General features: G+C 44.1%; 2 long non-coding RNA genes and 1 pseudogene across 3 annotated transcripts; 2 read left to right on the top strand and 1 right to left on the bottom strand.

The window, feature by feature from the left end:
- The first annotated feature begins 153 nt into the window (after window positions 1–153).
- LOC141583387 (telomeric repeat-binding factor 1 pseudogene) lies at window positions 154–2,174 on the top strand (annotated as a pseudogene).
- Window positions 2,175–17,193: 15,019 nt separating this feature from the next.
- Window positions 17,194–32,112, top strand: LOC141583390 (uncharacterized). Of its 2 annotated transcripts, XR_012516041.1 has the most exons (5): window positions 17,194–17,387; window positions 17,799–17,912; window positions 22,634–22,744; window positions 28,770–28,857; window positions 31,375–32,112. It is a non-coding gene; the product is annotated as an uncharacterized LOC141583390 (long non-coding RNA). The 2 variants fall into 2 exon arrangements; XR_012516040.1 differs by lacking the exon at window positions 31,375–32,112 and having other exon boundaries at window positions 17,198–17,387; window positions 28,770–30,796.
- Window positions 32,113–42,974: 10,862 nt separating this feature from the next.
- LOC141583388 (uncharacterized) lies at window positions 42,975–46,277 on the bottom strand. Its single transcript, XR_012516039.1, has 3 exons — window positions 45,904–46,277; window positions 45,220–45,315; window positions 42,975–43,112 (listed from the first exon to the last, which is right to left on the bottom strand). It is a non-coding gene; the product is annotated as an uncharacterized LOC141583388 (long non-coding RNA).
- Between the last annotated feature and the right edge of the window lie 25,812 nt (window positions 46,278–72,089).

The raw sequence follows: 72,089 nt of genomic DNA, 5'->3' as shown, positions 1-72,089 counted from the left end.
AGAAGAAAACGTTTCTTCTTTCCGGGTTTCTGGAGGGTGGGCCCGGAGGGCTGGAGAGGGGATGAGGAGACAGAAACTCAGGGGCGGCTCCAGAGCTTCCCGCTCCTCCCGCGGGTGGGGTCCCCGGCTGCCAGAGGCCGCTTCACCCCGCCGATGCCCAGCCCGGCTCCGTGTCTCTGCCTGACCCACCCCCGCTCCTCCCTCCGCTGCTCCGCAGAATCCGAGCGCGGCCCGCGGCCGTGCGGATGGGGGAGCTGCCGGGCAGAAACGGGGCGACACGGAGAGGAGCCGCTTGGTGCCAGGCGCGGCTGGGGGCGCCCAGGGGAAGGACCCGGCTTTGTGGCCGAGGCCAAGGCCGTGGCTGCCGGCTGGATGCTCTGTTTTCTCAGCCGCTCCGAGGACTCTCGCCCACGGCAGCACCGAGGCTGTTCTTCACGGACCACCCAGTCCAACCGCTTATCCATTGAGAACTGCACACATAGGTCAGTTTTTGATACGAATTGCAGCAGGAAAAAACCTGGATGCACAGTTTGAAAATGATGAACGAATGACACCCTTGGGACAGCCCTGATGATCTGGGGTTCAGTGGAAAAGGAACAGGACAAACTTCACGAAGAAATAGAGAATTTAATCGAAATTCAGGCTATCGCTGTTTGTATGGAAAATGGCAACTTTAAAGAAGCAGAAGTCTTTGAAAGAATATTTGGTGGGCTGGGCGCGGTGGCTCACGCCTGTAATCCTAGCACTTTGGGAGGCCGACGCGGGTGGATCATGAGGTCAAGAGATCGAGACCATCCTGGTCAACATGGTGAAACCCCGTCTCTACTAAAAATACAAAAAAGAAAAAAATTAGCTGGGCATGGTGGCACGTGCCTGTAATCCCAGCTACTCAGGAGGCTGAGGCAGGAGAATTGCCTGAACCCAGGAGGCGGAGGTTGCGGTGAGCCGAGATCGTGCCATTGCACTCCAGCCTGGGTAACAAGAGCGAAACTCAGTCTCAAAAAAAAAAAAAAAAAAAAAAAAAAAAAAAAAAAAAAAATTTGGTGATCCAAATTCTTATATGCCTTTAAAAAGGAAATTGCTTATGATAATCTCTCAGAAAGATACATTTCATTCCATGGAGTAAATGAAGAGTTATGTGAATTATGTGCTAAGTGAAAAATCATCCACCTTTCTAATGAAGGCAGCCGCAAAAGCATAGAAAGTAAAAGAGCAAGAACAATAACTTCTCAAGAGAAACCCAATGGTAATGATGCTGAAATGGAAACCGAAGCTAATTTGGATACAAGAAAAAGGTCTCACAAGAATCTTTGCTTATCTAAGTTGAAACATGGAACCCAACAACAAGACCTTAATAAGAAAGAAAGAAGAGTAGGAACTCTTCAAAGTGCAAGAAAGAAAAAAGAAAGCAGAAGAGCCAGTGAAAGTACGATACCTGTTTCAAAGGGTCAGCTGGTGACTCCTGAAAAGCACTGAGCTAGAAAAAGACAGATGTGGCTTTGGGAAGAAGACAAGAATTTGAGCTCTGGAGTGAGGAAATTTCGAGAGGGTAACATCTGAAGTACTGTTGCAGTATAAATTCAACAACCTGACAAATGTCATGTTAAAAGGCACAATGAAGAAACTAAAATGGATTTGCTCAAACAGTGAAGACTGATTGTGTTTGTAAAAGCTTGGTGAAAGGACAATTAAGTATTTTGGTTGCTACGTTTTGTTTGAAACTTGCATCATTGATGTATTTTAAAACTTTACATTGTTACAGTATTTTTCTGTGACCATCAATTAATATGAGGGTTTGTACTATAAGAGTTAAAGTACATGCTATCGTATTCTTTAAGAACTTTATTTTGATAAACTGTAAATTTGTCGAAGCCTGCTACATTAGCATTCCCACGCACAAATCCTGTTCCAATGAAAAAATTAAAAGCTGATATAAAAAAATTTAATTAACCTATTTTGTATCTGTAGGCTGACCTCAACCCTGTAACGTAACCCATTAAAATGAATTTGCTAGATGATTGAATAACAATAGTCCTTTGGTATGAGATAATGACTTGGTTTATGGCCTTAATATGCTACTTAATTACTTAAGACATGTATTAATAGAATGATAAATGTACAAAGTAACCTATAAGCATGACATTCTTTTGCTTTCAATGGTTTCATGTAAAGAAAAAAAAACTTGAACACAGTAACACCCAAGGACACAAGTGAACAATAGACACTGGGAAGGGAGGGTGGGAGTGAGAGCTGAAAACTGCCTACCGGGTGCTCTGCTCACTACCTGGGCAATGGATCATCTGTGCCCCACACCTCAGCAGTGCAGTGTACCCAGCTAACAAGCCTGCCATGTGCTCCCTGAATCTAAAATAAAAATAAATTTTATTATTACCCATGAAACAAAATCTGTACTATTAGCAAGAGTCATTTTGCATCTCACTTGGAAACAATTTGACTTTTGTTCCAGTGTTTAAACTTTGACAAAAATGGTTTTGAATAGATCTGTATAGCCTGATGCCATAAACATAATATAACCTGATGCCATAAATATAAGATTCTCTGATACATTCATTTAACATATCAATATCGGGCCAAAAATAATATTCTGTAAAGTTTAAATAGCTATTGACTATGAGCACCTTGACGTCTATGATAGGTAATAAACAAGGCCATACATACCTTACTAAGCAGTTTTGGTTTTTCACTAACATTGCATTTTTTAAAGATTTAAACTCACAGAATTATTGAGCATATTGACTTGTGTGCTTTATTTAGCAAGTGAGTAAAAATATTGGAATAATAAAGCATTTGCATAAAAATCAAATGGTAGTGTGTTGTAATCTGTATTTTACTTCCTATTAAGGTTTTATACGTGATTTCCCATGGTTCCTGAATTTGTTATCTTATTATATACTATATATAATCAGAAACATGGATAATTTTTTAAAAGAAGAATCTGACAGCTGCGCGGCGACGCCCCCCTGTGGCCACAGGGCTAAGAACGGTGGCCCTTAGCTCCATCCTCACCTGCTCAGCCGAGACCTCCCCTGGGTCTCCCTGGGCTCCCGGCAGCAGGAAAGGCGTCTGAACACAAGAGGGCGCCCCTACCCCATGTCACGGCTGGGATCGGCCGCGTCTGTGTGGGTCTATTCATGGGCTTTTTATTCTATTCCATTGATTTAAGCCTATTTTATAACAATGTCGCACTGCTTTTTATTACTAGAGGTTTATAGTAAATCTTGAAATTACTCAATATGCATCCTCCAAATTCCTTCTTTTTAGTTATTTCAGCTATTCAAACTTATTTATATTTTCATAGAAATGGTAGCTTCAGCTTGCCAATTTCTTTTAACATTTCCTTTAAAGCTCACTGGTGTCTTAATTGAAAATGCACTTAATTTAGTAGCTCAGTCTTGGAGAAGTAATAACACTGGATATTCCACTTCTTGAATACGCAATTTCTCTGTTAATTTTGATCTTCTTTACTTTCTGTCGGTAGTGCTTGTAGACTTTAGTGTAGAAATTATACACACTATTAAAAAATTGATGCCTGAACATGGTATTACTTTGCTAATTTTTATTTTGAGACAGAGCTTTGCTCTGGTTGCCCAGGTAGAATGCAATGACGTGATGTTGGCTCACTGCAACCTCTGCCTCCTGGGTTCAAAAGATCTCCTGCCTCAACCTCCTGAGTACATGGGATTGCAGGCTTCCACCACCATGCCCGACTAATTTTGTATTTTTAGTAGAGAGAGGATTTTGCCATGTTGGCCAGGCTGGTCTGGAACTCCTGACCTCAAGTGACCCACCCACCTTGGCCTCCCAAAATGCTGGGATTACAGGAGTGAGCCTCTGCACCCGGCCTGTTTTTTATTGTATTAATTGAGTTGTGTTATTTAATTTGCAGTTTATTTGAATCAAACAATTCCCCATAAACCAATCTGGAGTGACATATTTTTTTAAAATTTGTATTTGAATTTATTAACTTCTTGCACTGAATTTTTGGTCTTTGTTCGAGAGAAATCATTGTTCTTGGTTCTTTTTTCTTCTAATTTTGTTGTCTGCATTTTCTTTTTTTAATCTGAGTAATGTTGGCCTCATAAATCCAGTTGAAAAGAGTTGCCTCCTTTAATTTCTAAAAAGGTGTGTGTAAAATTGATGGTATTTTCAACTGTGTGTTTCATATAATTCATCAGCAAAGCCTTCTGGACCTTCTGTATTCTCTATGGGAAGGATTTCAATTACAAATTCAATTTCTACAATTTATATATGGCTGGTCACATTTTCTATTTCTTCTTAGATCAGTTTTCATGAATTTTCTCTCTCAAGGAAATTGTTCATTTGGATGTCAAGCTTATTGGCATAAAATTATTAATATTCCTTTTCTTGACCTGAAGGTCACAGTGGTCTGATGTTCTTTTATTCCTGTTATTGTTAATTTGTATCTTTTTGTCTTGATCAATCTAGTTAGGGTTTTATAAAATTTACTGATTATTTTCCCGTGCAAGCAAGTTTAGGATTTGTTAATTTTATTTATCTTTCTAAGTAATTGACTTCAGTTTCATTATTATTTCCTTCCTCTGCATGTTCCTTTTCATTTCTTATGGCAGAAGCTAAGTTACTAATTTGACATCTTCTTTTCTAATAGAGGTACTTAAAAATGTCATTTTTTCTCTATTATTTCAGCTGCACCCCATAGATTCTGATTTATTTTACTTTAATATCCTTCAGTTTAGAGGATTTCCTAATTTCTCTTGTGATTTCTACTTTGACAAAATTGTTTAGAGTTTTGATGTTTAATTTCTAAATACTTGGTATTTTTACAATCATGTATCTTAGTCCATTTTGGCTGTTGTAACAGAATACCATAGTCTGTGTGGATTATAAACAAAAGAAATCTATTTCTCACAATTCCAGAGCCTGGGAAGTCCAAGGTCAAGACAATAGCGGAATGAGTGTGTGATTCAGGTGTTTCCAGATTCACAAATGGTGTCTTTTCTCAGTGTTCTTACATGGTGGAAGGGGCAAAGGACCTGAATGAAGTCCCTTTTATAAGAACAGTAACCTAATTAATAAGGGATCTGCCCTCATGACTTAATCACCTCTTAAAGGCTCCACCTCCAAACACCATCACATTAGGGATTAGGTTTCAATATATGAACTTAGGGAATGACCAAAACATTCAGTCCACAGGATCACCTTATTGCTACCAAGTTCTAATGCGTTTTCATATGGTCTGAAAATACGTCTTGTATGATTTCAATATTTTCAAATGTATTGTTTGATGGCCTGAGATATAGTTTCTCTTGGTAAATGTATAATTCACACTTAAGACAATATATATTTTTTCACTGATGTTCATATGTATTTATATACATAAAGTCTGTGTGGTTAATGTTTTTGTTTTTCTAGTTCTTTGTTGGAATTTTCTATAGTTTTTAAATTTATTGCTAAAGTTTTAACATATCTAATCATGCTCATAGAATTCTCCATTTCTCTCTGTAATTTTATCCATTTTTTTGTGAACTCCGAAGTTAAGCTATTGGGCGGATTTCTGATTGCATGTCTTTTTGTTGGATTGATGCTTTTGTTATTGTGAAATGTCTCTCTCTCTCTCTTTTTTTAATCTCTGGTAATACATTTCATTTGAAAATCTCTTCTTTACTGGTAGTAATATAAGCGGTAGCAATATAATGCTTTCAACCCCCTTAGGCTTACTGTTCACGTGACATTGCTTCTTCCGTCAATTTTCATTTAACTTAGACATATGTGTGCAGGCGTTAGTCTGTTTTCACACTGCTAATGTTGTAATCAAGCGAGTTGTAAGGAAAGTGCCACACTCTGAGATAGAATCAGGAGTTCTTTGTTGCCAGTGACCAAGAGACAGCTAACGCTCAAAATTCTCTTGGCCCAGAAGAAGGGGCTTGATTCCTTTTTACACTTTGCTTAGAGAAAGGGGGTAATCACCCCCTTGCATTTTGTAAGTCCAGGAATATTCAAGTTGGATTTAGAATTGGAATGATAGAAGATCCAGTCACAGACGCCATCGATTCTTTGATTTTTGTCTTTTGGATTCCTCGTTTTTCCTGATTATCCACTCACAAGTTGACTCAGCTGGGAACCTGACCGTGAATGTAGTGCTTTCTGGCTGGGCTCCGCCCCTCATCGGGAAGACCAGGTGAAAAGGTAAAGAAACAAACAAAAACCTGAATTCTCCCTTGGCAGTGTGGGTCATATCCACTGTCTGGGATTTAAAATGCCTCTTCATGTGCAAGGCGAGGTGGTCTGACCTGGAAAATGCTCGGTGGCGTTTCTGGCACCGGAACGGGCGTTGCCCAGTGTGTTTACCGTAGTGCCTGGTCAGTTCATCTGAGCAGACGAATTTCCATCCACAGCCATGGCAGTCACCGTGGTAAGGTTTTCACCTGTGTGGGCTCGCAGGTGTGCCTTGGGATGGGAACTCTTTGTGTGGGTGGCCGTGCTTTTCTGGGACACGATCGTCTTCCCCTGTTTGGCCTGGGCTCCTCGGCAGGCAGGAACCCGGCGGCTTGAGCTCTTGGTCATGGAGCGGCGGACTTGCGGCTGAGTCTGGTCAGGCAGGAAGGATGGGTAATCGGGCCCTGGGTGGGGATGGAAGCCGGGGAAGTGGCAGGGAGGGTGACAGTCCCTGCTGCTCAGCAGTTCCTCAGGTTCCAGGGGTCGGGGGCTGCCGCCCCAGGGGGACGTCGTGTGCAGCCCGCCGTGGCCATGGCTGGGAGGGGTCCAGCGCCTGAGTGGGTGCAGGAGGAGACTCCTCCTGCTTGATCTGGGGGTACGGGCGCTGCGGGCCGCCGTTGGGGGGGCCGCCACCACCACCGCCAGGTGGCTGCTGTCAGGGCCGTCTTCGCTGCCGCTGATGACAACTGGCTGTGTACTCGCTGCCCGGGGGCGCTGAGTGACGCCTTCAGCACGAACTTGCCAGTCACCCCAACAGCTGGCAGCTGCAGCTGCAGCGGTGGAGTGGACCCCGGCTCCAACTGCGGCTGCAGCAGGTCCACCGCAGAGCCGCCAGAGGGGCTCACGTTGTGGATGTCCTCCAGGTCGAAGGAAGCCGTCGGAGGGGGAGCGGACTTTCTGCCATAGAGGAGGCCTCCACCCGTGGGGTCCCCACGCCTGGGTCGCCCCGCCGGCATCGGACAGCCGAAGCTGCAGGTGGAGGGTGCGCTGGCAGGGCCGCTGCTCGACGGGAACGACGAGGAAGACGCGGACGCGGACAGGGGCACAGTGGCGGCCACCGACTGCTGATGGACAGCGAATCGGAGAGGACAAGGCCCAGGTCCAGGAGGTCGCTGAGCTCCTCGGTCTCTCTCCGGGGCAGGGGGCCAGGTTGCTACCGCCGCAAGCTGCAGGGGCTCCGGCAGGTCTGTGGCCACGGTCGGCACCACTAGGTCCCGGCGTGGCCAGGAAGCATTGGGGGAAGTCCTTCATGTGGGAGAGCTCCTCCTGCCAGCGGCTAATCGGGTTATTTGGAGCACGTGCTTAACACAGTGTCCTCTCCCTTCCCGCCCGGCCAGACGCCAACGTGGAGAAAGGTGGGAGCAGCACCTCGCTGACAGCCCTGTCAGACTCGCCAGGTGGCTGCCTCATGAATGTGAGGGCCCAGAAGGTCCTCGGGAGCCCGAAGCATCTGGGGCACCTGAGCCCCAAAGTCAACGAAGAGAAGACTTAGAAACGAAGCCAAAACCCAAACCCCCAAGTTGCCTGACGTCCTTCTTCTTTAGATTAAATATAAATTAGAGTCATCCTTTTTAAAAAGTTTCTTTGTTTACAAAGTTCTTAGAAAAGTAGACAATCTTATAAAAATAGACAATCAGCAAGGCAAGAAAGTAGGCCCGGTGGCCGGGCTGCCCTCTCTTCCACTCACCAGCGTTCTCCACCACTATCATGGTCACCTGGGTTGCTGCCGTGGGCGCAGGGGCTGTGGCCAGGGCAGTGGGCAGGAGGTGCTACTCGGTGAGGCTGCCACGGCGGAGAACTGGTGGGTGCTGCAGGGCACGGAGTCTGCGGAGCTGGAGTCTGGATGCACGGAGTCTGGGTGCGCAGAGGCCACAGGCGCGGGTCATGGGCCTGTGGGTGGGGAGGGGACCGGAGGGGCGGCGAGGTCACTCGGCGGCTCCTGGTGCCTCCGCTGCCTGCCACGGCCTCTGCTCCCCACGCGCCCGCTCCTTCTCTCTGGGAAACTTGGAAAAACTCTTAATATGTGCAGATTCCTTAGGCTTTCTTGATTCTTTCCGGGCCTTAAGGTAGATTTAGAGAATTATAAATTCTTGCAACAGAAAATCTGCCTTAAAAAAGTCTTCCCCGGTGATCTTTAGGCAGCTCATCTACAGACAGGTTCTTAGACACCCTGGCAAGTTTCAATGTTGAAAATTGTTTCCTCTTCCCTCAAAGCAATGACAGGGCAGGTGGCCAATGGACGGGGACCGGAAACCGAGGCTGCCCCCGAGGGCGCGTCTAAGGCAGAAGACAAGGACCGCATCCGAAAGCACGTCCCGTCCCGTGGAGCTGCAGGATTTCAGATCAATACTGCAAATACCCCCGAACTGCCAAGGAACACGGCCCAGGCACCCTCTGAGGAGGGATTCTCACTTTTAATTCCTCTGTTCTTCATCTTCTGCTCTATTGGAACCCAAAACCTTTGAGTGGATCTCTCCCGTTCTGGGAGCACAGCTGTTCCTGGGACTCGGCTCCAGCTGCTGCCCACTCTGCCCTAACCCGGCTGTGCCTTGGAGGTGGCCGGCCCCTTTAAGGCCCCGCTGCGCCTGCGCCTGGGGATCTCGGAGGCGGGGGCGGGAGCGGAGGACCAAGCGGCCGCAGGGGGGCGGTGGGCGGTGGCTGAGACAGCGGTGGTGCCGGAGGGGAGGGGAGGGGAAGGGCGGGGCGGGGCGGGGCGGGGCGGGGTCGGGGTCGGGTCGGGGTCGGGGCGGTGTCGGGGCGGTGTCGGGGCGGGGCGGGGTGGGGGCGGGGGATGGGAGGGGCGGGGGAGGGGCGGGGTGGGGGCCGGGAGGGGAGGGGCGGGGGAGGGGCTGGGGAGGGGAAGGGCAGGGGAGAGGAGGGCGGGGAAGGGAAGGGGACGGGAGGGCTGGGGAGGGGAGGGAGGGGAGGGAGGGGAGGGCTGGGGAGGGGAGGGGGGAGGGCTGGGGAGGGGAGGGGGGAGGGCTGGGGAGGGGAGGGAGGGGAGGGAGGGGAGGGCTGGGGAGGGGAAGGGAGGGGAGGGCTGGGGAGGGGAGGGGAGGGGAGGGCTGGGGAGGGGAGGAGAGGGCTGGGGAGGGGAGGGGAGGGCTGGGGAGGGGAGGGAGGGGAGGGAGGGGAGGGCTGGGGAGGGGAGGGGAGGGGAGGGCTGGGGAGGGGAGGAGAGGGCTGGGGAGGGGAGGGGGGAGGGCTGGGGAGGGGAGAGAGGGGAGGGCTGGGGAGGGCGGGGAGGGAGGGGAGGGAGGGGAGGGAGGGGAGGGGAGGGCTGGGGAGGGGAGGGGAGGGGAGGGCTGGGGAGGGGAGGAGAGGGCTGGGGAGGGGAGGGGAGGGCTGGGGAGGGGAGGAGAGGGCTGGGGAGGGGAGGGGAGGGGAGGGCTGGGGAGGGGAGGGGAGCGCTGGGGAGGGGAGGGGAGGGGAGGGCTGGGGAGGAGAGGGGAGGGGAGGGCTGGGGAGGAGAGGGGAGGGGAGGGCTGGGGAGGAGAGGGGAGGGGAGGGCTGGAGAGGGGAGGGCTGGGGAGGGGAGGGTGGCGCCGCCGCTGGGAGCCGCTCAGTGAGTGCGTCGCTTCTGGAAACGCAGGACAGGCGGGCGGGCTGCGGAGGGCGGAGGCGCGGGGCGTGGCGGCCGCCGTGCCTGTGGGAAGTGGAGGTTTGCCGGGAAGTCCACCAGCGTTTGTGAGGTGAGGGCGCCGCGCCAGGCCGCGGGCGGGGAGTTCGGGACCCCGGCGCGCAGCTGGGTTGACGCGCGCAGGGGCCTCCGCAGCGTTTGCTGGGCGAGCCGGCCGGGGCGGCCGCCGGGCTGGAGTCCCTGCGCCGGGTTCCTCTCCCCGCGGCCGCCGCAGCCCTCCTCTCGGGGCGCCGGGAAGAATCCCGCTGGCGGGAGCGGGTCTTTGGGGCTTCTCAGATGATCTCACCGGGCGTCCTTTCACCGAAGCGCAGCAAGACTTTTGGAGCGGTGTCCTCGCTTTCCTTTTTTTTTTTTTTTTTTTTTGCTGGTAAAGCTGCTTTCCACAGGAAGTCTTTTCTTGAAGTGCTATCATTTCTTTGGGGTACAGTGTTGTTCACCCGAAGGAATGACTCCCAGTGCTCGAGGACGTTAAAGTGATCTGCTGGTCGTTTTAAAGCTTTGTTCTGAGCTGATATGCGTTAGTAGCTTTCTTTTGTTGTTAAATTTTATTGGTAAAATTTCACCTGTGAACCAGCAGCTCGGTTTTCTATTCTAAAATGCTAGCTTTAAGATTTCTGAGAACTTTGTGTCAAAGAAGTCTTTGAAAAGTTACAGAAGTCTGTGGAAGAAGTTGACAATTTGAAATGTGCAGGTGGTCGGGGGGGGGGCAGTGGATCACACGTGTAATCCCAGCGCTTTGGAAGGCCAAGGTGGGCAGACCACTGGAGCCCAGGAGTTCCAGACCAGCCTGGGCAACATGGCAAAACCCCATCTCTACTGAAAATACAAAAATTAGCTGTCTGTGGTGGTGTGTCCCTAGCTACCTGGGAGGCTGAGATGGGAGGATCTATCAGAGCCTGGGAGGCTGAGATTACAGTGAGCAGTGATCTTGCCAGTGCACGCAGGCCTGGATGGCAGAGGGAGAACCTAAAAAAAAAAAAAAAAGTACAGGTATTAAATTTATACTAAGTAAAATTCACCACAGATGAAGAAATAGAACATTGCTAGATTGGGGTATATATGTAAGAGTCACATTGTTGGTTTTAGAGGTATCAGATATTGTTGAACATTTTCCCAAAGTGGTTGTAAAACTTATCGGGGAATATTCTGCTTATCCCACATCCTTGCTGATGCTTGTCAGTTCAAAGTTATTTTCATTGGAGTAGAGGTGCAGTAATGTATCAGTGTGGTTTCATTTTGCCTTTTCCTGGTATTGAGGTTGAGTATTTTTTACTGCCATTTATATGTCCTCTTTTGTGAAGTGCCTGTTAAATCTCTGTATTCTGTTTTCAGGATATGCTTGTTTTTCTGTTGATTTGTAACACTTTATTCTGGTTATGTGTCCTTTCTAGGATATATACGTATTGCATTTCTCTTTTTTCAAACTGTAGCTTGCCTTTTCACTCTTTTAATGGTGTTTTTAAATGAATGGAGATTCTCTATTTTTTTTTTTTCTTTTTTAGACAGGATCTCACTCTGTTGTCCAGGCTGGAGTGCGATGGCACAATTACAGCTCATTGCAATCTCGACCTTCCAAGGCTCTGGTGATCCTCCTGCCTGAGCCCCCAAGTAGCTGGGATCTGCAGCGGAGCACCATTATGCTCAGCTCTTTTTGTATTTTTAGTAGGGATGGGGTTTTAACATGTTACATAGGCTGGTCTGGAATTCCTGGGATCAAGTGATACACCTGCCTTGGCCTCCCAAAGTGTAGGGATTACAGGCATGAGCCAGTGTACCCAGCCTGAGTTTCTTAATTTTAATGAAATTATACTTGATCAATCTTTTCCTTTATGGTGACTGCTTTTTGTGTCCTGTTAATCAATGCCTAACCTAAGAATATGAACACATTTTTTTCTGTGTTAACCTCATAGCAATTTTATTTTAGTTTATGCTTTTTTTTTTTTTTTTCCAGACAGACTTTCACTCTATTTCCCAGGCTAGAGTGTGGTGGCATAATCTCAGCTCACTGCAACTTTCACCTCCTGGATCAAGCGATCCTCCCACCTTAGCTTCTTGAGTACCTGAGACCATAGGCATGTGCTACCATGCCTGGCTAATTTTATTTATTTTACTTTATTTTATTTTATTTATTTATTTTTTTTTTTTTGTAGAGATGGGCATTGAACATTTTCCCAGGTTAGTCTCAAACTCTTGGGCTCAAGTAGTCTGCCCACTTCAGCCTCCCACAGTGCTGGGATTACAGGTGTGAGCCACCCCACCCAGCCATGATTCACTTTTTACTCTACTAAAAAATAGCCATCTCTACTAAAAATACATGGATGTGACTGTTTAATGTAGCACCATATATTGACCGGGACATCCTTGTCCTTCTGGACTGTGTGGCACTTTTTTTCATAAATCAGATGGCTGTATGATCATCTGATTTATGAAATCAGTGTGGGTCTGTTTCTGGACCAACCTGAGCAACATAGTGAGATCCCATCTGTACAAAAAATCATAAATAAAGATGTAAAATGTTTTTAAGTGGGTAGAGAAGATGGAGTCATAGGTGATAATTTATAAATGATTGTCAGTTTTTGGCTACATACAGGTGTTGGTAAGTCAGATCTGTTGGGAGTTTAGGCAACATGTATTAAGAGAATTATGTGTTCAGAATGATTGCTAGATGTTCACTGACTTCAATTAGATGTTATTTGAGACTCACAGAGCTACAGGTTTTATTATTTTATTTATTTATTTGTCTTTTAAAAAATTTTACCATCTTCCTGTCAAGGCAGTAACTCTATACTTAATTGTTCTTAAGTATACCTAATTACCAGGAAAATTTTATGGATCATATCTAATTGTTAAGCCATTAAAGGACTGACGTGATGTAATGTAGACAATAGTATTCTACATAATAGTTTCAGGACTACATCAATGAAATTGTTTCTTTTTCTTCTTCTTCTTCTTCTTTCACCCCTCTTTCTTCTTCTTCTTCTTCTTCTTCTTCTTCTTCTTCTTCTTCTTCTTCTTCTTCTTCTTCTTCTTCTTCTTCTTCTTCTTCTTTTCTTCTTCTCCTCCTTCTCCTCCTTCTTCTTTCTTCTTCTTTGTTCTTCTTCTTCTTCCTCCTCTCCTCCTCCTCCTCCTCCTCCTCCTCCTCCTCCTCCTTCTTCTTCTTCTTCTTCTTCTTCTTCTTCTTCTTCTTCTTCTTCTTCTTCTTCTTCTTCTTCTTCTTTTCTTCTTCTTCTTCTTCTTCTTCTTCTTCTTCTTCTTCTTCTTCTTCTTCTTCTTCTTCTTCTTCTTCTTCTTCTTCTTCTTCTTCTTCTTCTTCTTCTTCTTCTTCTTCTTCTTCTTCTTCTTCTTCTTCTTCTTCTTCCTCTTTTCTTCTTTCTTCCTTCTTTTTTCTCCTGCATATAGTTTGAACATATCTTCTTCTCTTTGCTTTCTTGAGACAAGGTTTCGCTCTGTTGCCCATGCTGGAGTGCAGTGGTGCAGTGGTATGATCATGGCTCATTGCCGTTTTGACCTCTCAGGCTCTAGCAGTCCTCCTACCTCAGCCTTCTAAGTAGCTGCAGGCATGCACCACCATGCCAGGCTCAGTTTTTATTTTTTGTATACAGGGTCTTCCTATGGTGCCCAGACTGTTTTCAAACTCCTGGGCTCAAATGATCCTCCCACCTTGGCATCCCAAAGTGTTGGTATTACAGGTGTGAGCCATCACTCCTGGCCATTTTAGTTTTAATAATTTTATATTTTTCTAATTTAAAATATTTATTATTTATGAATGTAATATTGTTATGATTATTTTGTGTTTAATCTCATTTTCAAAATAAGCTTGTGGAAATTAGAGATCTTGTTTCTTATTTACTACTGTATTCTCAGTGCCTGACCTTGCCTGGTATGAAACAGATATTCAATAAATAGTTGTTAAATGAATGAATGAACCACATTCAACAATTCTCTAAGTATCACAGCTTTCACTGTCTAACAAATAAAATAGCTTGTATAGAATAGAGTCACAGTTAACCTGCCATGAAAGGAAATGTCAATGAAAATAGACCTTTGTATGTGTAGCTGCTAAGATTTTGGGGCTTTTGTTACTGCAACGTAAATTAGCAAAGCTCAGTGAGACTGCAGATAGAATATACATATATAAATAGACCAGATAGACCAGTGGATGAGATTCCAAAGATAGTTCAATCATCATTAACTAACCACACCCACACTCTCTTAATTTCCTAACAGAAAGAATGGAATTCCTGTTCACTAAGATCTGCCCCAAATATTACTTATTTTGTGAAAACTTCTCTGGCTACTCAGGAATCTCCCTGCTTCAGCCTCCCGAGTAGCTGAGATTGCACGTGTGCATCACCATGCTTGGCTAACTTATTTTCAGAGACAGGGTCTTACTATGTTGCCCAGGCTGGTCAGGACTGTTGATTGCATATGACAGAAACCCAGCCAATTCTAGTTCCTCACCGCCTTTCAATCTGCTCCTTTCTCAGTCTTCCCAGTCTCAACAAATGGCAGTTCCATCCTTCAAGTTCCGCAAGCCCCAAATCTTAATGTTAACCTTGATTTCTCTCTTTTATGTCATAGCTCGTATGAAGGCCAATCATGTTCAGACCCAGGCGGAGGTTCCTGCTGACCCAGGCTCTCACCAGCACATTGTCCTTTACTGTCCTCCTGAGGGTGTCTGGAGCTTCAGTGCTGTGTGCTCTTGGCCTCCATGCTGGGGCACCACTGACTCCTGCTGTCCAGGGCTTCCAGTGGACTCTCCGAGGCACTGATGTAGAATCTTCCCCATTCGGTTCACCAAGAGCAGCCTCATGCAGTGTGGGCTGACATGAGGAGCTGCCAGATCTAACAGGTAAAAATCACGAGGCACTGCCAGCTGGATGGGGTCAGAGAGTCCTCTCTCCATTACGATTCGGATGAGAAGGGAAGATTCCATAGGCCCTAAACATTGCAGCATGACCCGCATGTGCCACCCACGAGCTGCAGTGCGTGGTCAGGTGGAAGTTATTTGACTTCAGGAGAGGACAGTGTTCTCTTCAGGCCTTTTCCTCAGTGGCTGGATCTGCGTCCCTCTCCTCTCTCTTCCCGTCTCATCCCCCAGTCTCCATCCCCATCTCTCTCTCTGTTTCCACCTTGCTGTTCCCTTTCACCTGCTTTCACCTCTTCAACTTTCGTGATTCCCCCCTCCCTGTCCACCACATTTCCCAGGCTAAGGCTCCTGAACTGTCCTGTATGGGGAGATGTGTCTGGATTTAGGCGGTGCCCTCTAGATGTGTCCAGGATGGGGAAACATGGCTCAGCTGCCAGTATAATGGTTTCAGAGAGTGGCCACTTTTGAAGGCCTTTCACATTTCCCATTCTAGAATTGTATAGGACTTAAAATTGATGGGCCACAGTAGAATTCTTGGTTCCTCATGACCTTGTGGTGGTCACCTTCTTTCACTGAGCATTCACATGGTGGCTATTAGGTGCCAGGCCCTGCTCTGGGCTAGGGGCACCATAATGAGTAAATGTCAGATCACTACCCCATGGAACCCACCACTGCAGGCATTGAGAGGAGAAAGAAAGGGGCGTGGCCTGTTTGTGTTCTTTTCACGTGGTCACCTGCCATTTCCTGGGGGAGTGGGAGCCAGTGCAAGGAGAGAAGCCCAGTGAGAAAGGCAAAGGGATGATGTCAGACCCAGGAGCTGAGGCTCACATTCCCCTGCAGCTGGGCAGCTTCTGGAGTGGACAAGGAGCAGCAGGGAACATTGTGGCCTGGTGTTCTGGGGTTCACTGTCTCATCTCATTCCTGTGGGTGCCAGAACTTGTCCAAAGGGAAGACTCAGTGTCTCTAACAACAGCAAGGCGGAGACAGAAAGTGTTTCAGAGAAGCAGGAATGATTGTCTGCCATGGAAACAGTATATGGATTTATAGTAGTGTGTCTCTCTAATAACTAGTTAGCGTGTTCCTGTTAATTGAACATATCGCTGGTGTAAGTTTCCTTGGATCTCCTCATCTTCATGTAAGTTTATCTGTTCCCCTATCCCTCCCTTCTTTCCTTCTTTTCCTTCCTTCCTGGGTTTTCTGATCAGGGTCATGTGAGGCTAAAATCCAGAAATGGGCTAGCTATGCTTTTTCTCTAGAGCTCAAGCTTTTATTCCAAGTTCACTGCAGATATTGGAAAATGTTTCTATTCTTGTTTGTGGGGGACTGAGGGCCCTTTTTCTGTGCTGGCTGTCAGCCAGGAGATACTCTGACTTCAGATGCCACCTGCTTTCCTCTTTACCTGTCTTTTCTATCTTTCAGTCAATCACAACTCATGGAGTCCTTCTCAAGCTCCTTCCTTCTCTGACTTCATCTTCTCCAACCAGCCACAGAAAGCTCTGTCATGTATGGAGTGATGTGATTCAATCCACTTCATGCAGGTAACCTCATCATCTTCAGGTCATGTAACTGTCACATAAAAACATAATCACAGGAGTGGTGTCTCATCACCTTAACAGGCTTCAGAGACAAGGGTATGGCATGTTTGGGGACCGTTTCAGAAATTCCATCTACCACAGTTGGACACTCACATTCCCCCATCTGCAAAATACATTCATCCTCTCCTCTAAAGTTTCCAAATTTCATGTCATTAAAGCATTAGTTCAACATGAAAAATGTCACATAGGCCACATCAGATCCAAAGTTTAAAATCTTATCTAAAACATCCACACCAGGTGTCAATGAGGCTTCTGAGGGTGTCCATTAAGTACAGATTATTGACATAATTGCCTTACGTCTGTCGACCTGTGAAACTGAACAAACTGCTTATCTGCTCCTAATGTGGAATGGCGGGACAGGCACAGAATAACAATTACAGTGATTCTAGTTCAAAAAGAAGGAACATGGAAGGGAGAAAAAAGTCACCAATCCAAAATAGTTTGGAAATGGAGCTGGGCAAAATCCAGCAGGAGGTACTTAAGTAGGATCCACAGCCTGAGACTGACCCTCCATCCTGTGGGACTTTGCTTCTGGGATCTTTGCTCTGCATTTCTTGAAACCATTATTGTCTATCTTATTTCCCCCAACTCCTTTGGTTCTTCCCCTTTCTCCTCATGGCAGCATCCTCTGCTTAATCCTTGGTCCATCGCCCCCAGCAGAATTGGTCAGATAGTGCCCGTGTCACGGTCCTGACTGTCTCCACGAGGGGCTGTCCTTGTGAGCCCATGCTCCTCTGAGATCGTCTTCACTGTCCTAACCTCTCTCAGTCATGATTGCTTTCAGCTGATCTGGCTAGCTCAGGAGAAAACCTAAGACTATGGAGTCCCAGAGCCATTCTCTGCCCTCTCTATCTCCAGGAGAGGAAGAATATAACAGGGATCTTCATGGAGAAATGACCCACATGAGGGCCTGGACTCTCCAGCAGTTACAGCAGAGGAAACTCCCTGAGGAAGCATGGAGTAGCTGAATGCCCAGACTGGGAAAGCAGGGTTGTGTTAACCACTGTTTAATCCTCACATGCTCCCTGCCCCAAACTGCTAGCCAGTGAATGACAACGGACTGGGAGTAAGTAATAGGCCTATAGAACTATGATAAAGAATTGTCCAAGGAAAGACCCTTTTACTCTGTTTGCAAGGTGAAATTGCTGTATTTGATCTAAAGTTTTCTGAAAGGCAGCAGCGAGTTTCTGGAGGATGAGTTACCTGCTTTGCACAGGGAGGGTGAGGCCAAGGCTTTCGTGGTATATCTGCTGCCACTGGGTGATGAGGGAACCTGGGAGAGTCTTAGTCTTTCTGGACTTGAGTTTTCTCATCAGTAAAGTAGGTGCTAATTGTACCTCTCTGAGGTCCCTTCCTGCTTAGTTTTCTCTGAGTCCTTGAGGGACTGAGATGGTCTTTAACACTGCCTGGACCTCTAACCTGCCTCTGACCTCTCTGGGTCTGACTCCTGACTCTGGCCCCTGTGATTCTCCTTCAGAGCCTGAGCTGAGTTCACACCTGGGAAGCTGAGAACTGAGGGAACAGATGGAAGAAAGTCAGCAGGTTTTGGAAAAGAGAAGAACCTGTAAAGGACAAGTCAGCGCTAGAACAGGTGAGAAACAAAGCAGGGGAGAATAAGGACAAACTGGGCCAGAAGCCTCAGGGGAATGGGCAATGGGCCTGTGATCATTCAACCAGTCGAGGGGCAGCGCAAGCTGAGCAGCGGGGACTGGGCAAGACACTTAATCCACAGGAGTCTTCTGACCCTGGTGAGGAAGAGCCAAAGGGGGGATCAGAGCTGGTTTATAGTGAGAGGCAGCACCAACTCCAAGAGGGGGAGGATTTGACCCTGAGCCCCACCCCAGACCTAGGAGCCTCGACCTCCGGGCTGCCATAGCAGTGGATGCTGTTCAGGTCAGTGTGGGTTAGAGAAGAACCATGCTTGGAGAAGGGTTGGAGATGTCTATTCTTACATTAAACAGCTCTGCCCTAGGTCAGGTGCCAGAGTAATTATTTCTTGCCAGTATATGAAGCAGTGATACACTATTCCTCTGCACTTTCAGTTGAGGAAGGTCTCTATATGATATGAGTATTTACTGGGTGTACTTGGGGTTCAAATAGTAGTGTTTCCCCAAGCAACTCAAGCTCATGAGAGAAAGAACACAATGACATGATTTCAAGAAAATATAGTAGTTCTCTGAAAGTGGTGTGTCATGGCAGCCCAGAGGATGGGAGTGTAGGTGAAGACATAGCTCCTAATGACAAGGGGAACCATAAGAGGAATTCTTCAGAGTAGTCCCGTTTTTCCTCCAGTGTCCCACAGAAGATCCTGGGATGTGACTGGTGTAGAGCAGGGGTCTACAGGTGTAGGAAGGGGGCTTGCTGCATCTTGGGAGAAATTATAGCATCCCTGGTAGGACATTTTGGAGAGGATTGTTGGTGATTGGATTGGATATCTATAGTCAGTTTTATCCTATCTTCAGTGAACACTGCTGAGACCTTCCTTAGTGCCAGACCCTAAGCTGGGAATCATGAACACAGAGATGAGTAGATATGATCTCAGCTTTCACAGAACTCTCAGTCTAGTGAATAGCGAGTTATGAGAAATGTAGTGATGGTGGCTTCATTAGAGCAAGTGGCTCATGCTGCATGGAGATGACCTCAGTGGATGACCGGGTCCCCCTTCTGGTTGTTAATCAACAGCTGGCTGACTTGCTCTGGGACAGTGACCCTGGATTTCTGCCAGGTGTCAGCATCTTAGGTACAAGCAATACCTCAGTTTTCTGTTGGGTCAAAACAGTTATCACTGCCAAGGTGATCAGAGGACACTAGTGACATCAGTAGCTACTGATGAGGTCCTGGCCAGCTAGGGAAATAAAGATGTAAGTTTAACAACAATTCTAAATTTGTTCTTAACATCATGAGCAGAGAGTATCTGTCTTCTAAGTTAAATACTTTTTAGACTTCAAGATTCACCCACGTCCAAAATAAAATCTATATCAGCCATATTACTGCCCTGAGATGATTTTTCCCTGTCCTTACCAGAAGCCTGCACTATCTGGAGCACTGAGGCTGTCTCAAGCCAACTGATCTGCTCTCTGGATTCCAGGGACACCCGCAGAGCCAGAGGTTGAAGGCACAGGCATTGCTATCTCTGACCGTTCTGACTCCAGGTTGATCCACCCCAATGCCCATTATTAACCACACAGTAACAGGATGCCACCAACATTTTGATTTGAGGCTGTCATGTCAGAATTTTAATAAAATTTAATAGATATTATTTTTTAGAGTACTTTTAGGTTTACAGATAAATTGAGCTGATAGCACAGGGAATTCCCCTATTCTCTCTTGTCCTCTGGAACACAATTTCCTCTATCATTAGTATCTTGCATTAGTGTGATAGATGTTTACAATTGATCAATCAATATTGGTATGTTATTATTAATTAAACTCCATAGTTTACGTTAGGGTTCATTCTTTGAGTTTTATAGTTCTGTGGGTTTTCACAATTACCTAGTGTCATGAATCCTCAGTACAGTATCACACAGAAGAGTTTCACTACTGAAACCCTCCTTGTGTTCAACCAATTCATCCCTCCTCCACGTTTGGCAATCACTGATCATTTTACTATCTCTACCATTTTGACTCTCCTGGAATGTCCTAGTGTTGGAATCATACAGTATGTAGAGTTTTTAGACTCGTTTCTTCCTAGCATTATGTATTTAAAGTTCCTCCATGTCATTTCATGGCCTGATAGCTCATTTCTTTTTATAACGGAATCATATTGTGTTGCACAGATATACCACAGTTTGTTTAGCCATTAACTTAGTAAAGGACATTTTGGTTATTTCCAGTTTTTGACAAGTATGAGAAAACTGTTGTAAATACCTGGATGCAAGTTTTTGAGTGAACATGTTTTCACATTACTGTGGTAAATACCTAAAACTGCTATTTGCAGGATTATGTGGCAAGGCTATTTTTAGCTTTGCAAAAAACAAAAGCAAAAACAAAACAAAACAAAACAAAAACACCTGCCAAACTGTTTTCCAAAGTGACTAGCATTTGGCATTTCCACTAGCAGTGAATGAGAGTTCCCGCTGCTCTGCAACTTTGGCAGCCTTTGGTATTGTCACTTGTTTGGATTTGAGCCATTCTATTAGGTATATATTATAGTGTAGTGGCATCTCTTTGGTTTAATATGCAATTTCCTAGTGACACATGATTTTGAGCATCTTTTTCATATGCTTATTTGCCATCCATATGTCTTTTCAGGTGGAGTATCCAGATCTTCTGCCCATTTTTAAATTGGGTTGTTTGCTTTATTATTATTGAGTTTTAAGAGTCCTTTATGTATTTTGGACACCAGTCTTTCATCAGAGCTGTATTTTGCCAATATTTTTTCCCAGTTTATCACTTGTTTATTCATTTTCTTAACAATGTCTTTCCCAGAGCAGAAGTTTTTAATTTTAATGAAGTCCAACTGATCAATTTTTTCTTTCCTGGGTTGTGCTTTTGACACTGTATCTGAGAAGTCATCACTATACCCAAGGTCACCTAGATGTTCCCCTATGTTATCCTCTAGGAGTCTTACAGTTTTGTACCTTGCATTGAAGTGTAAGATCCATTTTGTGAAAGGTGTAAAATCTGTGTCTAGATTTATTTATTTTTTACATGTGAATATCTAGTCATTCTAGCACCATTTGTTGAAAAGACTATCCTTTGCCTGTTAAATTGCCTTTGTGCCTTTCTCAAAGGTTAGTCTATTTCTGAGCTCTGTATTCTTTTCTAGTGACCTATTTGTCTGCTTTTTTTCTTTCTTCACCAATTTCCACACTGTTTGGTTACTGTAGCTTTATAATTAGTGCTGAAGTCAGCAGTGTCAGTTCTGTGGGCATTTTTCTTCTGATCTTTACTATGAGAACCTGGTTGGGCTCCAGGTGATAAAACTTTGAAAAATGTGAGATCCCCACTAAATCTGGGCCCCAAGGAGTTTTGAATGCTCAAGGAAGGCCACCCTCAGTTTCTAGTAATCTGTCAGTACCATTTAAGTGCTGGCTTCAGCAGCTTCTGTTCCTTGTATTTGCCTGTCTGTCTTGTTTTCAGCATGGCAATTTGCCCTGTGACCTCTCTTCTAGGCCCGCTAATAAGATTTGATAATTTTCAGTTTGTTCAGCTTTTTTCTAGTTGTAAGGACAAGTGGTGACCTCCTGGCTCCTTGCAGGTTGGAGTAGAAACCAGAAATTTTATTGAACAAGTTACTTGTAATGAAAGTCAGTAATCACAAATGTAGAATTGAATAATTTCCGTAGATATGTAGAATTTTGTAGCCATCACCTCAGTCCCCTCTTAGAATACAGACTACCTTTCTTCCCTCCCCAGATTCCCCAGAGGCTCTTTGCAGTCATTTTCCAATCTCTGGTCACCATGACAGAGCCTGAACAAAATTAAAATTTGGGAAACAGACAACATTACATTTCAGCTTTTATTAGATTGGGATTTTATGTAATGGACCATTGTCTTAATCTTGTGTCAACTAGAGGAAATATTTTATTCTTAAGGACTTTCTTTATGGGAACTTAGTAGTTAGTCTCATTTATTGCTCTCCTTGAATTGGTTCGTCTATGCTGGTAGCAGATAGTTGCAATCAAACCTTGTCCAGTGGGCACAAGTGAAAGCGCTAAAAAAAAAAAAAAAAAAAAATCCTTCTATTAGAAATGTAGATGATGAATTTGCAGATAATGTTATGCAGAGTTACATTTGTTTGTTTTTGAGCCGGAGTTTCACTCTTGTTGTGCTGGCTGGAGTGCAATGGCATGATCTCAGCTCACTGCAACCTCTGCCTCCTGGGTTCAAGCAATGCTCCTGCCTCAGCCTCCTGAGTACCTGGGATTACAGGCATGCAGCACCATGCCAAGCTAATTTTCTATTTTTAGTGGAGACAGGGTTTCTCCATATCGGTAAGGCTGGTCTTGAACTCCCAACCTCAGGTGATCTGCCCTCCTCAGCCTCCCAAAGTGTTGGGATTGGAGGCATGAGCCTTCATGCTGGAGTGCTATGTGCAATCTCAGCTAACTGCAACTTCTACCTCTAGGGTGCAAGTGATTCTTGTGCCTCAGCCTTTTGAGTTGGCTGGGATTACAGGCATGCAGCACCACGCCCGGCAAATTTTGTATTTTTAGTAGACAAAGAGTTTCTCCATGTTGGTCAGGCTGCTCTCCAACTACAAACCTCAGGTGATCCACGCACCTTAGCCTCCCAAAATACTGGAATTACATGCATGAGCCACCATACCTGGCTGGGAGTTAAATATTTTACCATCTTTTTTTCTTTCAGAATTTGGATTGGTAACATGGAAAAGACACTTCTCACCTGCCTGAAATGCCCTTCATTATCTTCTTCTAGTTGCACGGGCTCTGAAACAGCCCTTACAGTACTCCCACAAAGGTAAGTATAACATTTTAATGTAGTCCCTTGCTTTTTTTTTTTCTTTTTTGTGCCTATAGGGATTAGCATACATGTATGTGAAAATATAAAAAGAGTACAGATAGGCACCTGTAACTAGTTTTCTGTTGCTACCTATTAACGCATTATAACAAGTTAGTGGTTTGAAACCACAGAAATCAGGAAAGATTGGGTTCTCTGATCAGGGTCTTAGGAGGCTGAAATCCAGTTATGGGCTGCCTTGTGTTTTTCATCCAGAGATCAGGCTTCCAAGTTTACTACAGATGTATCGGCAGAATTCCTCTTCTTGTGGGTGGAGGACTGAGATCCCTTTTTCAGTGCTCCTGGCTCTCAGCCAGGAGACACCCTGACTCCAGAGGCCACCTGCATTCTTTCTCACTTTTCCCATCTTCCAACCAACAACAGCCCATGGAATTCTTCTGCAGCTCCTATCCTCTCTCTGACTTTTTCTTTTCCTACCCACTAGAGAAATCTCTGACACTGAGGGAGTGATGTGATTAGATCTGGTGCACTCAGGAAAGCACAGCCTTTGTATTAGTCTGTTCTTGCAGTGTATAATTAATGACCTGGGTGATTTATAAAGAAAGAAGTCTAATCAGATCATGGTTCTTTGGGCTGTGCAGGCTTCTGCTTCTGGGGAGGCCTCAGGAAACTTACAGTCATGGTGGAAGTGGAAGCAGGCACGATCTTCACATGGCCAATGGGGGAGAGAGAGAGAGAGGAGTGGGGGGAAGTGCTACATACTTTTAAGCAACTAGATCTCATGGAAACTCTCATGCAATGGCACTTGGGGGATGGTGCTGAGCCATTAGAAACCTTCCCCATGATCCAATAACCTCCTGCCAGGTCCCACCTCTAACACTCAGGATTATAATTCAACATGAGATTTCGGTGGGGACACAGAGCCAAACCATATCACTCTTTAAAGTCATATGACTGCCATGTAACAATGTAATCACAGGAATGTCTTATCAGCTTAACAGGTTCCAGAGATAAGGGTACAGCATGTTTGGAGACCATTTTAGAAATTCTGCCTATCACAGTTTAACTTCTATTCCCCAGACATTCACATCCCTCACAGATGCAAAATACATTCACCCTTTCACCTAAGGTTTCCAAGTTTCGTGTTATGAATGCATTAGTTCAAAGTGAAAAATGTCATGTAGCTCTAATCTGATCAAAATTTTAAAATCTCATTTAAATCATCTACACCAAGTGTGAATGAGGCTTCTGAGGGTGTCCATTAAGTACGGATTCTTTTTTGTTTTTTTTTTTTTTTTGAAAGTGAGTCTTGGTCTGTGACCCATGCTGGAGTGCAGGGGTGTGATCTTGGCTTACTGCAACTTCTGCCTCCTGGGTTCAAGCGATTCTCCTGCCTCAGCCTCTTGAGTAGCTGAGATTACAGGCATGCACCACTGGATTCAGCTAATTGTTTTGTATTTTTAGTAGAGAAGGGGTTTTGCCCTGTTAACCAGGCTAGTCTGAAACTCCTGACCTCAGGGGATCCATCCCCCTAGGCCTCTCAAAGTGCTAGGATTACAGGCATGAGCCACCGTGCCTGGCCCAAATACAGATCCTTGATATAATTCCCTTACCTCTGTTGACCTGTGAAACTGAACCAACAGCTTATCTGTCCTCAATGTGCACTGGTGGGACAGTCACAGAGTAACGACGCTAGTGATTCTTGTTCAAAAAGAGGGAAAGTGGAGGGAACAAAGTCACTGATCCAAAACCATTTTGAAATGGGGCTGAGCAAAGTCCAGCAGGAATTTCTTGATTGGGCTCCTCAGCCTGGAACTAACCCTCCGTGACAGGGGGCTTTGTCTCTGGGCTCTGCATATTTTTCTATTGTTATTGAAAACATTTTATTTTTCTTCTTCCCCCACTCTTTTGGTTCTTCCCCTTTCTCCTCGTGGCGGCATCCTCCACTTAATCCTTGTTGCATCATCCCAGCAGAATTGGTCAGATATTGCCTGTGTCACAGTCCTGACCATCTCCACGAGGGGCTGTCCTTGTGAGCCCGTGCTCCTCTTCACTGTCCTGATCTCTCGCAGTCATGATTCCTTTCAGCTGCCCTGGCTGGCTTAGGAGAAAACCTAAGACTGTGGAGTCCCAGAACCAATCTCTGCCCTCTCTATCTCCAGGAGAGGAAGAAAATAACAGGGATCTTCATGGAGAAATGACTCACATGAGGGCCTGGACTCTCCAGCAGTTAGAGCAGAAGAAAGTTTTTGAAGAAGAATGGAGGAGCTGAGATCCCAGGCCGGGAAAGCAGGGTTGTGTGAAACGCTATTCAATCCTACGTGCTCCCTGCCCCAATCTAGCAGCTAGTGAATGACAGCTGACCGAGTATAAACACCAGGACTATAGAACTGTGATAAAGGGTTTGTCCAAAGAAAGGGGCTTTTACTCTTTTTGTTTTCACCGTGGACATTGCTGTTTTTCATCTAAAGTTTCTGAAAGGCAGCAGTGAGCTTCTGGAGGGTGAGTTACCTGCTCTGCGCAGGGAGGCTGAGGCCAAGGCTTGTGTGGGATCTGCTGCCACCAAGTGGTGAGGGAGGGAGCCTGGGAGAGTCTCAGTCTTTCTGGGCTTCAGGTTCCTCATCGGCATTGTAGGGGCTTTTTGTACCTCTCCGAGGTCACTTCCTGCTCTGTTTTCTCTGCATCTCTGAGGAATTGAGATGGTTTTCAATACTGCCTGGGACCTTCAGCTGAGACCTGACTCTGTGTGTCTCCTGCAGAAGGCTGAGCTGAGTCTACACACTGGAATCCCAGAGATCAGGGAACAGGTGGAATAAAGAAACTCAGCAGGTTTAGGGGATGAGAATAATCCCCAAAGGACAAGCCATTGGTAGATGAAAACCAAAGAATGGGAGAATAAGGGAAAACTGGGACAGAAGCCTGAAGGGAAATGGGCACTGCCTGTGATCATTTAAATTCTCAAGGAGCAGCATGAGCTGAGCAGTGGGGACTGGGAAACTTACTCCACGGGAATCTCCTGCCTCTGGCCAGAGGCATAGGGTAGATGAGAGCTGGTTTATAGTGAGGGGCAGCTTCAACTCCAGGAGCGGGAGGATGTGACCGTGAGCCCCCACCCCAGACCCAGGAGCCTCGACCTCGGGGCTGCCGTAGCAGTGGATGCTCTTCAGGTCAGTGTGGGTTAGAGGGAATAACCGTGCTTGGAGAAAGGTTGGAGATGTTCATTCTTAATCAAACAGCTCTGTCCTGGGTCAGGTGCCAGAGTAAGTGTCCCTTGCTTGTATATGAAACAGTGATACTTATACTATTCTTCTGCATCTTCAGTTGAGGGAAGTTTCCCATAAATATTTATTATTTACTTTTCTTTATATTGGCTAAGCACTGGTGATTCAAGTATTTAATGTCTCTAAAAAAACACAAGCCAGTGAGTGGAAGAACACACACAGATCATTTCAACAAGATACGGTAGTTCTACCCAACTGAGGTGTTGTGGCAGCCTGGAAGATGGGAGGGTATGTCAGAGGACATTGCTCCTAATGACAGGGGGAGGTGTAAGAGAACATTTTCAGATTGGCTGGGTGCAGTGGCTCACGCCTATAATCTGAGCACTTTGTGAGGCCGAGGTGGGTGGATCACAAGATCAAGAGATTGAGACTATCCTGGTCAACATGAAATGGTAGACCATTTCTACTGAAAATACAAAAAAATTAGCTGGGTATTGTGGTGTGCACCTGTAGTCCCAGCTACTCGGGAGGCTGAGGCAGGAGAATTGCTTGAACCCAGGAGGCAGAGGTTGCAGTGAGCTGAGATCATGCCATTGCACTCCAGCCTGGGTAACTAGAGCGACACTCCACCTCCAAAAACAAAAAAAATTCAGAACAGGCTTGTCTTCCTTCAAGCTCCCACAGGAGAGGATCCTGGGGCCGCGATGGTGTAGGGCAGGCGCCTCTTTAGGGAAGGGGATTTGCAGCCTTCTGAGAGAAAGAGCATCCTCACAAGACATAGGGAACAGAAATGTAGGTGAAAGAGTCGGAGGTTTCTAATCAATTTTATTCAGTCATGGATGAACACTGCTGAGAGGCCTCTCTGTGCTGGGCCCTTAGCTAAGAACCGTGATCACAGAGGTGAGTAAAATAGGATCCCAGCTTTCACACAATTCTCAGTCTAGTGACTGGTGATTGATGAGAAGTGTAGTGATGGTGGGTTCATCGGAACCAGTGGCTGATGCCGCATGGGATGACCTCAGTGGATGGCCTAGGCCAGAGACCCTGGACTTCAGCCATATTTCAGCATCTCGAGGTGCAGTACACCAATACCTCTGCTGCATGTTGAGTCAAAGCAGTTAACACAGCCAAGGTACTCAGCCAAGGTATCACACTGGTGATATCAGTAGCTATTGACTGTTTCCAGCTGGGGAAACAAAGAAGTAAATTTAGTAAGTCTTCTAAATTTGTCCTTGCCATAATGATAAATAACTTTATCTTGATAATGAATTATTATTACTGGCAAATTAATTATTATTTGCCATAATGAGAAATAACTTTATACTGAGTACTGCCGACATACAAGCCCTTGAGGACACATGCCTGAGGATTCTGATGAAGATAATGATGTCCAAATATGTACACATTTGGACCTACAGTTCAGCTTTGAAACAGTGGAAGACCCAGTTTCAAATTCAAGGTTGCTTTGAGTAGAATCTCACTTTACCTCTCTTTGCATGGCAATGGGGCCAATCTTCCCTAAGCTGTACCTTACAAGAAAAGTAATACTGGTAAGATTTCAGAGTTCAGCAGACAGAGGTAAGTATTTTAGTGCCAATGATTGAGATCTACTCTAACAGTGTCCAATATTATTAAATTCTTATCTTCAGATAATTTAAAATAAAATATTTAGCACTAAACTTTAGCCTCGATGACAAAATAATTTAATCAAATTTTTATTGTTCCACAGCATCCTGTATATATCCCATATATCCCATATTTATTTAAAACTCTGTAAGTATGCCACTGGTCAGAAAAATGTTTTTTCACATATGTATTTATATTATTGAATACTATTTTGTAGTTCATGAGAGGTATTTAGGGAATAATAAAGAGCCACACACTGTTAATCTACTTAGCTCAATTAAATACATTGCTCCACAGAGGAACATATGTCTAAATCAATCACATTCATAGTCAAACCATTTTATATATTTGTTACCTACTATTTTAAGTAGTATTAAAAGTGTCACTAACTAGATATATCTTATGTCTTTTGTAATTATGAGCTGCTTAAGAACATGAACACATATTTACTTATTTGCACATTTTATATTGCCTCTCACACTGCTTGTTGTTTATAAAAAATCTGCTGCAATTAAGTTAATAAAAACAATAAAATAAAAATGGTTTAAATTCAAAAGACAATCATAAGTTCTATCTGACATAATAAAAAGGAGGCCAGGTGCAGTGGCTCATGCCTATAATCCCAGCACTTTGGGAGGCTGAGGCGGGTGGATCACGAGGTCAAGAGATCAAGATCATCCTGGTCAACATGGTAAAAACCCATCTCTACTAAAAATACAAAAATTAGCTGGGCATGGTGGCACAGCCTGTAGTCCCAGCTACTCGGGAGGCTGAGGCAGGAGAATTACTTAAACCCAGGAGGCAGAGGTTTCAGTGAGCCGAGATCATGCCATTGCACTCCAGCCTGGGTAACAAGAGTGAAACTCTGTCTCAAAAAAACAAAATAATAATAATAATAATAATAATAATAATAATAATGAGAAGTTATCTAAACAGTATATGTAACAAAAGCATTTTTGTTGTTGTTGTTGTTGTTGTTGTTGTTGTTTTGCTACATAAGTAAGAAAACTTCCCAAGACACACAAAGTGGATTTGAACAAATTGAAAATAAATGCTATACCCTTGGATAGGAAGACTCCAAAAAATAACGTTACTCTTGTTCAAGTCAACTGACAAATTTATAATTTATTCACTATGCTCCCTGGAAAATAATTAATACATCCCAACCATTGCCACAGGACTTGCAGTGCTTCACTGAGGGAGAAGACTTCCACGCCTACTGAGCTGAACCTGGCCACCTTTGGCAACCGGCTTTGGCCAAAAAAAGTAAGAAAAATTGATTTGTACCATTTTGCAGAGAAACTTGAAGAGCTTCATTGTGGTTTGGCCATGCTTTTCTCATCTGCTTCAAAACTGAGATGGAAACTTTATCCCACATTGTGGTTTCAGAATCAATGTCAAAGCTAATATAGATGTTAAGATGAGATTAGTAGATCATCTGTTACTACAGAAGAAAGCACTGATAGTTGGGAAATTGTTGCATGGAGGTTCATTGTAATCTCTACTTCATATGTGCATTTGGAAAATTTTAAAAGAACATGTTTGCAAAACGCTAAAAATGAACCAGTATGACATGTTGTCATTAGAAAGATATCAATGATTTAATCTAAAATATTATTCTAGCCCTAAAAAGTCCTTCATTTAAATTGAGAAAAACATTTGAACCTATTTTTGTATAATGTATATGTCTATGTGCAAATTAATAATTTAAGAGATAATATTACATATGCATATTTTAAACACTAAATATAGCTCAGGCCACGCAAAGAAAATGTCTCATTTATTCTTTAAAATTCTGTCTGTTATATATGGTTTTCTCTAGTCTCTAAAACCTCAGATTTCTATATAGAGTAGGGTTTGATTTAAAAAAAGTTATGTCCATCAATTTTTATTTGGCTACAAAAGCTTACTATATTTAGGAACAATCCAGAATTGCAAGTTGGTTTATTGAATATATTTTTCACTTTCTTCCCTCTACTTTTAATGTGGTGCATTATCCTGTAAATTACATTCAGATTATCATCTCCTTAAGTTTATAAAATGTTTTTCAAAATAAAAGTAAAAAAAATAACAATTGTAAAGTTTCTTTTTAAGATACAAACTTCATGAAACATTATGTTTTTTGATAAGCATGATATCAGCAACATATTTGGTTGAGAATGAAAGGCAAAGCTTTACAGAAACAGGAATATCTGAGTCAAAATTTTCCATAATTTGTTTTTATGTATTATATTTCACAAAATGCATGTAACTGGATTAGTTCTGCAATAGATTAAATTTGTTTTCTCACAAAATAGAACTTAAACAAAAGCAGGTGCTGTTTTCTGATGGAACACTATGAACCTATTTCCATAATGAGTTTTACAGACACATAAATCTTCAATTCACATTCTACATTTTATAAAAGTTGCCTGCTACTAAAACCTTCAAGAAAACTACAAATTTTAAATTGATTGTTAATTTGAGGGTCTTTGAACATTTAGACATAAAAAGATAACTTTAAATTTCCATAGCATTTACAGACAAGAAGAGCATGCTATTTTTAAAAATTATTTAAACACTTTTCAAAGAAAATTGTTTAATATTTTAATATTTATTTTAATATTTATCATCAGATAATACCTCAACACCTTACCATGAAATTTAATTATATGAGTTAAATAAAATACAATTTGACATTTAATGCTCACATTGAACTTATATCTGTACACATAGAGAACTATACAACTTATGTATTATATTGCAAAAACATTAACAATGGAAACATATTCATGTTGCTTAAAATAGTCATGTATACACTAACCTGAATTTTTATTAATACATCAAATGAAATAAAATAGTCTCAGGTACAATTTAATATATATCTTTAGTTTTACATTTTATGTATCACAGAATGGTGCAGTAAAGTATGAAAAATATATTGAGCTGCTATCTAGGAGACTAGAATAATTAAATAGTCCTGTGTCCTAAATAATCAAACTACTCTGAAAGCATATTTGTTTTTTATTAGTGTCACATTTCTGTGTAATATTTAAATTTCCTTGAAAGCCAAAGTAAATAATTTAAAGCATATCCTAATTATAAACATAAAATTGAACAATGTCAAGGTATAATTTAAAAATTTAGAACAGATTTTAAATAACAGTTGTAGATATTAACAGAAATATGGAATCAGTTACCTTTAATACTGGACTTTTAATTTTACATATTTTTTCTCGAGTTCAAAGTAGAAAATATGATGGAAGGGTCACAGGATCCTTAGGGTGTCACTTTTCCAGCTCAGAACCAGCCACCTTTCCATCTGTGGCCGGTAGCATCTTTGCTTGAGCTCTTTTCAGGTCACGGGGCTGGTTCCATCCACTAGGCCCAGCAGGCTGTGCTTGGCTCATGCTAGCAGCTCAGATTCTGTGCCTGCCAAGAGTGAGCAAGGCATAGAGCAGTGAGGTGTGTGTAAGCCAGTGTGGGTTCTGGCCACTGCTCACAGCCAGGTGTGCCAGCTGTGGTAAAGTGGGCAGCTCTAGGCCCTGGCACAGGTGCTGGCACCCAGTGAGGCTGTGGCTGGACCAGGTGTATTAAAATTATCTTCCACTGTGGGTGCCAGGCAGCTTGGAGACACCAGACACTGCAGAGCCTCAAAGAGTGTCAGCCCTGGCTTGGGGAGCACCTAGATCTAGGCTTCCAAAAGGGCCACTGCTCTTCTCTCTTCTCTCCTTTTAGTGATGAGTAGGGGCCATGTTTCATCCCCGTTTGTGTTATAGCTCTTTCAGTCCCATCATTTGGCAGGTCCTGAGTTTTTGTTCAACGTCCAAGTAGAATGAGTGGAAAACTGGAAGGTGAGCATGACAGAGAGAAGCTTCACTGAGCAACAAAACAGCTCACCAGAGATCTAAAGTGAGTAACTCTTTCTTGCGGCTGGTAGTACCGATGTCTGTGTGAGTCTGGCTGAGTCTGGGGTTTTTATATGCTCAGAAGGGAGGAATTGAGTGCTGATTGATCAATAGGTGGCCGTGGATGAGCCAAAAAAAGCACCATAAGTTCTCACTCCAAGCCACAGACTCCACCTGGAACTGGTAACCCATCCCTGGCTTGAAGGTTGAGTTTCAACAGGGACCCACCCTTTGTGCCCAAGAACCTGTCTGCCTGCCACCATCTGCATTCAGTACAACTCAACCACTCTGTTTTCACAGAGGAGAACTTGCAACCCTGTGCCAAGCTGCCATTAGCCCCTTCCAGTCTCCCTCCTGTGCTCCTTGGCACCCCAAATCTGGAAGACACCAAGGCAGTGGTGGGGGATATTGTCAGTGCTGTCTTTAGTATGTGCACAACTGGCTGGGTTGCAACAGCACTCGGGCTTGACCACAGCTTTCCTCCAAAATTATTGCAGGTGCCAAGGGAAAGGCAGAGTCCAGGGAGTAAGAACAGAGACATCTGAGCCACTTGGGGGAGAGGCGCTTCCTGGTCCCCAAGAGTGCAGGGATCCTGAGTCTGGAGCTGCAGCTGGATAGCTGCAGCTGTGTCCCTGAGCCTAGCTCTTCTGCCTTACCAACTCAGCAGGGGGCAGGCTTCCCACCTGTTCCTGGCTCCCGCTGGCTCCATGGAGTGTGCATCCCTGGCTGTGCCTCCCCCACTGCAGCTGGCACCCCCACAGAGGCTGCTCCAGATAGGCCACCACTGCCATCAGAGGCAATTCTTTTAAAAACTACATTTTATTTAATGAATGATATTAAACACAAATAGCTAATTTTAGAAATATTGTGTTTTCTATGTTATAGTTACCCAGTGACTATGGAAATTAAATATGTATTACAAACTGAAAGTGAGAAAATCAAGACATAAAATTTTGTTTGTTTAGCCCATTGAAAATAAAAGTCAGAATATGCTTCAGTAAGGCTACCTGTGAATTAAAAAAACATAATTATTACAACAATCTATTATGGTTATTCCTTAAGTGATTCCTAGAAGTGACAATAATTCATGCTCTTAAGCTAATGATTTCATTTTTTTCTCATAGATTAAATATAAGCATATATATTTATAGCCAATTTAAAATATTTTTGACATGTGAAGTAGAGCATGGCATCAATGATGATACCAATAAGAAATTAAAATATAGCATATTATATTAAAAGTTGCTGTTTATAAACATGTTGTATTATTGGTATGTCATTTGCACATTTTTTCTCAACAAGTCTTGCTATGACCATGAAGACAGAAAGCACTGTAGCTATAGCAAACAGAAAGATATTTAATAAAGGAATCTAGAAACAGCTCTTATAAAATAACTGTTTTATAGAAAATCTTAGGAAGAAAAAGCCAAGGAAATCTGCCAGTGACTTCTAGAAGATCAAAATTGTTTAGTTAACATGGGAAGTAGTCATTGATTTTCTCAGACTTCTGCAGCACTAGTGGGAGTATTTTGATAGACAATGTCCACAGTCACTAGCAAAACCTTATGTCTGTCATATGCATGTCCTGTCCCATGTGATTCTTTGCTGCACCCACGTGAACAGGAGTGATACTTGCTTCTGTTATCCCCTCCAATGCTTTTGTTAATGCCTTGTATTTGTGGAATACAATCTAAAATTCTGCTGGCAGGAATTATGAAGAAATAGATGTTCTGGGCTTCTAGTCTCTACGACACTGGGAAAAGAATACACAGAAAATTTATTATTGAGTGGCTAAAAGACAATGAAACAAACTCAAAATAGTTTTTAAGGTTTATACCTTTTAAAACAATTACATGGGACCTTAAAGATACTCTACCTAAGCAATACAATCTCCATTGCAGGGTATTAATCAACACACTTAACTATGTAGTCTCTTCAAGGAAGCTCAACCATATCTGAAAAAGAAAGAATTGCAGTCCATATATATAATTATTAGAGAACCTTTGTTTTTGTTCTTGAGAAAAATCTGAGAATTCTCTCTTCTGTGTTATTCTTGTCTCTTGTTTATAATTGTCTCTATTTTTATATGCATAGTGAGAGTTAGAGCTACAAATAAGTATATATACCTAAGATCTTTATGGATTTGTGCATTGTAGACATTTTGTGCAAATCAAATGATACAATATGTGGTTCTTTGTGTCTTGTTTCTGGCATTTCACATAATTTATCCAAGGCATTCGTGTTGTAAACAATGTGTTTTACTCACCTGTTTAAACTAAGTTGGGGTAGAAGAATAAAGTGCTGAATATCTAAGTTACTGAACTCATTAGAGCTCTTAGTTTTCTCTTGAAGTCTGATCTAGATGGGTAGATCCAATTATGTGGCTGATTATGTCTCTAAATCCTAATCATTCATTACTTTTCAGAAAACCTCAAACAAAAGCATTTTAGGAAATTCCTCCCACCATCTGTAGACCAGACAGTTATTATTACACACTCTAAGAATATTATGCTAGCTCCTCATAATATCCAACAAATTCTCATTCAATTTGTAGATATTACTATGAAACTGTACATTCTAAAATGGTAAGGCCAGAATTGGTCTTATTTGCCACTATATTCTCACTTTCTAATGCAATTCTTAGAACATAATACATACTACATGTGCAGCTAACAAATATATGAACAAATAAAAGACCTAATATAAAGAAATGTTGCATTGAAGTTTCCAAGAACATAATGAATGAAAATTCTAAGTGACGAATGCCAACAAAATCAAGAAATAGATTGAATGCCAGATTCACAGTCTAAGAAAATATCATTATGTTTAGGTTTTAAATAATTACAACAAAATTTTATTTCATAGTGCTGATTTTGAAACTTTTCCTGGATCTTCAATTTATTAAAAAAAGATAAAGTGATAGGGAAGGAGAAAATAAAACTTAAAATGAGGAGGCTACCATCACTTAAACTATCATATGTTCTATGGTTTGGCTCCTTTCTGTGAAATCCCATGTTGAAACTGATCTCCAGTTTGTCAGTGTTGAGAGGTAGGGCCTACTCCGAGGTGTTTGGGTCATGGGAATGCCTTCATGTTTTTGGGGTGAGATGGGGTTGTGAAGTTTAGCTTCAGCAGGAATGATTATGTTTCTGAGAGAGCAAGTTGTTTTAAAAAAAATCTGTCTTCCTGGTTTCTCTCTCTTGCTTTCTCTCTCACCACGTAATGTCTTTGAACCTGCCTGCTTCTTCTCCACTTCCTGGAATAAATGAACTCTACCAGAGTCCCTCACCAGGTCCATCTGCCCAATCTTAGACTTTCAGTAGCCAGGATTGTGGGCATTGACTTCTTTCTATTACAAAATACCTAACCTCAGGAATTCTGTTATAGAAACACAAAGTGTAATAAACCAATGTGTAGTAAATTACAAAGTAAAAGGCAGTATAAATTACTTATGGAATGGATAGTACAAAATCTATTTACATTTGAAAGAATAATCTAGTAGATAGAGAATGCAGATTTTTATAGTAAAATGAGATACCCATGTCTCAGAAAGAGAGAGAGAGAGAGAGAGAGAGAGAGTTAGAAAGTAGTAAAATAATTTTCAGCATAGTTTGCAGAATAAAGGTGGACTGAAATATGAACACGTCTTCAAAAAAAAAGAAAGCAAATAAAATTTTGGAGCATATTCATAAAATAAATGTGGACTGAAATGTGAAGACATTATAAAATCTATAATATTCTCAACCCCAGGAAATCAGGGTTCATTTCTCACAGATAATCAGTCATGTGAAGTCCTTCATTGAACCTGTTAAGCTAAGAGCCAGATCTCCCTAATCTATGGAAGTTTATTTAAAGCTTATTTGACAGGCATCACTGAACAAAAGGAAAGTTGAGTCCTGAGTGGGTGCACACCTTGGTGATTGGGAAAAATGTTGAAGCCAGAACATATGGGTTCAGTCCTTTATACTTCATATTCCCAGTGTCCTCACACAGCCTCGTTAAGTCTCCCATTTTTCTGTGGCTCCACTATAAACTGGCTGGGGTGTCTGCCTCACATACTCTGAGGGTGACTGGAACCACCATGGCTCTCCAAACTAAGACTAGGAGACACAGCAAGGCTTAGGAGCCTAGGGGAGCAGCCTGTGGTGTCATTTGAGATGTTCTGGGAGCTGAAAAGTAGCATTGTGTCACAACTCTACAAATTGAGGACAACTTAGAGGAAGGTGATTCACAGGCTAAAGCCCAAGTCCTAGATTGTGAATCCCTTAGCCGAGACCTTCAGCATTTTCTGCTTTCTTTTGAGGCAGGTTGGAGAGCTCCAGTGATCCTTGAGATCTGTGACTGCTGCATGTCACGATCATGGCATCTTAGAACCCTGAGTGTGAGAACCAATGAAACCTCCGTCCCAGGTGATATGCAAATGTGTCCTTTCTCTAATCAATCTTCTAATGCAAATGCTAGAAGTTTTAAAGAACTTTGTTAAATTTTTTAATTTTTTTAAATTGTACTTTAGGTTCTAGGGTCCATGTGCAGATCATGCAGGGTTGTTGCATAGGTGCATACTATATGTGGCATTTCTCCCCATGTTATCCCTCCCCACACTCCCTACCCCCTGCTGTCCCTCCCCTAGCCTCCCCCAACTGCCCCCAGTGTGTGATGCTCCTCTCCCTGAGTTACATGTTTGCATTGTTCAACACCCGCCTGTGAGTGAGAACATGTGGTGTTTCGTTTTCTGTTCTTGTGTCAATTTGCTAAGAATGATGGTTTCTAGATTCATCCAAGTCCCTACAAAGGACATGAACTCATTGTTTTTCATGGCAGTGTGGTATTCCATGGTGCATATGTGCCACATTTTCTTTGTCCAGTCTATCATTGATGAGCATTTGGGTTGGTTCCAGGTCTTTGCTATTGTACACAGGGCAGCAATGAATACACATGTGCATGTGTCTTTATAGTAGAACGATTTATAGTTCTTTGGGTTTTAAAATGCTTTTTCTGGCACTTTCACTTACTGCTATCTTAAATTTGGGTTCTCTCTCAATGATTTGCTCTTTTTTTCCTTGCCTCCTCATAAGTTTCTGTTATTTCTCTTATTCCCATTTATTTGCTTTTTTTTTTTGGCTGAACTACCTTTACAGTTTCTCTGTCTTATAGCTGTTTGTTTAAGTAAATTTTAACCATTTTGCAAGGTACTGATCCAATTATTTTATATAGGTGCAGGATATGTGTGTGTGTGTGTGTGTGTGTGTGTGTGTGTGTGTACACACAATTACTGTGTATATATCAACACTATATTATGTAAATATACGCATAACACACCCATGGAGTCCACATCCACACACATTGCTTTGAGAAAGGCACTTTGTTCTGGGAATGAGGCTTATAAGCAGTGGGTGTGGGAATCAAAGTGAGGCAGTTTAACTTCAAGACATTGCTCTAAACCATGACACCATATTACTCTCAGCTGTCTTTTTCACTTTGGATACTGATATACAACAGACACTTCATGCTAATTCCGGGAAATGATCATTTTGAAATGTGCAGGAAATGTTGCCTGTTCCCTTCTTTATCTGGATCCCTTCTTCACTATGACTTTGCTTTCTCTCACCTAGGATTACTTTTCTGACACATGCATGGGTACATCCCATTAAAGTAAGAGAGTTGTACTTTGTGTAAGGCACTGACAGAATCTCTCTTTCTCCATATACACCTGAACGTGACTGTCCTCTTTCTCCGTTCCAATTGTTTAACCCCAAATACCTTTTACCTTTTCAGATGTCACAAGGATGTGACTGAGTAGTTTCAAGGGCATCCACTTTTGCTTCCTCCTCCTACCTTTGAATCCTGCATCTGCATTGCTGGGTCTCAGGCCAAAGAGGAAACCCTTGTTTCCCATTCCAGGATATTTTGATGACCAACTTTTCTTATGTTGTGAATTTGAAGGATAAGGGCAGATAATGAGAAATGGATAGACAGGGACCTGTGTTCTGAGACCTGGGCCAGAGGACTGATGGAGGTGGAGAAGAATCTCAGTGATTCTGGCAGGCATCATGGATCACGAAGGGCCAGAGGAGTGGAACATATGGGCACAGGGTGAGAGGCCTGTGACAGGACACAGCCTATCTCCTTCACAGCAGAATGTTAATAGGCATTAGATTTTAATAAACAGAGAACATATCTCTGAGTCAGCATCAAACATTTCTACAGTCCAGAAGAAGGAATAGCCACAGCACCTAACCTCACCTTCCCTTGTGAGTATGGGAGTCACAGGGCAGTGAGAATGGAACAGCGTTTATCTGAGGTTAAAGCCAATGCTTCTCTCTCTTTAGTCCACACTTACAGTAAGGTCCATTGGATGCCGTGGCTACAAGTTTCTGAACTTCTGGCTTTTGAAGGAAAGACTTTCTCACCCTCTGTGCTGAAGGTATTCTATGTATTATGAAATCTGGTTAGTGGCTCTTACCATCAAGAAATCTTGAAAAGTACAAGGCACTCAGAAGGCCTACATTAATAGTTTCCAGCCACTTAGAGACATCAGAGGGGTTCCTGCCAAGGGTGCACTGACCTTTTTCATCTCACTGTCCTAGAGTTAGTGGGTCTGTCTCTGGTCATCTTGAAGGAGATGGATCATCCTTCACTCCCTCTACTTCAATATCTTGTGCATCTTCCTCAACGGTTTTGCCATGTTGTTTTCATAATGATTGTCCAGTTGATACTAAATCTTGAAGAAAAATTCCAAAAGAATATTTAATTCTTTTTTGGTCTCAATTGTCAATTGCCCTTTTACACGAATCTGGGGCAGATCTAAAGGGCTTCTTAGAGCTCATGTTTTATAGGACCACAGTCTCTGGATGTAGATCCTCAATGTCCACTTCTTAAAGATACATTCCATCCCACATTCTCTTCCTATGATGTAACTTCAAGACTGCTACTGTTGAATGTTCTAGTCCCTTTACTTTGTGTAGTGTTGTGACTATAGCTGATGTTTTACTCTAGCATAATAACACTTCTCCTGACTCTGTGGGAATCTTCACTGTGGAAAGGTAACTACCATGCTGTGAGCAAGCCCAAGTGGCTACGTGAAGAGGCCCTTTGAATATATTCGAGGTAACAGCCCCAACTGAGGAACCCCAGACATCAGTCAGGATCATCTGCTAGACTGGGAGTGGAACATCTGTTGCCACTATTTAATTGGTGATCATGAAAATGACCATGTGGTAGGTAGACAGACTCAGTTGACTCACTAGAATCTGGGTTTTTCTCAGAACTGGGTTTTGCTTGTTTTGGCTTGTTTTCTTTTTTCCTGACACTAATGTGTTCCCACTGTAACGTGAGGTGATGATGATGTCTCAGGTCTAGGTTATCAGTGAGAATTCACAATCTGTGTGAATTTTAAGTATAAACACATTTTAAAGCAGACAGTCTGCTCCTCTGTCTATTTTCCCCTGGGTGATGCTGTTTGCTTTTTTAAACAGCTACAGAAGTCAATGTGGGTTAAACCTTTTGGGTTCTAGCTCAGGCATTGCTGGCAAGTTCTCAGAGAAGCAAGGCTCCTCAGGCTGCACCATTTGGCCCATGTCTGCAGATGGCTGTTCTATCTAGGTTTTTGTAAGTTCACTCTGATGTTCACACAGTGATAAAAATCACTTAATAATGCATTTCTCAGAATGTGTTTTTGTCACCATAGGACACATGCCTGTTAAATCCTCATTTTTGCCCAAAGATTCAGTGACAATTTAGGTGTAAAATAAATGTTCCCCCTAAAGTGATGAGGTGCAGACTTTATTGTATCAATAGGAGGGAGCTCCCACACTTGCAAATGCATTGTACAAAATCCTGTCTGTCCATGGTGTGCAAATTATGTTCCTGCCTGAGATCATTCAGCTGGAATCACACACCCACATATTTCCAGAATTCCATCCAATAAATTCACAAAGCAGTTGAAAATCACAATATACACTTTAGGTAATGGGCCATTAGAGATTATTTTAATTGTAGAAAAGCATACAAAAATATTTTGCATTTTACATATTTTTTATTTAACTGTAATAAAGTGACACTAAAACAGAAAAAAAGCCTGAACAGTATGATTCCTTTGCTTGAACAGTGAAGGACTCCCTTGTACATGCAGTTCCCAAACAGTCAGCTTTCTTTATCTTAATCATCTGTGGCCAGTGTAAAAGAAAGGCCTGACAGGGAAATTTAAGGAGCCATCCGGGTAACGCCATATGAGGGAATTCTTGGCTACATTAAAAAAACTCAGACTTCCACTTTCAAAATCCAGAAACACACCAACCCGGCCCAGAGGTTTCTCTACATAGTGAGCAAGCATTGGAAAGCTGGTTAAGAGACGGAAATGATGATTCACCTTCACACATAAAAGAAGAAATATGTCCACAGATGTAATCATGGTGCCATTATTCCTTATCTGGGAGTCCTTACAGACACCCAGAGCCCAGTCCCAAGAGTCGTCCACATCCAGCTCCCAATAGTGTTTCCCAGAGGAGAAGCCCTGGGCTCCCCATGCAGCAAAATAGTCAGGTCTGTCAGAATTCACAGATCCACCTTCCCGTTCAGGTCTAAACATCCAACTTCTCACATCCTCAAACAGGCTGATAATGGGATTGCTTACTTCATAATTGAAGGAAATTTCCACTGTAGAAAAAAGAGAATGTTCCAGCGAAAAGCAGCTTCTACATTCTTAGGTTCAGATAAGAAAGAGACTCTCACTAGAAACCACAGGTCAAGATTAAAAGGCAACTTTTGTCTGGAAAAATGTTGGAATCAGAGGGTGTTAGGATACCTGCATAAGTACATGGCTAAACTACAAGGACCACAATTTCTATAAACTCAAAAATATAAGGGGAGGATTGTCATGCCTAAGTCTGGTCAGCTACTTCTTATAACAACTGAAAAACTGGAAGCTCTTGCACTGCATCCAAGTCCATGGCAATAAAATATATGTGCATTTCCTCTTCCCTGTCAGGGAAGAGCAGGAGGCTGGGGACAGGAGACGAGGTGGGGAGCCATTCTTACACCTAAAAAAATTATCACTTTGCCAGAAATATGATCTGCCACTTAAGTAAGCAAATTCATACTTAAAGAGAAAATCTGAATCCATCTTCTGGAAAGTGCAGATTCCTTGCAGGAATTATCTGACTTTCATGCTGGATTTCAGCACAGACTTCTTTTATCTGCCTGATTGATCATGATCTGTCCTGGAGTTCTATCTAAGGCCTCATCAACCACCAAATCACTTTCCTATTGTTTGCAGATTCTCAGATTTGCATTGTTATTTAAGTTACTCATAGGTGTTTTGGTTGATTAAAATGCACATGATTAAAATTACAAATGCTATGAAACTTCACCTGAAGTTTACTTAAAAAAAAAAAAAAACACTGTCACCAAATCACAATCATTAACAGCACTTAATTTGAAGTTGAAATGTCCTGAATTAACTCAGTTCTGTATACCTCATGTAATACTTGTATACATGAAATTTTGTCAGAGAATGTTTCTAAGTCCTAAGGAGCCATTCTGCATGTTTTATGTTTTTCTAAGTAATATGTTATATGGCTGATTCTTATTACATTTTACCAGCTTTTAATTTAGTCTGTTTGATGATAGTGAAACTATAAATATAAAGACTTATTCACAAACTAGTTTCTTCCAGATGAAATATCATTACACTAGGAAAACTGCCCATAGAAACCATACTTGAAGACATTACATGTTGATCCCAGCAAGACGGCGACACTCACCTCGGAAGCGGTTGAGCCTGTGCACCAGTCCAGTGATGGGCCCTGCAGTAAACTCTGGATTCACAGGCTGGGGCATGTGCAGCAGCAAGGACTCGCTCCTGCAAGGAAGCAGGTGCAGTTGGTTAACCTTTCTGGTGTCTGTGTTTAAGAAATAGATTCCAACAGGAAATCCTTCATTCAAACCCACTTCTGATATTGCCATGTAACTCCACAATCCTAGGATGGGTTTATGGCTCTCTTAGGGAATCTTTCTAAGGATTCACTCCATTTCTAACCTACTACCACTGAAAGATAATTGCCTCTCTCTCTATCTGCCACCAAATAGTTTGTTTCTAATTATGATTCTGAATCTTAAAATTAGGCAACTATATCCTAGTAACTTCTGCATTGAACTCTTCAAAACATTACCCCCTGAGTCACTTGGGAAAGTAAGAAAAGATTAAAATCTGATACAGGGCATAAGAAAACATATTCAACATAACACACGAACACCTGAGTACACACACATACACACACAATCACACTGACACATTATGTTAACAAATTATGTTTTCACTTTGTTGAAAACAGCTTGATGTTTTTCATAGCACACCTTGTGCTTCGGCCTGCAATGATGACCAAAAACATACCTTGCCATGATGTCTCCCAAATCCTGTAAAGAGAGAGAGAAAAAAGATACTTCTTTAGAAAGTTGTTATTCTGGCTGGGTGTAGTGACTCATATCTGTATTTCCAACGCTTTGGGAGGCCAAGGTGAATGGATCACCTGAGGACAGGAGATCCTGACTAGCCTGGCCAACATGGCAAAACCTCATCTCTGATAAAAATACAAAAAAATTAACTGGGTGTCATGGTGCATGCCTGCAGTCTCAGCTACTGGGGAGGGTGTGGCAGGAGAATTGCTTGAACACAGGAGGTAGAGGTTGCAGTGAGTTGAGATTAGGCCACTGCACTCAGACTGGGTGACAGAACAACACTCTGTCTCAAAAGAAGGAAGCAAATGAACACACAAGTTGTTAGATTCCACCTGTCTAGTCTTTAGGTTTTGAAAACTTTCGAAGTACTACGTACTATCACTGCAGGTCTTTTAAAATGTATTCTCATTTCTCACATTAATACCAGTAAGACCAATTGACAGAATCTGTTTCTGATAAATTCAGGACCCTGGATCTGAGTGAGAGAGAAAGGTTGAGTAGTGACTGTGCATTGCTGCAGCTGTCTACAATGTGGTCTTTTTCAGGGCTAGTTCCTGAGGGGTAATGTGGCTCAAGTCAAGGGCATTTCAAACCTAGGACTGCCCAAAAAAAGGAAGAAGGAAATGTTAGTTTCTTCATAATTTCTATGTATCATCCAACATAGACAAAAATATTATTTTCACATGAAAGTTTTCTCTTCCAGAGTTTTAATGAAATGAACTGGAGAAGAAAGCTTGAGGTGGAAAATGTTCTGTGGAAATCTATCTGCACAGCTCCCTAAAGCTTTGTTTCTATGATTAGGTTAGGAGTTGTAGTTTATCTCTATAACTAGGTGGGAATGTCTATCACCATCAATGCAGGAGATGAAGTATGTCTTTGGTACCCAATGAAAAGCAAAGATGTAAATGTCAGCTAATACAAAGTGTCTCAAGGGACATCCTCATTTCTTACCTGGAGCAGCTCCACATCTGGTTTATGACACATTTCCATTAGTTCCCGATACATTTCTTTCAAGTGCTTCTTCTTTTGATGCATGTTGATGCAACTTCTCTGGATTTGTGGAAATATCTCTTGGTGTTCCTTGCACAGTCTCTCTAAATGTTTTTCTTCCTTATGGAGAACTGGATGCACCTTCATATACTCAACCCTGATCATCTGTGCACGAAGAAGTGCATAGGCCTGGAGAGACATGGATTTTGTAGGTTACATACCCAGGTCTACTTCCACCTCACAGAACCCACTAATTCATCCTGACCTTTCCTTCGTTTAATTTTCATTCTTTGCAAACACTAGGATAAGTTAAAAAGATCTTCCTTAGTGGAGACCAGGATGGTTGAAAGGAAGCTTCTCTGGAGTGCAGCTCCCACTGAGTGAGACACAGAACCAGAGCGATATCCACAGGCCACCCATCTGACAAAGGGCTAATACCCAGAATTTACAAAGAACTAAAATAGATTTACAGGAAAAAAACCAACAAACCCATCCAACAGTGGGCAAAGGATATGAACAGATACATTTCAAAAGATATATGTGAGGCCAAGAAACATGAAAAATGCTCATCATCACTGGGCATTAGAGAAATGCAAACCAAAACCACATTGAGATACCACCTCACATCAGTTAGAATGGCAATCATTAAAAAATCAGGAGACAACAGATGCTGGAGAGGATGTGGAGAAATAGGAATGCTTTTACACTGTTGATGGGAGTGTAAATTAGTTCAACCATTGTGGAAGACAGTGTGGCAATTCCTCAAGGATCTAGAAATAGAAATTCCACTTGACCCAGCAATCTCATTACTCGGTGTATACCTAAAGGACTAGAAATCATTCTATTATAAAGACACATGCACACATGTGTTCATTGCAGCCCTGTGTACAATAGCAAAGACCTGAAACCAACCCAAATGCCCATTGATGATAGACTGGACAAAGAAAATGTAGCACATATACACCATGGAATACTATGCAGCTATAAGAAATGATGAGTTTGTGTCCTTTGTTGGGACATGGATGAACCTGGAAACCATCATTCTCAAAAAACTGACACAAGAACAGAAAATCAAACACCACATGTTCTCACTCATAGGTGGATGTTGAACAATGAGAACATGTGGACACAGAGATGGGAGCCTCACACACTGAGGTCCATTGTGGGTGCTGGGGGGAATAGTGGGAGGGAAGGTAGGAGGGATAACGTGGGGAGAAATGTCAGTTATAGGTGATGGGGGGATGGGGGCAACAAACCACCTTGCCATGAATGTACCTATGCAACAATCTTCCATGACCTGCACATGTACCCCAGAACCTAAAAAAAGACCTTCCTTCAAAATGTTTATAATTCATCAATTCTTGAACACCTGCATAAAAGCCCTTTAGATTTAAATGTTTAAATATATGTCCTCTCAAATCTGAAATACCACTAGAAAACAAGTAAAATTTATCATTGATTGTTAAATCATCATCAACAATATATATATATATTTGTTACTCAATTAGTCTGTAGTCTCAAATCTTTGTACTTCACAGCCTAAACAGTCATTCTTAGTAAATGTTGTCAGTATATTCTAATCAGGGTCAGAAGTCATCACACAAAAAAGATCTCAATAAACATTGTAGCCCCCATCTCTGAAACTGACCACCTCTGCTCTGTCTCCTCCCTTCTTCTGTCTAAAGCTACAGTCTCACCTCACCATTCTAAGAACATGAATCCCCATTCCATTGTGTTTCTCCTCCCAATACTGACAAACTGTTCTCTCACTCCCCTCGTCATTTTGGTTTCTTCTCCTCAGCTTTTCATCATGTTACATTTTCTCCTACTCAAACAGGCATCATGGTCTGGGTCCTTTGCTATCAGATTTCACTAACACAGGCATAGTTCTTAAATTACTGTTTCCACCCACTTTTTTCCCTAGGAGCAACATCATATTTACTGCTAAATGCCTTTATTTCTCATTTACATATTATTTAATCAGTATTACATAATTCATCTCATACAGAAACCTCTGCCTGAAATACTGATTAATTTTAAGCGCACACTGGCCTCTCAGAATTTACATATATATATATTTATATATGTAAATATACATATATATATTTACTTATCTGAAAAACATTTCCAGAACACCTGAACAATTGTTATGTTGAACAGTCAGGTTGTTTTCCAGGCTATAAATAAACATATGACAAAATCTGGCATATGAGAATTTCAACTCAAGTTGCTAATATAAATGTTCTCGGCATGCCTGACTCAAACATGTCCTGAAGACACATGATCTCATACTTACACTCCAGAGGATGCTTGTTTTTACCTCCTCACTTAGATTTCTCTGATTTTCTTGAATTTTTTCCCATAAAATCCTCATTTGCTTTAAGAGCTTCTCCTGCAAAAGAATTATGAGGGTGAGCAACAGAAAATCAAATACCATAGATTCCATACTCTGAGTGAGATACGCAGGCAAGGGTTAAAATGTATGAACAGACTAGAGAGAGGAAAATAAACCAAGTTTTTTCACTGCTCATCCTCAGTATTTTCAAATCTGAGGTTTCAGATGTATAACAGTTTAGGGAACTGGTGAGTGAAGATTTCTTGTAACCTAGGTAATGATCAGTGAAACACCCTTCCACTATGCTGGCCGCCTGCTTTTGTCATTTGTCCAGTAAGATTAAATACATTTCCAAAATGTATTTTCTTTGTTCTTGTAGTTTTGGTAGCTTTTCGATGCCTTTAGTGTTATACTGTAGAGTCAAAGTAATAGTGACATTCACTTAATCACCCTCTTTTTGGGTGCAGGCTTTGTGAAGGCAGGTATAGTTGCATATTGAATTCAAAATTTCATCATTGGTACCTCCAAAAGCACCTGGCACTCAGTAAAGGATGGAGTGATCACCACAATGGTTCTCATCTCCCTTCTCATCTCTTTAACTCCTCCACCCTCCAGCCTGCAGGTGATCCCAGCATTGTGTCTTACCCGGTGTTCTTCAGCTGCCCCTTCAATGGGACAGTGTTTGTGAGCCCCGTGCTCCTGAGAGTTAGAGCACAGTGAGCAGAGCAGACTCTTGTCCGTGGCACAGAACATCTTCTTTGTTTCCCTATGGGTCCCACATACTTGTGTCTCAGAGCTCAGGAATTGCCAGACACTGGCTTTCCTGGCAATCGTCACTAAATTCTTCAGAAAAATGTTAGTTTTGAAATCCTTTTGATGTGATGGCTCCCTGCACATAGGGCAGTTGGCAGGACTTTGGGCTTCTTCCCAGGAAAGGCAGAGGCAGGGTCTACAGAAGCTGTGCCCACAGCCTATGGTGACAGGGTCTACCAGGTAGTTCAGGCAGATGACACAGGTGAGTTCCTTCCGGAAGGCCTGTGGGAAGTCTGAGTCCATTTTCCTGGGGGAAGAAAACCACAAGAATTTAATCTTCTGCCCTGGAGAGACAAAGATCCAAGCAAAGTCTCAATCAGGTTGTGATCAAATAACATCTTGTTTTTTTTTCTAGAGAAGAATTGGCTTTCATTTGCAATGACAGAGATAGGACAAATAGAAAACTGAGGCACTAAGAGCCATCAACCTCTGCAGAAAAATGTGATTGTTCTCCAGTCAACGCACAACCAGCTTTCCAAACCCAACTCTTTTGCACAGAAGAATGTCAGTTTTTTGAGGTGTTAGTGTCCACCAAGTTGCTGGGGCTTCTAGGATTTAATCAAGCTATCAACTCATGGGGTAGTTACACTCTAAATTGCCAGGGACTGGTTTGGAGAAGGGATGCTAACTAAGCTCTTCTACTCTCATCGTTTGATTTAACTGTAACAAGGATCCCTCAGAGTTGTCCAGAGGGCCCCTGCTTGAAAATAAAGCAGAGGTCATTCTTTGTCCAAAATCAGGCAAAGCTAGCCTTTACACTCCAAGGCAAAACAAACCAAGGTAAAGGCACTTCTCCAAGATAGAACAAACAATCATTTTTTAGGCTGCTGTGTTCATTCAATCAACAAAAACTTTGTGGCATGTTTACTATTCCTGGACTGTCTGTTAGTTTGGGGATATATTGATAAAATATAGAAGGGTTAACAGAGGATAGAAATGTTTTCTAAGCCCTTTGGAAGCACTGTCATTACTCTTTCACACAGTCAGAAAAATACTCAGTATCATGCAATAATAAAAGGCACTAGACAGTAAGGTGGTGTTTTAAATGGAAGGGTGGGGGGAAGAAAACGTAGGCCAGGCAAGGTAGCTCAAACTTGTAATCCTAGCATTTTGGGAGACCAAGTCAGGCAGATTTTTTGAGCTCAGGAGTTCTAGACTGGGCGACATGATGGCAAAGTGTCTAGATCAGCCTGTCTCTAAAAACACACACACACAGCCGGGCCTGGTGGTTTATGCCTGTAATCCAAGCACTTTGGAGGCCAAGGCAGGTGGATCACTTGAGGTCGGGAGTTCAAGACCAGCCTGACCAACATGGTGAAACCCCATCTTTAAACACACACACACACACACACACACACACACACTATATAGATTATATATGTAAAGCCCAACATGGTGGTCCATGCCTGTAGTCCCATCTACTTTGGGGGATGAGGCTGAAGAATTGCTTGAGGTATTAAGTAGAGCCAGTAGTGAGGATTATTTCCACCACTGCACTCTAGGCTGTGTGTCCCTGTCTAAAACAAACAAAGAGACAAAGAAAGGAAAAATCTAAAATCCTGGTTTCTACACAGTATAAATACAGAAACCCTCTATTTCTGATATTTCTGCATAGTTGCCCGTGAGACTTTCCTACATGGATAGCCATTTCTGGCTTTCTCCCACAGAGGAACTGAGGTTTCTGAAGAGACTTTTACCGTGTTTTAGAAAAAAATGTTTGCCCAAATCATTCAAAGCACTCTACCTATGTACAGGCATACATTGCAACATAGGCACATTTTCCCTAGTAGAGTAGAATATAACACATTTTTACACATAGATTACAACACTCCTAACCCATTTACAGAGTCTTCAGAGATTAAAGAATTACTAGATATTTGGAAACTACTGCAAAATGATTATAATCTATAAAACAACTAAAAAATACGTTAAGTAAAAAATTAATCATAACATTAATTTGAGGATCATGCAGCAAGACAGATGACAAAAATGTTTAATTTGTAAATAGGTTAAATGGAGCTTGTAAACCTATGGGTTATGTTTAAAATAATTTAAAAAAAGAAATGGAGCTGTTTTTAAAACTCAGAAAATGACATCATTTCATCTAAAAAAAAAAATCTAAGTTTGCAGATAAAGTCCCCAAATTTTGTTTGTTTTGGTTTGTAACCTAATAGCAGCTCCTACTCTGGAAAGTGTACACTTACCTCAGAAATAGATCTACGTTCTCACCTAAAGTTTGCTGTCCAAAAAGATGAAGTCAGCTCAGGGATCAGGGTCTCACGGCGCAGTGGCGGTAGCTTTTGGAAGTCTCCAAGGCCAGTTGCAAAGCCACTCTGTGGGTGCTGGAGAAGCATGAGCTTGGCTCCTGCGGTGTCCTTTTATACATCTCTGAAGACCACTCCCCTTTCCTCTAATTGGATTTCAGAGGGCGTAGGTGGGTGTTAACACAGTTGATTAAGTTTCTTCAAAACAAAAGGTTTTTTTTTTTTTTTTTTTTTTTCTTAACGACGTTTCGCTGTGTCGCCCAGGCTGGAGTGCCGCGAAGCTATCGCAGTTCACTGAAACCTCCGCCTCTGAAGTTCAAGCAATTCTCCTGCCTCGGCCTCCCAAGTAGCTGGGATTACAGGTGCCCGCTGCCAGGCCTGGCTAACTTTTTTTTTGCATTTTTAGTAGGAGGGGGTTTCATTATGTTGGCTAGATTTATCTGGAATTCCTGACCTCAAGTGATCTGCCTGCCTTGGACTACAAAAGTGCTGGAATTGCAGCCTGAGCCACAGCCCCCAGCTATTCACTTTTATGGTAATGTAAGAATTTAATCTAGGGCTACTCCTGGCCTCCCCACTCCAGAAGGAATATTTCTCCTTCTCCTTGTGCTGCAGATGAAGCCTTCCAAGGGCCTCTCAGCAGCCGTGGGACATATGATTCCCTCCTTTATTACCTGGCACTGCTCAACCCAGCTCAAGGGGTATAGGGAGAAAGTCTAGAAAGCTCTAGCCAGGTGCAGTGGCAGGCACCTGTAGTCCCAGCTACTATGGAGGCTGAGGCGGAAGAATCGCTTGTGCCTGGGAGGCGGAGGTCGCAGGGAGCCGAGATCATGCCACTGCAATGATATAGTGAGATTCTGTCTCCAAAACACATAAATCAATAAATAAATATAAAAAAATTGATGATTAGGAATACAATATACTAAGATATTTATGACAAAATATAAAGTAAGCAGAAAGCATATAAAATTGTAAATAGAATTTGGTTACTTTAACAAATATAGAAAAAATTAAAGGGATTTAATCAATTAGTATAATAATTGTGTTATCTTTAGGGAAATATTGGGAGAATTGTTTCCTTATTGTTTATAATTCTTTCCAATTTTTTTTGTGGGTAAGAAGTCAATAATGAGAATAACACTTTCAGTAGATTTCAAACACGGTGTATTCCATGAAGCTGATTTTCTAACTTGAAAAGAAAAATGATGATGTCCCTCCTTGACAAAATGCCTCATCATTAGAAACATGGTTTGTTTAGGACACATAGCTTTTTCTTCCTTATTTCTATATTTGTTTCATTTTCTCCAAATAATAGTAAAGATCTAGTTTGTGTCTCTATTTGATGTTTACAATTCCTGAAACAACTGAGCAGTGCATTGCACATAATAATTTCTCACTAAGTAAATTAAGCTGAATGTTGAATTTCCATCCAAACCTTTGAAACCAAAGGAAGAACTGTGTCTTCATCCTTCTTTTCTTGTATTATTTCTTTCCCCTGTAACAAAGGTTACAGCGTGTTAACACAAGATACAGAGAAAGAGAATGTGTGTCTGTGTGTGTTTATATGTGTACATGCTTTACATATGGTAACCACATCAATTTTTGTATTTGTAGCAATGCCTTGTAATTTTGATTCAGAAGCCCATAGCATTTTATTAAAATTATGTTTCATTTGATTGTCTCATCTGTTTATGGGAGCTGCTAACAGGGATTCTGTGTTTCATTTACCATATACTATTACAAAATGTGAGTTTTGTGCTCAATCAATCTTCCTACCTCAGGCTCCAAAATCACTAGGACTAGTCACGTGCCACAATGCTCAGCTAATATTTGTACTTTTATTTGTCGAGATAGGGTGTCCCTATGTTGCCCAGGATTGTCTCCAACTCCTGACCTCAAGCAGTCCTCCCACCTCAGCCTCCCAAATTTATGAGATTAAAAGCATGAGCCACTGCTCTGGAGCTTATTTATTTACGTCAGAGTTTGTTCTTCTCTTCCTGGTCTATTGCATGAACTATCTTAGCTCCTACTGTAAAATATTCTTCTGCCGTGGTCATGTGAAACATTACAAAATTGTTTCTGATGATTCTTCATGTTTTATGTCACATATTCTAACATGATAGTGTGACTTTTTAAAAAAGAACAAAAAAATAAAATTTTGGCTAATCACAAACAAGACTTTAATGATCACTGTTGTGCTATAACTTATTATAATGCATTAAAAAATCAGGACTTATTTATAATATGCCTTGAGACAGATACTTCAGTCACTTGATTTCTCAGACCTCAATTTTCTTCTCTGTGAAATACTAATACAAACTGTGTGTAATTTATTTTGAAGAATTTGGAAAATTGTAACTAAATACTCTTATCAAGAATGATTGCTGTGTTTTCTATATTGTTGTTACTGTTGTAGCACTGAACCACTTACCACTTTTAAGTTTTTGCTCAAAGTGAAAATATAATTAATTAATATGTATTTCATAGACTATGATTTTTTTTTTTTTTTGAGACAGTCTCTCTCTATAGGTCAGGCTGGAGTTCAGTGGCATAATCAGCTCACTGCAACCTCTGCCTGCCAGGTTCAAGCAATTCTCCCTCCTCCTGAGTAGCTGGGTCTACAGGCATGCGCCACCATGCCTGGCTAACTTTTTGTATTTTCAGTAGTCGGGGTTTCATCTTGCTTTCCAGGCTAGTCTCGCACCCCTGACCTTGTGATCAGCCCACCTCTGGCTCCCAAGCGGCTGGGATTACAGGCTTGTACTACCTTCCCTGGCCAGACTAGTCTTTAGAGATGATTGAATGTGGAAGTTCAGTTGAGAAGTGACTTGTTCAAATTGTTAAATTAGAAATATTCAATGTTAAAATGGTAGCATGCTCTTGTGTTTCTCTTCTGTAACATTTAGGCAACTAATAAAGACCATACTGTTTTATCAACAGGCATGTCATCCATGCTCCAAGCAGCCACAGCAAGTATTCAAGGGAGTCATTTTCAGGAATTTCTGATGCTCTGTTTGATATTGAAACCAAAGTGGATCTTTGCAAAACTAAGGGAGAAGTGAAGAGAAAGACTGCTGTTGCAGCCTTCACAGTGCAGGCAGCTGCAGAGGCTTTGAAAGAAGCAGCCTGAGAGGGTTCTTTAGAGAATCCATAGAGATTTTTGTGGTATATCATTCAGAAAGGCTTATGATGGGTATATTGGTGAAGTTTAAAGGAGTATATTAGAAATAAAGCTAGACATTATATACAGTCATGTGAGTGTTCATATATTTATCTGTGTATATATTTTTCTTTTATTTCCTTGTTATGGACTAAAAATAAAAAATAATAATTAGGCAAAAAAAATAATAATTATTCTGAAATGGAAGAATCAAACTCAGTAAAACATCCAAGGGGAATGGGTAAATATGGTAAAACTCTCATCTGGCATTATCAGGGAATCAAGTCTAATCTGTTCATGTCACTTCACACATAGGAAAGCATCAGTGTGTCCTAGAGCGCACTGGGGAACATGCACAACTGCTCCAAGGCGGAGGCCTCACGCCCTGCCTGGCCCCCCAGGGCTCAGAGGATCACTAGCTCAGCACATGGTTGAGAAACTAATTAAATTACACTTTTAGTAAATGTAATCACTGTATAGCATAGGAAATAATTTTTTATTAAAAGTATTTTATATAAAACACTATCATATAACACACAAGGTAGAGAAAAATAGTAATGAAGTGAACATTTGTGAACCTACTAGCTATATTAAGAAAATAATATTTTCAATATCTTTGGGTCCCCTATGTATTCACGACAGTTGTGCTTTTTCACTTTCTTGAATTGTTATGTTTATTTCCTGTTATTCTTTATGATTTTATCATACATGGCTATATTATTTACATGTTTTATGTTTTTGTTTTATGTAGTTTACTATTTTTTATAAATGCAATCATGCCATGTATATTTTTATGGTACTTGATTTTTTCCCACAGGCTTTTAAGTGTTCAGCTAGATAGATAGCATTTATTCAAATGAAAATAAGATTCATGGACCATCAAGACACAGAAAATACATAATAATGTGAATAAGGAAAGTTAATATAAAGAATGATTAATTATGATAGAATTTGAGCAATGAAATATTGTCTAGTAAAGTGTAAGGAGAAGTCTAAATCATATGTGATGAGCACATATAAGGAATTGCCATTGTTTCCAGGGTGAAGTTTGAGAAGCCGATGAAGAGACCCCTCACATCTTGCCCTCACTGAATGTTGAAAGTTGCTGTGGTGTTGCGCATGAAAAACTTTTGGTCAGTCCAAAAAGTATCACTTGCTCAGAGGGAAGAACCTGGTACCTGGTACCCAGAAGTGCCCGGATGTGGCTGGGCGGTGTCCGAAGGCTGCGAGCAGGTGCTCACAGGCAGAAAGCTCACGCAGCGCCTGCCAAGCCCAGATGATGTGGAAATGGCCCTGGAGATGTACAAGCTGTCTCTGAAGACTGAACGACTTGAGAAAGAGAGAGACAAATCGGTGAACACCCATCAGAAATTTTCTGAAAAAGAGGAAGCAAAGGACTTATTTTTTCCTTTAAGTCAATACACAGAATCTTCATTCATCAACTCTACTCTTCGTTAAGCACAATCACTCTAAAAAGTGTCTGGGCTAGAACTTTATTACTGCGAGAGAACATGTGTAGTTATTGGTAATCCAGCCTTTTGTGGCTCATACGTCTACTTTCCTGGACTTGAAGTGCTGGGGGTGGGTGGCACAGAGTAGGCCCAGGCGTCGCCACAGCCCGGACGGTGCTTCTGCCACTGCTGCTCCGTGGAGATCGTCCCACGCCTGCAGGATTGTATCTGCCCAAGACGCGAGTCTGGTTTCATCGAGGAGCTTCCAGAAGAGACCAGGGGCACAGAGGATGGTTCTGCCCCCTGCGCAGCCCTCACGGACTGGAACCGCTGGAACCGGCTGCCTTTGGAGAACGTGGACCAGGACCTCAGGACCGCAGGGCCGCAGACAGTTCGCTCTCGGCATCGTTGACGGCGGCGTCGAGACCCCCACGCTCCCTCCGGGGGCGCAGGCTGTCGACGGCAGGGACCCCGAGCGCCGGGGGGAGCGAGAGCCCGAGTCCCGGCACCCGCCCCCGGGGCCCCGCGCCGCCTCCCCCCGCGGCGGGCCACCGGCCGACACGAAGGCGCCCCCACGCTGGAGGGGGTCGCCCGGCGCCTACGGACACCGCGCCCGCCGCCGTCCCCGGCCCGGGTCCCTGGGGAGCTCCGCCCTCCGACCCCGCGGCCCGCGGCCCGGACGCCGTCCTCACGCGGCCGCTCAATCCGTCTGAGAACGCGGCCCCCACCGGCGGACGGAGAAGACCCAGGCCCTGCCCGCCGCCCCGGCCCCGAGGGGCACCGGGCTCCGGGCGGGAGCGCCCGTGTGCGAGGACGACCGTGCGCCGGGCCGGCGCGGGCGGCGGCTGCCCTGCAGCCCCGGGTCCGCGAGGCCGCGGGGTGCCCTGGAGGGAGCAGGGGGTGCCCGCCCGCGCGCCCGCCCCGACCTGCCCCTTCTCCCGCCCTCGCCGCTGTCCCCGCCAAGCACGGCGGCTGCCCCGGCTGCCGGAAAAGCCTCACGGGACAGAACTCGGCCACGAACGCCCCGGGCCTGGCGGGGCTGAGCGTCTCCGCGTCCTCCTCCGCCTCCAGCTCGCCCGGCAACCAGAACGCCGCAAGGAGCTCCTGAGCCCGCGTCTGCCGGCGCCACCCCGGTCCGCACCCACCCCCGCCCGGGGGACCCGAGGCTCCGGGGAAAGTGCGGGGCCTCTGCCCCCCACCCCCGGCCGGCGCCACGTGGCCCTCGCAGACCGTGTGCCCCGGCGGCGCCGCTCCTGGCTGGTCGGCACCGCAGGCCCGGCCTGTACCGGGCGAGACCCGAGCCCGGCCCACGGGCCCCCTGGCTTGGGAAGGCCTGCGCCATACGGCCCCTGCCGGGGCACCCCGGCCTCCCTGGCCTCGCTGTCTGACCGCACCTTCTAAGCGTTCAGTGGCGGAAAGGTTTTCATAATTTTAAATTATTACTGCTTTGAAATACATGGACGTTTTCGCTCACATGCTGCCCATGCGTGAGCTGTGGCAAGATGGGGCCCAGCTGCTCCGCCAGTGCTGCGAGCACCGCCAGGACAGGCCGTGTGGGCCCCCCAGCCTCCGCCTCGGCTGCCTCCACAACCCAGAGTTTGGGGGCTCGGGACCATGAGGATGACCAGCAAAATTCAAGAACAAAACTGCTACAGCAGACTTTTTTAAAGGAAAAAAATATGTGTATCTTGAAAGTCATTTAAAATACACCGCATACAAAGGAAAAAAAAAAAAAAAAAAACTTGGTTTCAATCCACACTTCAGGACTCCCTGGAAACTTGCCTTCTGGGCCACTTGTAAAGCTGTTTAGGTAGAAATGTCATCTCTGAGGTGCTCCACTGCAAATTTGAAAAAAGGCCAGTATCAGAAGAAGCTCTTGGCTGCTGAGGTCTCCTGGTCACCATGAACTTGAAGAAGTGAGTGCTATAGCAGCAGCCTTAACTACAGAATCTGGGAACTGGTGTACCCCTGCATACCATCTGGGCCAGATACCGGAGATGTCATTTCCAAAGCAGATTGGAAGCACGTTTTTGGAATTCTCTCCAATGTCTTCTACTCAAAAAGACTGACATCCTAACACTTGACTATATATATATATTTAAAAGGTCTAGATCTATTTATGTAAAAAATCAAGAGCGAGTGGATAACCCAAGTTTGGATAACTGGTGCATAATAAATTTATTCATTTTTTGCTGTTGTACATTGGATTTATTTTTGTATTTTGGTTTTGTGAGCATGTCTGCTCATGCAAATAATCAAGAGATTCTCTTTCCTGACAGCATCTTCCGATAGGTGGAATATCTGGGTTATAAAATTTGTGGATTGTCAATTCTACTGAGCAATGCCACTTACTGTTTTAAAGTGATTTCATTTATATTTCTACTAACAGGGTAATCATATTACATAAAAATAATAGAAGTATGGTTGATTGTGGCAAGTTAAAGAAATATAAATAACTCACTCATTAAAATCCAAGGGGCGCAGTGGCTCACGCCTGTAATCCCAGCACTTTGGGAGGCCGAGGTGGGTAGATCATGAGGTCAAGAGATTGAGACCATCCTGGTCAACATGATGAAACCCCGTCTCTACTAAAAATACAAAAAATTAGCTGGGCATGGTGGCGCGTGCCTGTAATCCCAGCTACTCAGGAGGCTGAGGCAGGAGAATTGCCTGAACCCAGGAAGTGGAGGTTGCGGTGAGCCAAGATCGCGCCATTGCACTCCAGCTTGGGTAAGGAGCGAAACTCTGCCTCAAAAAATAAATAAATAAAATAAAATCCAAGGGATTTGAGGGAAGAACAATTTATACATTGAGCATCAAATACTTCAAATAAGTTTTGGAAGACATCCAGAGGAGTGTAACTACTTTCTTGTAGTTTATCAAAATCCCGTAATAAGGTTAAGCAGGTAGGAATATAGGCACATTTGTATTTCAGAAAGCATTCGGACGTAGATGAAATAGAAGGGCTTCAACCCAGCAAGAGAACAGAACAAGTGTGTGTGTGTGTGTGTGTGTGTGTGTGTGAAAAACAGTCTGACTCTGTCGCCCAGACTAGAGTCAGTGGCACAACCCCAGCTCAGTGCAACCTCTGTCATCTGGGCTCAGGCAATCATCCAATTTAAGACTCCCACGTAGGTGAGATTACAGGCGTGCACCATCATGCCTGTCTAATTTGTGTGTGTGTGTGTGTGTGTGTGTGTGTGTGTGTGTGTGTGTGTGTGTGTTTTGTGGAGATGGAGTTTCACCAGGTTGCCCAGGCTGGTCTTGAACTTCTCGGCTTGACTAGTCTATCTATCCAGGCCTCCCAAAGTGCTGGAATTATAGGCATGAGCCACTATTCCAGGTCCTAAAATCTTTTCTCATGGCAACTGCTGTCATGTAAACTTTACCCTCAGAAAAGATAAGACTACCCTCATCTGTTGGATTTCAGTTTAGGTGTTACTTCTCTTAGGAAGACTTTCAGGATGACTGTCCCTTCCTTTGTATCACCTACTAGACCATGAGGTCCTTAAGGATTGAGTTTTCATTTTTTAAATTTTTTAAAAAATTTAATTTTCGGGACTCATGTGCAGAACATGTAGGTTTGTTACTATTTTGGCTCCAATCCCTACCAATATGGAGAGTCCATAGTAGACACTCATTTTGTGAGTAACCAGAGAAGTGCACACACGAGATCCTCTGAGACATTCTGGGCTTTGAACAGACGAGCTACACTGCATTGTAGGAATTGCACAATGCGTTTGTTATGGGGTTTGGCTGAGCATGCCAACAGACTTTTTGTGATGTCATTGATAGAGAGTTGGACAGTGTTATAGATGTGGGACAAGGTGAATATTATTATTCTATAAAATGCACCAAAACCTGCACAATACTTGAAAGCTGTGTAAACTTCCAATCAATTCTGCCAGCATGCAAGAAGCATTTCCCGCAAAATATTGTATGCAGTTCTGTGGCTTAGGAACATACTTTGGCAACATATTTAATATCACTGAGAGAAAAACAGTTTTCAGAGACAGACTGCCTGTGTTCAAACCCTACTTAATTTGAATATAACTATTCAAATTATTGAAGTTTCCTGTTCTTACATTTATTAATCTTTAAATGAGTATGAAATATTATTTATCTCATGGGGTTACTGTAAGAATTAAGTAAGCTAGTACTTAGAACAGCTTGTAGCATATAATTTGTAATTAATAAATGTCTGATATTTTCATTTGAATGACAGTATATTTTAGTTAGGTAATGAAATACTGCTTTTTCTCTCTTACCTATTCTGCGTGATGACACAGTTGTAGTATAATAGATGGTAACTTTTTCAGCCTCTAGCACTAAAGTTTGCAATTATTGCTCATTCTTTTTTATGCATCTCATAAGTGCTCATTGTTTATTTCTTTCTAATTCAGGGCATTCTACACAACACAGCATTGAATTTTTCCTGAAAAGTGAGACTAGTAGAAAGCCTTTCTTCTCTACACTTAGGTAGATAATATACAACATTTTAAGAAGTGTTTGAAGCAGTTTTCAAAAAACAACATTTATGGAAGACTCTGCATATATGTATCTATGATTACCTTTTCTAACTTTTTTGGATCTATTTTTTGAAGCATAATGCTGATCAAATGACACCTCAGAAAACATACTAATTTGCAATGCCATGGATTGATTAAAAAGACAGCCACTGCATCTTTTACTAGGACATGCTTTTATAAGGTTTATAATTGTTTTAATGTCTGTTAATATGTAAATGGTGACTTTTATTTAGATTTTTACTTTTTCAGTTTCTAGCAAGGTTTGTTAATTTTTAGTTTATAGAAATGACCGAAATCCGCAAACTTTAGATAATCTGTTAATACAAGTATGTGTAAACATTGGTGATTTATTAAATCATGGTAAACAACAACAAAATCTGCTAGTATGGCGACTGTGTTAAAAATATCTTTTATACACTATTAAAGATAATTATGCATGTAATTATTCTGTAAATAGCATCTGGGTGCTTTGGCTAAGGCCTGAAATTCCAGCACTTTGGGAGTTGGAGGCAGATAGATCACCTGAGGTCAGCAATTTGAGACCAGCTTGGCCAACATGGTGAAACCCCCATCTCTACTAAAATTACAAAACTTAGCCAGGAATGGTGGCAGACACCTGTAACCCCAGCCGCTTGGGAGGCTGAGGCAGGAGAATTGCTTGAATCTGGGAGGCAGAAGTTACAGTGAGCTGAGATCATGCCATTGCACTCCAGCCTGGGTGACAGAGGGAGACTCCGTCTCAAAAAAAGGTAATAATAATGATTATTATTCTGTAAATAACTATTATATAATTTTAAAAATATGAATACATACATTGCTTTAGATATTTGTGTACATATATGTAAAGTATCTGTAGTGAAATTATTCAAAAAGGTGTATGAATTGAAAAAAGCTTTTATTTTTATATAAAACAATCATTATGAAATGGTCATAAAATAGTAAAAATAAGAAAAAAAGCTTAATACAACTAATTCTACTAAGCATTATATATACAATTATATGAAACACAATTGAGTTCCTCCAACACTTTTTTAAACAAGGGAGTTACACAGTACAGATGTGTTGTAATCCCAGTTAATGTTTTATCTTTGGACATATTCTGTTAAATAATGGCTAGGCACTTAAGCAATTATAATTTTAAAACTCACAGTAAGAAATAAAATTTTAAAAGTTAGCATGTGGCTGGGCACGGTGGCTCATGCCTGTAATCCCAGCACTTTGGGAGGCTGAGGTGGGAGGATCAACTGAGGTCAGGAGTTCCAGACCAACCTGACCAACATGGTTAAATCCTTTCTCTCCTAAAAATACATAAATTAGCTGGTGTAATGATGGGCACCTGTAATCTCAGCTACTTGGTAGGCTGAAGCAGCGGAAGAATTACTTGAACCAGGTAGGGGGAGGTTGCAGTGAGCCAAGATTCAACCATTGCACTCCAACCAGAGCAACAGAATGAGACACTGTCTCAAAAATAAATAAAAGTTAGCATGTGCAAAATAAAAACATATTTAATGAAATAATTGTTTTACATAAAATATTTCTTTGAACAAGTTGTGTAAAGTCAACTTTCTTGCATCCCAAACTTGTCTGTTGAGCTTTGAGCCCCCAAGTGTGGTTTTCTGTACTATATAAATCTAATCAGCCAATTTACCCCTTCCTGTGCAATCTAATCAGTTTCAGGAAGTGGGTGTGGTCTTGTGTGGGCCCTTACACACTAAAAGGATGCCCATCCACGGACCTCTCCTTCAGTGAGGACCCACTGGATTTCTGGCTTTTGGGCTTTGGAGCACCAGGAGTTACTTCTAATCTGGTTATCGACAGAGCTTCTAAAAAGACACCATTCATAGTAGTCTTGTGAGTATCAAATTTACATAAACACATCATGCTTACTTTTTCTCTTAAAAATACTTTAAATTTACCTGACAGCATGCTTGGGTCTTTTCTAAGCAAACAAGTAGCTGTCCTAGTGATTTTACATCGAATCAAGATAAAGTGTCTTTTATTTGTAACAGCATTTTTGTACCCTTGCTATTTGATTTTTTTTTCTGTATTGTTGGATTTTTTAGGTATGAAAAGATATCTTTCCAGGGTTTCATGCAGTGATAGAACCCATCAAATACCTAAAATGTTCACTGAAATGTGGGAATGTAGTAATGGTTATTATGTTCACCACAGTAAAATTTTAAAATGTTGAATTGCTTTGAAAATTCTTGTTGGAAAAGTCCTATTTGCTGTCTCTTCACAATTTTCAGTTTGCAGACTACACTTGAAAGCTGTTAAAAATAGATCTAACTGGCCTAGTGTGCTGGCTCATGCTTGTAGTCCTAGAACTTTGGGAGGCCGAGGCTGGGAGATCTCTTGAGGTCAGGAGTTAGAAACTAGCCTGGCCAAAATGGTGGAAAACCGTCTCTGCTGAAAACATGAAAAAATTATCCTGGCATGGTGGTGGGTGCTTGTAATACCAGCTAATTGGGAGGCTTAGGCAGGAGAATTGCTTAAATCTGAAAGCTGGAGGTTGCAGTAAGGTTGCAACAAAAAAGGAGGGAAGGAAGGAAGGAAGGAAGGAAGAAGAATTGGGGGCTACACTTCCATTAACTGCATTTCTGAATTTTCTAGTTGAGCACAGAAAACCTAAAGCATGTCTTCACTTTTGTTATTTTAGAAGATAATTTATTAATTCTTTATGAATTCTTGCTATTATAGTTTAAATACTATTTCAGAATGTGAAAGTGTTCTCTCTGATCATCTGAATTGACTATGGAAAAGTTTCTAAATTAAGACATTATTTACATTCAATTTATTGAAAGGAAGAGTTTTGATGTTAAAGCTAAAAGGACTAATTCAATGAATGATAATTTTGGGAGTTGACAGTTGAAGTCCACTTTGATTGATTAATCAATCTTAGATAAAACCTATTCATAGTTGTCTAAGAAAAATTCACAGGTGAGTTTGGAGGCAGGGAGTATAGAATGATAGCGTAGATACTAAGTGTCTTTCGTATATTATCATCATGGAATCTTTGAGAGAGATAGAATGACAGAGACAGGAAGAGATTCAGAATGTGCTTCTTCATTAATCAGCTTATATAAGTGACTCAGAATGCATCCCCACATTGACTCTCTTCCCAGGATCTAAGCTTGTCTAAGTAATTGGGAATGATTGAGAGCACTGCTTGTTTAACAATAATACCATGAGGACTCTCGTCTCATTTTCCCATTTGAATCACAATTGAATCTTCATATCCATGGGTTTCATACCCATGGATTCAACTAATCTCAGATAAAAAATATTTGCAGGAAGAAAAAGCAGCTGTACATGCATTTTTTTGAGACAGTCTTGCTCTGTCACCCATGCTGGAGTGCGGTGGCCAGATCTTGGCTCACTGCAACCTCTGCTTCCTGGGTTCAAGCGATTCTCCTGTCTCAGCCTCCAGAGTAGCTGGGACTACAGACATGTGTCAACATGCCCAGTTAAGTTTGTTGTATTTTTAGTGGAGACTAGGTTTCACCGTGTTAGCTAGGATGGTCTCAGTCTACTGACCTCATGGTCTGCCAACCTCAGCCTCCCAAAGTTCTGGGATTAGAAGCTTGAGCAACTGCACCCAGCCAAACATGTACATATTTTTAACAATCTTCTTGCTGTTCCTAAGCAATCTTCTAAAAAAGGGTAGCTGAACAAATTAACAAGTAAGAGCCAACTATAGGCTTCCTACGAGAAACGCACTTCACCTATAAAGACACATCGAGATTGAAAATAAAGGGATTGGAAAAGCTATTCCATGCAAATGGAAACCAAGAAAGAGCAGGAGGAGCTACACTTATAGGAGACAAAGTAGATTTCAAGACAAAAACTGTAAAAAGAGGCAATAAAGTTTATTATATAATCATCAATTCTTTAAGAGAATATAACTATTATAAATATATATGTACCCAGCATTGGAGCACTCAGATATATAAAGCAAACATTATTAGAGAGACAAACCCCAATAAAATAATAGCTGGAACTTTAGCACCCACTTTCAGCACTGAACAGATTATCTAAATAAAAAATCAACACAGAAGCATCAGACTTAGTCTACACCACAGACTAAATGAACCTAATACATATTTACAGAATATTTTGCCCAACAGCTTCAGAATACACATCTTTCTCCCCAGCACATACAACAGTCTCAAAGATTGACCGTATGGTAGGACACAAAACATTTTTTTAAAACATGAAATTACATTAAATATGTTTTTCTATGGGATGTGACAAAAGCAGTATGAAGGGGGAAGTTTATTTGTAATAAACACCTACATAAAAAAGTAGAAAAACTTCCAATAAACAACCTAATGTTGCATCTTAGAGAAATAGCAAAGCAAAAGCAAAACAAACCCAAAATTTGTAGAAGAAAAGCAACAAAGACCAGAGCAGAGGCCACACGTGGTGGCTGATGCTGGTAATCTCAGCACTTTGGGAGGCCGAGGCAGGCAGGTCACCTGAGGTCAGAAGTTTGAGACCAGCCTGCCCAATATGGCAAAACCCAGTATCTACTATAAATACAAAAACTAGCTGGGCATGGCGGCTGGAGCCTGTAATCCCAGCAACTTGGGAGGCTGAGGGAGGAGAATTGCTTGAACCCAGGAGGCAGAGGTTACAGTGGGCTGAGATTGTGCCATTGCACTCCAAGTTGGGTGACAGAGCAAGACTTCATCTGAAAAAAAAAAAAAAAAAAAATTAAAACAGAAAAAAATGAAATTGAGACCAAAAAAATACAAAAGACCAATAAAATTTCCATAGTACCTAGTGCAATCTACAAGGCCAATGCAATCCTTATCAAACTACCAATGGTGTTCTTTACAGAAACAGAAAAAATAATTCTAAAATGTATATGAAGCAACAAAAGACCCAGAATAGCCAAAGAAATCATGAGCAAAAAGAACAAAGTTGGAGGCATCACACTGCCTGACTTCAAGTTATACAACAAAGCCATAATAACCAAAACAGCATGGTACTGGCATAAAAACAGACACATAGACTGATGGAGCAGAATAGAAAACCAAAAAATAAATCTGCATAATTACAGTGAACTCATTATTGACAAAGGTGCAAGAACATACATTGGAGAAAGGATCATGTCTTACATAAATGGTCCTGGGAAAATGGAGTATCCATAGGCAAAAAATGAAACTATTATAGATAGTTTCTCACCAAATAAAAAACCACATAAAAATGGATTAAAGACTAAAATCTAATACCTGACACTATAAAATTACCAGAAGAAAACACTGGGGAAATGCTCTACGACATTGGTCTGCATAAAGATTCTTTGTGTAAGATCTCAAAGGCATAGGTAATCAAATTAAAGCAGACAAATAGCATTACATAAAGTGAAAAGGCTTCTGCGCAGCAAAAGAAACAACCAAGTGAAGAAACAACCCATAGAATGGGAAAAAATACTTGCAAACTGCACATCTGACAAGTACTAATAACCAGAATATATAAGGTGCTCAAACAATCCAGTAGTAAGAAAACCACAATCCAATTTAAAATGGGCAAAAGATCTAAAGAGACATGTTCCAAAAGATGACATACAAGTGGCGAACGGGTATGTGAAAATATCCTCAGTGTCACTAATTATGTATATTTTTAAAAAGGCAAAACTACAATGAGATAGCATCTCACTCTAGTTAAAATGGATTTTACCCAAACGCTAGGGAATAGTGAATGCTATCGAGGGTGTGCAGAAAAGGAAAGCCTTGTACACTGTTGATGGGAATATAATTAGTGCAACCACTATGGAGAACAGTTTGGAGCTTCCTCAACAATGTAAAAACAGTGGGATCCAGCAATCCCACGGCTGGGTATATACCCCAAGCAAAGGAAATCGGTACATTGAAGACATCTGTACTCCCATGTTCACTGCAGCACTATTCACAGTAACCCAGATTAAGGATTGACCTGTGTCCATCATTGGTTGGATGGATAAAGAAAGTCTGGTACATACATGTCCGACCAGCAGGAGCTGGTCAGTAGAACCGAGGATGCCAGGAGGAAAGCTGGCATGGCCTGCAGCACATCCAGCAAGGAAATGCAGAGCCATGTGCCCCCGAAGGCCAAAACCCGGGACCGATACTGTTCTCTCGTGGTGAGGCTCATCATGTATTTTCCAGACATTCCTGACAAGAAACCTCAAGTTTCCGTCAGTGATCCTAGGAACGCTCTCCAGAGCCTGCCACGCTGGCCGGCTGCGGAAGCCACGGGAATTGGCCTCCCCGGACGGGACAGCCTGTGGGCGGCCTTGGCGCTGTTGGGCAGCCGATGCTCCTCTCGGGAAGCTGCCCGGGGAACCTCGGGGAGGCCCCTTGGCATGACTGTGGTGCCTAAGGCAGGTCTTCAGACCCGGCTGCCACTCCATGGGTGGCACAGCAGCAGCAACGTTGCGTCCAGTAGGCGGCGCTACAGCCGCAGCGGTTCCAGGCTCAGCAGAGTGATGCCCAGCAGCAGCAGTTCCAGGCAGCGGTGCAGGTGCTGCGACAGCAGCAGCGTCCAATTACAGTGAATCGTCAAAACCAGCAACAGACACAGCAGCAGTCTCATGCTGCTGCAGGAGCACAGGGCACAGCTGCGGCTACAGCAGCAACAGGAGCAGCAGCAGCAGCAGCAGCAGCAGCAGGCTTTGCGGGCCCAGTGTCAATACAGAGCCACCAATGCAGTAGCTGCAGCCTGCCGCCTCCCAGGTCCCGCCCCAGCAGCCGCAGCAGATACGTCACCCACAGCACCACTGACCGCTGCCAGAGTCCCGGCAGCCTCCAGTTGCTCGGAGCGCACCACCGCAGCTCCCGCCACAGTCACAGTCACAGACGGAGCCTTTGGTGTGGCAGGTGCAAGCCTTCCCCCAACAGATGCTGTATGCCCAACATGCCTTCTGGACGCTCTGACAGACCGCTCTCAGCGGTGTCCCCTGGAGACCCTGTGCCTGAGAGCGCCCTGGAGAAACGCAAGCATGAGCTGGAGGTACCCACGCCCCCACTGCCCCCGGTGCCGCGGACCACACAGCAGCACCTGCCTGGCCGCTCCTGGACGCCGCCCTGGCCTGCATCTGCCCTCCGTCCTGAACGGTTCCCTGCCCCACACCTTGGAGCTGCTCAGCACCAATACCCTTCCAAAGGAGGCAAATCAGATACGCATCTATTTCAGCGAGCAGACGAGTGACTTTAAATAGAATGGGAGGCAGGTTTGCCCTAAGCAATCCCCAGCTAAAGTTTAACTGAGTGATTTGGGGGGCTCAAGAAATTTTCCTTTCACAGGCACAAAGGGAACTCAGGGTCTCCTGAGAGCATCTTGTGTGTGAGCTCGCCGCACCTCCACTCTTTCTACAGGAGAACACTCAGGACGCGAGAGAAACTCTTCATACACAGTTCTCGATTCTCTGATCGCAGTTTTGGGTTCAGGCTCCCTGCTTTCCGCATCTGGACGCCGCAGGCGGAAGCCAGGTTCCGGATCCGCTGCCAGGCTGCCTCTGGAGGGATCGTGGGCCTAGAGGCTGCTGGCTCCACCCTCCCAACTGAATCTTAGCCAGGAGGAGCTTCTGTCCAGCACTGAGGGCACCCGGAGGCATCGGAGATCCTGTCCCCCGTACCCCCGCCGGCTCTCAGTCGATGGCAGCATCCACGACTCCCTGCGCTCTGCGCCACTGTGGACTGTGCAGCCCTGGCAGGAGCGCGGCACCTCCCTGTGCTGCCCACACTCGGGACCCCGAGCAGTTCTCTGGCGACGGGAGTTTCCCTATGGTTTATTATTTATTTATTTATTTATTTGAGACAAAGTTTGGCTTTGTTGTCCAGGTTGGGGGTGCAGTGGCCCGATCATGGCTCACTGCAACCTCCGCCTCCCAAACTCAAGCGAGTTCAAGCAATTGTCATGCCTCAGCCTCCTGGGTAGCTGGGATTGCAGACCCGACCACCAGCCCAACTGATTTTTTATATTTTAGTAGGGACGGGGTTTCACCATCTTGCCCAGGCTGAGCTCAGGCAATCCGCCCGTCTCAGCCTCCCAAAGTGCCTATACTAGATCAGTGTATATTCTACCATATTAGCATAGTTTTAGTGTAGAAATCATCCAGCAATGCTAGTTTTCCTTACTTGATGCCCACCTGTTAAATATTAGTCCACGTAATCTTCATGAAAGGATTTTGAGGAACAATTTTTTAAAGTACATTCTGTCTGGTCAGTCGTAACTCGATTCAAAACCCCATTCTGCCTTCTCCTCGCTGTGTGACCCTGGGCATACTGATGAACTCCTAATCAGGCCACAGTTTCCACACATGTAAAATTGTCATAGCTACCTTCCTAGATTTTTTTTAAAGGAAAACAAAAGTAATATTATAGATAAATAAATGTAAACTATTTAGGAGAAACCTTAGTTCAAATTACGAAGCATTTAATGTGGTACACTTTCCTCAAAGCTTCATGTTGTTCATATTACCCTGCCCTGTGAAAGTTACCTGATGAAGTCTGAACCCCCTGTTCTAAATTGTTCTCTTCTTCCTTCACCCTAAAAAAATAAGATTTTTAACCCTCTGTTAAATCTGTAACAATTTTATGATTAATTCCTATTAAAATGGCCACAGCTATTAAAGTTTAAAACAGGCTAAGGATCCCTTACCTTGGGACCAGAAGTGCTATGGATTTTTTTTTATTTTTTAGAGTTTGAAATATTTGAATATATATATATATATATATATATATATATATATATATAATGAGTTATGTTGGGGATGTGATCCAAGTCTAAACAGAAAGGTCATTTACGTTTCGTGTACACCTTATACAAATACCCTGAAACTACCTGGACATAATATTTTAAATAATTTTTGCATAAAGCACAAATCTGACTGCATTGACTGTGACCCATCACCTAAGGTCAGAGGTGGAATTTTCCACGTATGGTATTATGCCAGCACTTCAAACGTTTCAGATTTTGGTCATTTCAGATTTCAGTATTTTGGATTAGGATGCTCAGTCTGTGTGTTACTCCACCTAGGATTTTTCTGTATCTAAGGGTAGACTTTAATGACTTTGAAAAGATAAGAGAATCTTTTCCCCTTTGCCAGGGAAGAATATATTTTTTTTCTCTCTGGAGTGTGAAATCACACTCAGTAAACGTTTACCCTTCCACATACAACACTAATGTGGCTACATTATTACTGAGCTCTTACATGCCTAGATTCAGCTATTGAATACGTATATTAAGTCTGCAGAAGGCCCAAATATGCACATTTAGATGGACTAGGGAGGCGGGGGGCAAGCTGCAGCTGAGGCTGCACCCTGCACTCACAGTGGGCCAGCTTGAGTACGGCTGGGCAGAGGCAGCAGGCTGGGGGTTGACGTGGTTCTCAGGCCTCCAGACCTACGTCTGGGGCTGAGGGACAAGGGCAGTGCCGCAGGGGCACAGAGCTGGTGTCCCAGGGGCTGGGGATTTCTGCTGATGCTGGGGTGGAGGCTTGGGTCCCACTGTCTGTAGGATGCAGGAAGGGCCGAGTGTGGATGGGGTCCACACTTGCGATGCTTCCTGAATGTCTGCATTTAGCACTAAGCCCTTGCCTGCAGCCCTGGACTCGGGGCTTGGGGTTCAGAAGAAGCTTCCAGAGTGGCACTGGGCCTGAGGGGCCAGGAGCCCATCCCTGGTGCTCAGCAGTCCCTGGATCCTTCCAGGAGTTGACACTTGGTCAGGGAGGCCTGGGGTTCAAGGTGGTCAGGGTTCTCACGGGCAAGCTGCAGATGCTGCCGGCTGGGCTGAGGAGCTCCATCACATACCCCAACACGGAGACACCAGCTTCACATAAGATCACAGTCTGAGCAGATGTGCATTTGGGAAACACATCGGCGAGGACAAGGACCAACAGGAGGAGCAGCTGCCCTGGACAGTCCAGCCTGGCTCAGACCAGAACCCGGCAGATTGCCAGGAACACATTCCTTCTCTATGCAGTGGGGGCTCAGTCAGCTTCCCTGGGTCGTCCCTGACCTGGGCTCTCCTGTGCCTGGGACCAGTAAGGGAGGGAGCCCTGGGCCCTAGTTGGGGGCCTGGTGTGGGCAGGGGAGGGTTTCAGAGCCGGAAGAATATGTGTGGGCTGAAGGTGGCAATGCTGGGATGACAATGGGCCCAGCAGGGAGCCTGGGGTCGGGGGACGTGGGTGCCAAGGCCCAGAAGCCGGGAGGAGGCAGGAGGGACCGCACTGTGCCTAGAACCTGGGAAGGGACTGAAGGGTCCCCAAGGCAGGTCCCCAGTTTAGAGTCTCAGGTGTCCTCTGCTGTGGCCACAGATGTCCAGGGAACTGGAAAGCCCCCTGCATGGAGCTGAGTCGGGCAGGGCTGCACATGCATTGCGGGCACCCCAAGTGCAGGGTGGGCCACTGGGAGCTGGCCTGGGGGTGCAGCTGCTCCCCGGCTGACAACAATTCACCAGTGGCTGCCCTGGCTCAGATGTCCCTCATGGCCATGGCGTGAGGACACAGTGGAGAGTGGGTGCCGGCTCACAGGTCAGTGAGGACAGTGCAGGTGTTGGGGACTCGGGGGAGGGGAGTAGCACTCGGCAGGCCCCTGGCCAAGCCTGGACGACGATGGGGCACGTGGAAGGGCAGGGAGTGCCATGTGCCCGGCTGTGCACTGCAGACACTGGGGCCCTCTGCCGCCCATCCTGGCGGCCACAGTGAGGATGTTCTGTGCTCCTTGAAGGGCATCAAACTCCTCCCTTCCTGGGTCCTTGGACAAGGCATGTTGTCTGGGATCCCCCAACCAGTCTCACAGGGTCTGGTGAGTATGGCAGTGGGACAGGGCCACTCTTGGCCCAGGCTGCAGTGAGCGCTTGGCCAACCTGGCCACAGGCTGGTCACTGGGGACCTGGTGTCTGCTGCCCACAGGCCTAAGAACCCCAATACCAGTCCCAGCCCAGGCCCCCCAAGGCTGGGCAGATGAGGGTGAGAGGGCCCTGTTCCCTGGGACCCATCCTTGATAGGCTGGGCTGGGCTGTGCAGAGACACACCTGCTCTGGGGTTTGTGGGTGGGGACACTTCTGGGCCTGCTTCTGCTGGCCCCAAGGACAGATGTGGCCGCCCTGGCAACAGCCATGCCAGAGGCTCAGGAGCCAGGAGAGCACAGAATCCAGGCCGGCCAGCACCCCATTAGTTACAGGGGCTGCAGATGCAGAGGGGCTCTCTGGGGTATCAGCACCAGGAGGTGGATAGGGGCTGCAATCCCCCAACCCAAGGCTGGGACAGAGGATGAGCCAGCACCCACCCTTGCCCACCCAGCATTCCCCAGGGCCTGTTGTCACCCTGCACACAAGAAGCTGTCCCAGGCTGTCATCATTTTACACTGCCCAGGCCCTCCCCTCGGAATCCCTGATTAGTGGCTATAGCCACCCTAGTCCCTCCCACTAACCCTGAGCAGGGACTCTGCCCCCATCTGCTCTGCTGCCCACCCCACCCCCGTGTGGCGCATACTGGGCTGGAATACAGGATCCTAGGATGGTGCATGAGTGGGCAGCCCCAGCACCCAGGCAGTGGGGGGCCAGGGAGGAGATGCCCCTGCTGAGCACAGCACAGTCACTGCAGACAGTGGGTCTGCCTCAGCTTTGAGGACCCAGCAGCACACAGTAGGTGCTCAGTAAATGCTAGAGGAGTAAGCGAGTGTCCATGTGGTGCGAAACTCCTGTGCCCGGGAGCCCAGCCCAGACTCCAGCACTGTGGCGTCCATTTCTCCCAACCCGAGGCCCCCTCAGCGACACCCTGAGGCCCCTGTATAAACGCATTTCTTCCAGGTCCATGTGAACCTCAGGGCCCACTGGGATACCCAGGACCTCAAGGTGTCAAGGCCCACCAGACTGGGGGTAAAGAACTGTGTGGAAGGGAGTGAGATGGGGTCTCAGGAGCTTGCTCCTTCCACCCCACCGCCATCCCTGGCCACTCTGTCCTCCTGTAATTCCAAGGTGCAGATGGAATTCAGGGTCTCAAGGGCCGTAAGAGTGCAAAGGTGACTTCCCAGCATCTCACTCCTGCCATCGCTGCTCCTGAGCCCGCCCTTGCACCCATGTCCTCAGAATCCTCCATGAGAGCCCCCGGCCCTCTATCATCCATGGGGTCCTCTCACCTCCGCCTTGCTTAGGGGAGGGTGGCTTTCTAAGGTTCACAGGTGACAGAGGTGTGAAAGGAGTCAGGTTGAATAGAGACCGCACACTGGCCCCATCTCCATGTCCTAATGATTCTGCACTCTGGAGCCCCCAAGCGCCGGTTCATTCCCCGGAGGCCCTGGGCTCCTCAATTCCAGTGCTGGCATCCTTGGGGACCTGGTTCCTGCAGGTGGCAACCCTGATCTGCATCACGCTGGTCCTGGATCGCCACACCCTCTATACTCCATGGGCCCCTCTCCTGCCACAGCCCCTGGGATCTGCCAGCCCCACTCAGCCTCACTGAAGCGTTTTTCTCCTTGGGGCCCAGACCTCATCTCCAGTCCTCCACACTCACCTCTCCCAGCCTGTCACTCAGGGCGAGGTTGGAGCCCTGGTTCCACAGGAGAGGATGGTTCAAAGGAGCAAAAGGAACACAATGAACCCTGAGCCACCCCCAGGACTCAAGGCAAAGTGAGGACGGGAGGAGAGATCTGTGCCTGGCCCCTCTAGGGATGTGAGCTCTAGGGTCAGGGCTGGCGTTGGGGGCGTCCATAGCTGACATCGTCCAGTCAATTGAAAATGGCCAGGCATTAATCGTGCTCCTCTCTCTGTATATGGCACCTTCTGAATGCTGATGGGTTGAGGCGGGTACAGAAGTAGTGAAGGAAAAGCCCCTGATGTGGAGAGTTGACTGGAGATGAGGCACAGAGTGACTGCAGGCAAAGTGAATGTGCCCAGACTCAGAGCAGCAGCCCCTTCGAGAAGGGAGCGTCCAACAGCAGTGAGACCCGTGGGCTCCAGGGCTGGCTCCCCGCAGACCTGGCCGTGTGCCGGCGCTGTGCTGATGTGTCCTTTCCATCCTGTGAGGTGGGTGGGGTGTGGATGGTCCTGTTTTGCACGTGAGACTTTGCAGAGGCCCAGGGAGGCTTGGTCATCACATGCGCAGTGACAGGCAGGCAGGGGGCTGAGCCAGGGCAGTCTGCTTGCAGAATCGCTGCTCCCAATCCGGGCGCCCCACAGCTGCCTGGGCAGGAGGAGCCTTGCAGCATCAGGAGGAGGAAGACAGGTGGGGAGTCGGCATGAGGTGCCACGTGCACACAGGGCAGGGCCTGCGGGGGTACCGTCTTGGTGGAGCAGGAGTGGGTGCTGGGGCAGGTGGTGCTGAGGTCAGCAGGGGGCTGCAGTGACCCTGAAGGACTTGACGGAGCTGCAGGCACGGGGAAGCGGGATCCCGGTACTAGAATTGGGGAAAATTCAATCTCTGGAAGGAGAGACTGTGAAATACGGCTGTGGGGCAGGAGATAAGGGGCTAGGAGCTGGGGTGCGGGGGTGCATTGAGGAATGGGGCATGGCCCTCACATGTGAGGATTGGGGTCTCCAGAGTGGAGTGGCACCTGGGCCTCCTCTCTCTCCTAATTGCTCCCTGTCCCTCCACAGGGCAAGCTGGGTGCTCCTGGTCTGCCTGGCCTTCCCAGATGCCAGGAGCCCAGGGTGGCACCGGGTGTGTGCCCCTCCTCCTTTTTACTTCCCGGACTTCGGATGCCAGGAAGCACAGACCAGCAGAGCTGCGGGAGGCCCCCAGGAGCCTTTAGCCAGCCCCCAATCTACAGACGAAGACAGAGGCTCCGAGAGCAGCAGGGGTTTGTCCCCGGCCACCTCGTTATGGGCAGCACCTGGGCCTCCGTGCCGCTGCTGCCTCCGTGGCCTCTGTGGGCGTCCTCTGCCCCTTCCTGAGTCGGACTTCTCATCACTTCTCAATTTCCGCACTGCTCCATCCTCACAGGGGCTCCTGGGCTTTCCTGGAGTCAGTGGGGAGAAGGGAGCCTGGGGAAGCTGGGGGACAGGGAGAGGGTGTCAGGGGAAGGGTGGGAGGGGGTGGAGGCACCCCGTGGGCAGTCATGCCCCAGGGGATGTCCACTCCCTTCCCACCAGGGCCTTGGCGAGAACAGGGCCTCATGGTAACTGCAAGGGAGAGAAACAGGGGTCAATGTCCAAAGGGGTTTGTTTGGGTTTTTCTGACAACCCCACTTCCCCGCTGTGGAACTCTAGGTTCCACAGGGTCAGCAGGCGCCACTGGGAAGTCTAGAGCTAAGGTCGCTGCAAGGTCCCTTCTGCCCCCTGCCCACCGAGCCCCAGCTCTCCCTTAAGCCCCTGACCTTGGGGACAGCTGGGGAGAAGCTCCTCCCCCTCTCTGTTTCCCCCATAGGGAACATTGGGGGTGATGGCCTCCATGAGTCCCCCAGAGAGAGGGCGTGTGTGGCATGAGTGTCTCTCTCCATGCTCGCAGGGAGTCTGGGTGAGCCAGCTCCCTCCTCACCCCAGCGGGAACCCCAGCCCCTACCCCACGCTCCTGACTCAGCCCACCTCTGTCCCTAGGGTCCTCCCGATTGATGTGTGTGGCCCTCTGCCTCCCTTTCCCCAGGTCATACACTCTAGTCTTTTCTCAGGGGTCAAGAGAAGCCCCTTC

This window comes from Saimiri boliviensis (assembly GCF_048565385.1).
Source record: "Saimiri boliviensis isolate mSaiBol1 chromosome 19 unlocalized genomic scaffold, mSaiBol1.pri SUPER_19_unloc_5, whole genome shotgun sequence".
Lineage (NCBI taxonomy): Eukaryota > Metazoa > Chordata > Mammalia > Primates > Cebidae > Saimiri > Saimiri boliviensis.
This window is presented reverse-complemented; position numbering and strand designations above follow the sequence as displayed.